At 47.2% G+C, this 71,943-nt stretch overlaps 1 protein-coding gene across 1 annotated transcript; it reads right to left on the minus strand.

The window, feature by feature from the left end:
- Positions 1 to 21,054: 21,054 nt before the first annotated feature.
- GSX1 (GS homeobox 1) lies at positions 21,055 to 22,433 on the minus strand. Its single transcript, XM_036917304.2, has 2 exons — positions 21,900 to 22,433; positions 21,055 to 21,434 (listed from the first exon to the last, which is right to left on the minus strand). Exons 1-2 carry the CDS (start codon positions 22,309 to 22,311, stop codon positions 21,055 to 21,057), a joined length of 792 nt encoding a protein of 263 aa, XP_036773199.1. The 5' UTR covers positions 22,312 to 22,433.
- Positions 22,434 to 71,943: the final 49,510 nt, after the last annotated feature.

Consider the following 71,943-nt stretch of genomic DNA (forward strand, 5'->3'; position numbering starts at 1 on the left):
TCCCTTCTTCAGGTAATATCTGATAGCCTTATGTCATTTTTCATTTGAGTACTCACCTCTACCCCACTTTCAGTCTCCTAGATCCTGGGGTGGGTATGTGATCGAGGCTGGCCAGAGAGCCCTGCCTCTCCTGCCACATTGATCAGCTTGGAGGGACTGTTTGACAAAGCTGAACCAATAAAGTTCATCCTAGGAAATTTTTTTTGGAATCATCAATGTGTAATTACATGAGCAACATTATGGTTACTAGATTCCCCCTATTATCAAGTCCCCCCAACATACCCCATTACAGTCACTGTCCATCAGTGTAGTAAGATGCTATAGAATCACTACCTGTCTTCTCTGTAGATACTGCCTTTCCCATGTCCCCCCCCCCCGCTACATTATGTGTGCTAATCATAATGCCCCTTTTCCCCCCTTCTCCCTCCCTTCCCACCCATCCTCCCCAGTCCCTTTCCCTTTGGTAACTGTTAGTCCATTCTTGGGTTCTGTGATTCTGCTGCTGTTTTGTTCCTTCAGTTTTTTCTTTGTTCTTATACTCCACAGATGAGTGAAATAATTTGGTACTTGTCTTTCTCCGCCTGGCTTGTTTCACTGAGCATAATACCCTCTAGCTCCATCCATGTTGTTGCAAATGGTAGGATTTGCTTACTTCTTATGGCTGAATAATATTCCATTGTGTATATGTACCACATCTTCTTTATCCATTCATCTACTGATGGACACTTAGTTGCTTCCATTTCTTGGCTGTTGTAAATAGTGCTGTGATACACATAGGGGTGCATCTGTCTTTTTCAAACTGGGCTCCTGCATTTTTAGGGTAAATTCCTAGGAGTGGAAGTGGAATCCCTGGGTCAAATGGTATTTCTACTTTTAGTTTTTTGAGGACATCTTAGAATTTTTGATGGAGGTTATTTTTTCCTCCTGTTGGGGATGCTATGCTAGTAAGATGTGAGCCCAGAAATCTTGGTGATCTTTGTTTGCTGCCAGCTGTAGACAGTCTGCCCATTTATAAGTTCCATGAGGGCAAGAGATTTTTTTATTCATCATATCCCAAGGATTTAGATCAAGGCACCTGCTTACTGAATTCTCAGGGCTCAAGAATGAAACCAACAATGAGCTAAGAGAGACAAGTTTCTGGGATAGTCACTGGAGCAACTGGATGCAGCTGTGCCTGAAGACATCCACTCGTAACCAGAAGAGTCTTGACCAATACAACTTAATTCAAGTTTCTTGATGAACCTTCCTTCAAGAGCAATCACACATGAACAGTGACCTTGGGGGCGACAGTGGCCTCACCCCCACCCCCCCACCATACATGCCTCCCTCCTTTTCTGAAGTTCCTTTAGCTCCTTGGATTACAACTCCTTGAGGGCAACAACGAGAGTTTCCTGTGTTGACATTCTCATAGCCTTTTCAGTCAGGGCCTTTTTCACAGTGGAGGCCTCAGCAGACAGGGGGTCACTGGCTGGACTTGGAGGTGGGTGTGGGGCCGCTCCTGCCACTTGTAAACAGAACAACATCTCCAGTGCCTATCAGTATCTGGCATGAGTTATGTGCCCCATAAATATTTGCTGAGTGAATGAACAATAGGACGTATACAGAGCCCTTCTGGGATCTCGCAGGAAAAGCAACCTTGCATGTTTAAATACCTGTATCCTCAAAGCATTTCCTCTGCTTACTCCCTGTCCCCTCTTTAAGCATGAAGGTTGTGCCTCCTTGGGGCGACAAAGTGCCTCAGGGGGGTTCTGGCCAAGGTGTGGCCCCTTTGTCCTCATGCATGTCACACTGGGGCTGGGGCTGTTGGCATGTCTACTCCAGGCTGGGGGCCTCCTGAAAACTCCCTCACAGAGTCTGATTCATCCTTGACTCTTCAGCATTTTGAGAGTGACTGCCTTATAGAAAGCTATGAACAAATGAATGAGTGAGTGAACGCCTGATGGCTCCACAACTCCATCCCCCTGCTGTCCAGTCCCATTCCCAGGCTTCTGTGGCAGGGCCCTGTTCCGGAGAGGTGACCCCTGCGATCTCACAGACGGGGAAAGCCATCCCCGCCACCCTCTGCCCAGCTATCTGCCCGCTTCCTCGAAGCCACCCACTGTCCTCTCAAAGCTTTCCCTGCCCTTCCCTGGGGGCCAGCACGGCTAGTACTGCACACCCAGGCTCGCCTGCTCGGCCACAGCCTGGACACTCCGCTCCTGTGGCAGTGGACCCCTGATCATGGCAGGGGTCATTTCTGGCCCAGCTGGCAAGTCTCCGTGGCGTGGAGCAGGGATCGCAGCGAATAAGCGAGACTTCAGCGACCCTCTTCCACACGGGCGGGAGGTGTTGGCCAAATCGTTCACCCCTCCAGGCTGCTGCTTCCCCGCCAGAAGCTGGCCAGGGCCTGGGAGCCTGGAAGGAGGACTAAGTGAGCCCAAGGGCATTTTCCAACAACGGAGTCCCTGCCGCTTCTTCTCTGCCCTGAAGAAGGAAGGAATGGGCTTGGTGTTCTGGGGGACAGGAGGGAGACAGGAGGTCAGTGCAAGGAGCTGGACAACAGCTAGGCCAAGAGTGGCCCACTCTCACCTGGACGACACCTCAGAGGGGTTCTTAGGGCACATCCGAGCAGACACCAGCCCCTGATGGTTGGCCCTCGGAGACGGATCTCAAAGCCCACCTCCGTCTTCACATCTCCACAGCTCAAACCACCACATTTTCCAGCTGGAAGACTGCGACTGCTTCCCGATCGATTCTCTGACTGCACGTCGATGCGCTGCGCCCCTACATACCGCGTGCACCACCCTGCACTGCGTGCGCACGTGACAGACAGACTGCCCACCGCCACCAAGTGGCAGCTGAGCGGAGGTGAAGGACGCACATAAATATCTAAGTAACCTTGTGAACAGGACAAGAAAGAGTGTAACATAATGACAAAGAACCAGGGGAGAAGGAGCCATTGAGGCAGAGCTATTAGCAGTGGCCTCTGCAAGGAGGCGACATTTCAGCTGAGATCCAAAAGATGCTCAGAAAGTGACCAGGGGAAAATCTGGGAAGGGTGTCACAGGCAGAGGGAACAACACATGCAGGGCCCTAGGTGTGTCTGAGAAAAAGGGAGCAGTGTGGGCAGAGGGAGTGAGGGGGGCCCGGGGGGGATGGAGATGGGCCATTGGCAAGGGCGCGGATAAGGCCAGCCCCGGAGGCCACAGGAGGCTGTTGAGAGTTCAGTGGTCATCAGATTAGGGGAATAATGTGAATTACGTGTGCGCTCTAAGTCACACTGCTGCTGAGGTGGGATGGAAATGGAGAGACTGGGCTGCTCAGAAGCTCCAGAAGAGCCATGCGCCAGCAGGAGGAGGATGAGTAGAAGCTTCTTAACTTTTCAGGAGGTGGAAACTGCACGCTTGGGGATGGATTAGATGAGGCCACTGAGGTGGAAGGCTGAGTGCCAGTGGCTGGCTGGAGCAGCTGGCGAGTGGGTGGATTGCAGTCTCCTGAGGAGGGAAGCCTGGCTCTGGGGGGTCTGGGCACTGGGGAGAGGGGAGGCCCCATGGAGCCACCTGGCTTCTCCATCCTCCTGCCCTCGGATTCCCCTTCCCAGCCATAGGCTCCCTCCTTTCCTGGGACTGTGGGGCCAGTCCTACCACAGGGCCTTGGCACTGGCTTCTCCTGGGCCAGGATGTCGTTTCCCAGAGACCCACAGGGCCGGCTCCCCCATTATCTTCATGCCTTTGTTCACATCCATGTACTCGGTGAGGCCTTCCTTTGTTCACACTGTGCACACTTCCCCCTCAACCCTTCCTTTCTCTTCTCCCTTAGAGGCCATGGCTTCCCCCACCCCAGCTTCCATCACCATCTATAATAAATAAATAGCAACTCATTCGTTATGTTTGTTGTTTATTCCTGTCTCCCCCGCTGGAATGGAAGCTCTGGGAGGGCAGGAGTTTTGTTCATCTTGCTCACTGTTGTAGCCTGAGCATTGAGCACAACGCCTGGCAAATGACTGGCCCAAAGGGTTTGTTGAATGAATGAATGACTCACTTTGGGAATCCTTAGGGTATGGTGGCTTTTAAACCCACGAGACTGAAGACACTGTAAAGGAAGATGAAGAGTCCAGGACCAGGAGAAGAGGTAAGCAGAGGGGACCAGCCAAGGACATGGGGAGGGATACCAGGAGCTTATATCCTCCGAGAGGCTCAGAAATGGAAGGCCAAGATGCCTCAGTGCCCCTCAAGGTGCTGTCAGCCAGAAGGAACTTTCCGTGTTCCATCTGCTCACGTCATTTGTCAGCCTAACACCTGTCACGGCCTCTCATCAACCTCACATTACGCCCCACGCCTGTCCATGGTATTCAGGCTTCCATCTCTGCCGTGTTTCTTCACACCCCTTCCCCCAACCACCACGGCCCAGGTCACGAGGGCACTCTTTGGCCTTTCCTCATGCTAAATTGTCTGTCATTTACTGCCAGCGCCAACCTCTTCTCTTGGCCCTCTGGACGTTTTCACACTGTTTCTTCATCCTGGGACGCCCCCACGGTGTCTACCCAAACCTGTCCTTTGGTTGACTCCTAATGCCCCCTCCAGCTGAACGGAGACTTCCTCCACCAAGCGCCGGCCCCTTTGCAACCGGGCTTAAGGATTTCTAGAGTGTGTGTGTGTGTGTGTGTGTGTGTGTGTGTGTGTGTGCGCACACATGCATGTGAACACTTCCTCTTCATCCCATACCACACTCTGCAAAATAACCTCTTATTAACTATTAACAATGGGTCTAAGTGTTTGACCATATTGACACATTTCTGGATCCCTACAGCCTTCTGAACGAGGTGGTGCCACATTGCTCATTTCACAGATGAGAAGCTCGGGCAAAGTGAAGTCGAACGGGCACATGCTGAAGTGGGGTGCACAGCCCCCGTGGCCTGTATCCCACGTCCAGGCTCTTAACTCCTCAGGCAGTGCTGACTCTCTAGTTGCTTGCGTGGCTCCCTAGCTAAGTGGCTCTTAACTGGAGGTGATTTTGCACCCCGAGGGTACAAACATTTGGTAATGTCTGGAGACATTTTTGGTGGTCACAGCCAAGGGACGAGGTGCTGATGGCTTCTGCTGGGCAGAGGCTTGGGCAGCTGAGCATCCTGCCACACACAGGATGGTCTTGGCGCAGAATTGGCCCGAAACATCAGTCAGGCTGAGGCTGAGAAATGCTACTCCACCTGGGCCACAGCCTCTGGGAGCTTCCCCCCCTACCCGCACCTCTTAGAACCCCCCCACCCCCTGTCTCCAAGGACTCTGGACACCGAAGTGTCCCAGCGCACAGTCCTTCATCCCCTCTCCTCTCTGTTCCATTCAGTCGCATGCAGTACCAGGCTTCCAGATCGGCCTTCCTGCCGACTCCCGAATTGATATCTCACATTCCCTACAGCCAATCAGTTGTCAGCTCAGCCTCCAAAATACCTCTGAATCCATTGCTCCTCCCCACCACCAGCCAGCACTGACCAAGCTTCTAGCATCTCACTTCCAGATCACCGAGACAGCCTCCAGCTCTGTCCCCTGTCACTGTCCCCACCGCTACCCACTCACTACCTCGCAGCCAGAGCCACCTGTCTAAAGCACAATCCTGCTTGCGCATGTGTCATCCCCCAATGCGTCAACCCCTGCTTGAGCCCCCAGTAGCTTTCCACCCCACAGGCACGAGCTCCAGCCCTTTAGTGGGGCCACCCGGCCCTGCAGGATGACACGTGGCCCACCTCCCCCTGGGCACTGGTCTCCTTTCTGCCCTGTCAAGTCCTGTGCCCTGTGCTTGCTCTTCCCCCACGGACCCTCCTTCTCATCACTGAGGTCGTAGCTGACACGTGCTCCCCTCAGACTCCCTGGTAAATCTGCACCCCCACCCCACCATAGCTCCATCTTACCTTCCCTGTAGGGTTCACCTTCCCTGTGGCCCATTCACATGTCCAGTGGCTGTCTGCCCTCCCTGGAGCAAAGGTTGCTGAGGGCAGGCCTCTGCCTTTCCTGTTGTCTGTTGCTTACTGTGCACTGCATGCAGTGCCCCCAGCACAGGTATTTACCTAAGAATGCAGGAGCCCAGTTTGTAAAAGACATGTGCACGGTATTTTTTGGAATGCAGCTGATTTAGAAATTGTGGCAAGAAGGAAGTGTGTCCTTGTGAACAACCAAGGTTCCTTCACTTACCAGCCTCCTCTTAGCCCAGGTTCTCCCCTTCCTCTTTGTTTTTTTCTAATTTTTAATTTTTAATTCTGATATCATTAACATACAATTACTTGAACAACATTATGGTTACTAGATTCCCCCTATTATCAAGTCCCCCCAACATACCCCATTACAGTCACTGTCCATCAGCGTAGTAAGATGCTATAGGATCACTACCTGTCTTCTCTGTAGATACTGCCTTTCCCATGTCCCCCCCCTGCTGCATTATGTGTGCTAATCGTAATGCCCCTTTTTCCCCTCATCCCTCCCTTCCCACCCATCCTCCCCAGTCCCTTTCCCTTTGGTAACTGTTAGTCCATTCTTGGGTTCTGTGAGTCTGCTGCTGTTTTGTTCCTTCAGTTTTTTCTTTGTTGTTATACTCCACAGTTGAGTGAAATCATTTGGTACTTGTCTTTCTCTGCCTGGCTTATTTCACTGAGCATAATACCCTCTAGCTCCATCCATGTTGTTGCAAATGGTAGGATTTGTTTTCTTATGGCTGAATAATATTCCATTGTGTATATGTACCACCTCTTCTTTATCCATTCATCCTACTGATGGACACTTAGGATATCTTGGCTATTGTAAATAGTGCTGCGATAAACATAGGGGTGCATCTGTCTTTTTCAAACTGGGCTCCTGCATTCTTAGGGTAAATTCCTAGGAGTAGAATTCCTGGATCAAATAGTATTTCTATTCTGAGTTTTTTGAGGAACCTCCATTCTGCTTTCCACAATGGTTGAAGTAGTTTACATTCCCACCAGCAGTGTAGGAGGGCTCCTCTTTCTCCATATCTTTGCGAGGATTTGTTGTTGTTTGTCTTTTGGATGTTGGCCTCCCTCTTTGTTTTTATTTGTTTTCATTCTGCTAACAAAACCATGAATGCGGAAGTCAGTTATCTGTTCAACATCTCCATGTGGATGTCTAACGGGGCCTCTTCACCATGACACGTCCAAAGCAGAACCTAGAATGGCCCTCCACCCTTCTCCTCCCTACCTAGATCTCCCGAGGCTTCTCCAGCTCGGTAGGTGACGGGACTGCTGCCCCAGCTGCTCAAGCCAAACATCTCATCATCGAGGATTCTGCTCCCATCCTCGTATCCTACCCATTAGGAGTATTGACTTCACCTTCAAAGAATATAACTGACCATGACATTTTGCCACCTCCACAGCCGCCCCCCTTGTCCAAGCTGCCGTGAGCTGTGCCTTGGACCACTGTTATCACCCCTTAACTGGCCTTCCTGCTTCTAATTGAGTTGTGTTTTCCTCAGAACACTGGTTTTCCTCAGAGCAGCCTTTTAAAATCATCAATCATATGATCTCTCTCCTCTGTTAAGGACTGTCCAAGGAAGAGTTATTATTCTAATAGTTTTACCCTTATAGTAAAATCTGAGCCCCTTACCCTGCCCTAAAGACTGCTTAGATGGTCTCTCCCTACTGGAGCTCCTCTTTGGCCTTTGCCTTGCTTCTGGCCAGACTGGCCTTCCTTCTCTATCTTGCACTGCTGAACTCTCTCCCGGCCGCAGGGCCTTTGTACGTGCTGAGCCTTCCGTGTGGAATGCCCCTCTTCCAGCTCTCGCCACCTCCACCTCCTTCTCCTTACTCAAGTTTCCACTGGACAGTCCTCTGTGAGGGCATCTCTTACCTCACTGCTGATATGGCTTATCTGTAACTCCCACACTCTTTATAACCCACCTGTTTTCTTGTTTCTAAACAAGGTTTAACTACCTTGTTTATTTATGTGCTTTGGATTTTTCTTTTCTCCAACTGGTCTGAAAGTAGTGAGCTTGTCTATTCTGGTCACTGCCACATCCCTAGAACCACTGGTCTCTTGCATTGAAGGGATGTGATTAATTGTGTTCGGATTAAGAAGGTTTTAGGGCTGAGGTACAGCTCCTGGAAGTAGTGTTTGCCTTTTAATGGGGACACTTGAGGAACTTTGTCATTAGAGACTAAAGATGCTAAAACTCCTTGAAGATCCAGGACTTGACAATAGACACAGCAAGTGTACGTGGGTGTCCCACGTGATGGTGACTCATTTATTCAGCAACTATTCACTGTGCTTCTCCTGCATGCAGGCCGCTTGCTGGAGGGCTGGTATGTGGGTCGGTCCTTGCAGCTCAGCAGCCGCACGCCGTTGCTTGGACTCTGCAGTGTGGGCCTTTGCTGAGGTGCATGCGGCACCAGGCTCCGAGAAAGGGAGGCCAATGTGTCCTGACACTACTCCAGCCAGTGTGACCAGAGGCAAGTCGGTTAGCTTCTCTGAACTGGAGCTCATATGGAAGAGAAAGATAATAATAATAAAGAGCTTGAAGGAATAAGTCTGTCCTTCAACCCCTTTCTCCTTCTGCATCCGTCACCTATGCTCCTGGCTCTCCTCTAACCCTCCTGGGCCCCCCAGGAGGAGCTCAAGCACCCTGCCTCCCAGCAGCCAAGCCTGCAACCCCACCCAACTCTCATGGGAGGTTCAGTTCTCAGAGACGCCTCTCTGCTGGCAGGGGCTTATCCAATGAGCCTGTTTCTGGTAACCTGTCCATGCCGCTGCTCAGACTGGAGTGTTAAACTGCAGAAACGTGTGCATCTGTCAGGGTCAGGGCGTTAACCTGGAAAAGTAGGTCTTTCGTGGAAGATCTCAGCTCAGCAGCAGGCACCCAAGAGAGAACTTTCTCAGCAGAGTGAAGGTGCCCTTCGCTGTGACCCTCAGATCACACCAGGAAAGAGTCGGTTCTCAATCCAGGTTTGTACTGCAAGAAGTATTTAGACACAGGTGTGCAGCGACTGTGATCTGCCTCAGCGCGGTGCCCAGTTAGCTGGCCTCCCCTGGCCACTCCTGCCTCGCTCACATCAATTTTCCATACTGCAACGATGGTGAGGCCTTCAAAACACAAATCAGATAGGATCAACCCTCTGCTTGAACTTGTTAATGGCTTCCACGGCCCTTAAAACAAAACCCAGATTCCTAATTTGGCCACACAGACTCAGCACTAGGCCCCTGCCTGTCTCACCAATCTTACCTTTCCAGGAACTGCCCCTGTTCTCTGCATTCCCACCTCTGGGCTTTCGCCCATCTCCTGCAGAGGGCTTTGCACCCTCTTACCACACGCCCTTTGCACAGGCTGCTCTTTCCTCCATTTCTTTCCATACCTTGATCTTTGCCTAGTTAACTCCTTCTTATCTTTAAGATCTCAGGTCCCTCTGAGTCCTAGTCAGGTTTTTCTCTTCTGCTTTCCTCACTGAATTGTGGCGTTTCTTCCTGTTTGTGGGGATTTGCTGAAAGTCTTTCACCCCACCTTGAATGTAGGCTTCATAAATGAGGATAGTTTTGCTCACCATACCTGCGATGTAGATAGTTGGTGCTCAATAAGTATTTGCTGAATGAGCAGATGCACAGCTGAGCAGGGGAGGAGGGTCCAATCAGGCTGGGAATTTCAGGAGAGGCATCAGGGTCTCGGTGGCTGCCCTGTCTGCCCTACTTGCATATGCCTGGTCATACCTGGGCATGCCTGGCAAAGGTGGTGCCTGGCATGGCCACAGCCCCGAGGAGGCAGCTCATGCCAGCTTTTTATGCCAAGGCAGTGCTGTCAGAGTTCCCACATCTGACCCAGGAGTGGGTTCCATGCACGGGATGTTTCTCTGCATGAAGACAAGATCTGAACACATAATAGACGTGTTAGTTTGGTAGGACTGCATAATGAAAATGCCATGGACTGAGGACTTGAACAAGAGACAGTGACGTTCTTTAGTCCTGGAGGCTGGAGAGCAGGCTGTCGGCAGGTTTGGTTTCTGTGGAGACCCCTCACCCTGCCTGGCAGGTGGCTGCCTTCTTGCTGCTTCCTCATATGGCCTTTTTCTTTCTTTGTGTGTATGTGTGTCTGTGTCCAAACTTCCTCTTCTTATGAGGTCTCACACTGAGCCTGCTCTGGGGCTAACAGGCAAGCGACTGCTGGGAAGCAGGTTTCCTTTTCTGGGGAAGGAATGAATCTTCAGGGCTGGCTTCCCTGACAGCGGGCTCTTCAGAGAGGCGGGTTTTGAGGAGGGGTTTGACAAAGGCCTCAGCGTGAGTTTGAAAGACAAAGGGTGGGCAGTGGGGCAGCTGGAGACCGGTGGGGAGCAGGGATAGTGCGGGGAGCTGCAGGGGCAGATCCTGCAAGCAGAGGAAGCAAGCTTCAGAAAAAGTTCCAGGATTCGGTACTTTGATGTCCTCCACCTTCCTCCAGGCAAGAGGGAGAAAAGGAGTCCATGCGCACACACATGGTGCTTACCAGGCCCTGGGGACCCAGAGAGGGGCAAGAACCAGTCTCCTGCCTAGAGGAGCACCACTTACTTGGGGAGACACATGGGCACACAGAGTGCGAGTCACTGAGGTGGAAACCCAGCCAAGTGCCCTGCGTGGAAGAACAATGTGTCCACTTACTGAATGAACAAGGTGGTGCTGCTTAGAGGCAAGAACACGGGGTGGACCCCTGACATGGACAGGGCTGATGCCACCCGGGAAGGTTCCAGGTTTCTCAGAGGAGGCTAAGGAGGAGTTTTCCAGGTTGAGAGTGGGAGAGACAACATCTCTGGCAAAAGAAAGAGCATTGGCAAAGGCAGGGAGCAAGCTGCCAGTGGCGTGGGGTCCAGACCCACGTCCAGTTAGAGTGCGGGCGCCATGCGCCCACCTGCATTCTCTCACCATATTTTGGTCATGGCCCGACATCTTACTTCAGCCCTCTATTTGTGCTCCAGGCCTGGGCATTCCAGACCTAATCGGGCATGCCTGCTTGTATGACGCTGTGACTGGGAATTTGGTGTTAAGCTGTATTATTGAGTTCACAAACTCAACTTTCAGAAATCCAACCAAACAAGGGATTTGCAAAACAGTTTCAAAGACAGCCGCGCTGACTACATTTCCCATGACAATCAGCTTGTTTACCACTCCAAGGTAATACACTAACCGCTGTTGACACGCTCATTTGCATGCCAATACCCAGAATGCTTTTCTAGCCCTGCTGAGCTTGGATTCTGCCAGGGAGCTGAAAGGTTTATTTACACATTCAATACATGACAACTTCATTTTCTGAAGCATGTTTCATGCAAACCATATCCCCAAAATGCCTTAAGTTGGTGAAAGAATTTCAAAATCCTTTTAGTGTTTAAACCCTTCTTTCTGGGCTGGAGTGGAGTTGAGAAAACTTGTGCATGCTCAGATTCACATTTTAATTAAAAGATACTTGAGGGAAATGGGGATCTAGTTATTCAGGTATTATGCCTGGTATTTTGGGCCAAGGTTCTGTAGAGGAATTATATGGCCACAGATTGAGTCGCAGTTGCTAGAGTGTTAGAGAGCTCCCGCGCCCATCAGACCAAACAAGGATCACAGAGGGGCTTTATTTATTTATTTATTTATTTACTTATTTACTTATGGATTTTGGTGTCATTAATGTACAATTACATGAGCAACATTATGTTACTAGACTCCCCCTATTGTCAAGTCCCCACCACATACCCCATTACAGTCACTGTCCATCAGTGTAGTACCCAGAGGGGCTTTTTACTGGGCCACTTTCCTACAACTGGAATTCCTTTGCACTGTAACCTGTGAGATGACAGCAATATAGGGGGCTTTGGTGTAATAGATGGGTAATAGAAATACACATGCAATCTTCCAGTTTTGAGAGTGTAACAGAAAAATGATATGAATTGGTTGTCCTGCAAGCTTTCAGATGCAGGCAGGCTGGGCTTTGATAGCTGTTCCATAATGAAAGGGTAGACTTTCCTGCCTTTCTGTCCCCAGAAGATGAGAATATAAGAGTCCTTTAGGAAAGCCAAGTATGAAGATGTTATGTAGGAAATAGCCAGATTTTGTGTCAAATGGAACTTTTTAAATGGCTTGGTGTTTTATTTTTAGAATCACCTATGCAGCCACTAGGCTTGGGTATTGAGGTGGGTAGGAGACGGAGGGCATGATGTGAACCTCCTGGTTCCCTGAAATGGCTATGGGTAGTCAGGCTGTTGTTACCTTGGAGGGACAACAAATCGACAGCCTTCAAGGTCAGCTCAGAGAGAGGAGGCGGCATTTAAACAGATTAAGAACATGGGCCCTTGAGTCAGAATCCTGGATCTGGGTTCCAGCATGTCTGCTGGCTAGCAGCACGAGTTTGGGAAGTCATTTAATCTCTTTGTGCCTCAGTTTCTTTATCTGTGGAATGGGAATTACAATAATTCCCACCTCATGGGGCTATTGTGAGGATTAAGAGGGCCAATACATGTCTGGCAGTTAATAAATATTCAGTAAGTGCTGGCTATGATTATTTTTAGTACATTACAACAACCCTTCTCAAACCTCTTGGTTTACATTCTTAAAAAGCAAAAAGGGCCCTTTTGTTTACATGGGCTATATCTTTTAAGATTTACTGTATTAGGAATTAAGACAGAAAAATTTTAAATATTTAATTTATTTTAAACAACAATAATAAGCCATTCTTAAAGGTTTATGATAAAACATATTCCTAAAATGTTTATATAACATGTATGTAGAAATAACTATAATTTTCAAAACAAAAACTTTTAGTGAGAAAAATGACATGGTTTTATATTTTTGCAAATCTCTTTAATGTCTGGCTTCATGGAAGACAGATGAATTCTTGTATCTCTTGCATTCAATCTTCTGTGGTATGTTGTTTTGCTTGAAAAATATCAAGGAAGGCAGCCTCATACAGAGATGTAGTTAAAAAAATGAAGGGTTATTTTAATAGCCTTTTCATAATTACAGTTTTCTCAGTACTACACCAAAACATGAAAAAAGGTAGCTTCTTGAATGTTAGTTACAACGTGGAACCTGAAATCATGTCAACAGAATTTGTGTGCTTGTGACATTGAAGCCTGCAGGTCTACCTTGAATGGTTCTTTTACCCGTGCCTGATTTTGGAGCACCACACCTTGGTCATCTGGGAAATATTGGTTTGCTGAGTTAATGAGAGTCATGTGTAAGCTGACTCATTTCACTATATAATATTTAAAAAACCGTGTGTGTTTATGTCATCATCTCATCAGAAACGTCCAAGTATTGAGAAGATGTTAAGTTCACAGTGATGGATACATGTATTCCAACACTGCAATTTTTGCTTGAAACCTCATCAGCAACAAACATTGTCAGTCGTTTTTCTTCAAATAACAGGTTCACTTTGTTTTCAAGAAAACGTCTGCCAGACACCCAAGTCTGAATAACCAGTTTGTCTGTCAGTCCTTCGTTCAAGTAAAATGAATAAAACAGCTAGTGCAGCTCGCCACTCAACCAATCCCTTGAGTATTTTTTCTCAAGATAGCTATTGTTTTTCAGACCTTTGTTAGCAGCAGATGCAAACTTATCATTTCGTCTTCGAGAATGTTAAAAAGGCATTCTTCAAAGTTGAGCTTTGGTGAAATGATCATCTTCACCACTTTGTCAAGAACTTCTTAGGTGCAACTAAACCTTTTTTTTACCGTAGGTGTGTGGGGCCCAAGAGCCCAGTGGCTACTGCCTTTTTGTGGTCTAAAGCGCCAGCAATTTTGCCCACCACTGCTTCTGCACCACCAGAGCAAATGTCACACGTGAAAAAGGCAGATAACATCTCAGTATCATGAAAATAGCTATGACTTCTTGGACACCAGGTCTTGGCAAAGGTCTTGGAGAAGCCCAGGAGTCCATGGCTCACCCCTTGTGAGCCACCGCTCCATAACATGAAGCAGCAACTGGTACCCAGAATGGACATTTGTGGTGTGTCTGCTCAACACCTTTCCTTTCCTTCTAGAGACCCCAACCCCCATTTCCTGCATTCTACTGGGATCTCCAATCATCGAATCCACCAGAGTACCACCACTATCCTGCCACAGCCACAGGACTGGCACGTGATCAGGCAGAGACAATCTGTGGTTAGAATGGTTACCACCGTGGATGAACTCTCCCACCACGGAGGGGCTGCTGCCGCATGCCACTTGCCGTGTGAAAGCAAGAAATACTCTCACTCTTCAGACAAGGCCATTAGTTGGGGTGAGGTAAGTCTGGAGCTGATGGTTGCCATCCCCCCTTTTGCCTAACCCATAAACCCCAAAACCCATACTGTGAGGAGAAATCCTGTCCATAGCATGAAAGAATAAGGCCAACCGGAGAGGAGAAAGCCAAGGGATACCTCATCACTACATCCCTGGGGCTCCTCAGGATGGTTGCACTTGGAACCTAATTGGTTCTGTGAGCCAGTAGGCAACTTTTAGTTTCAAGTAGCTTGAATCCAGTTTCTGACATTCTCAATAAATAGCTGTGATTGAAGAGTTCTCAAGAACCTCTAGAACATTCTTCACTGCTATGGAGAGTCTTAAAGGTGAAGGAGAATTCACAGAGTGAGGGGAAGAGCAAAATGTCACAGACTGAGCAGTTCCATGAACGTGTGGATGAGGTGAACAACCACCGCAGAAGGGCGGGGTCAGGCCCACGGTCACGGAGGACAGGCAGAGGTGAGTGCCTGAACCTCCGTGCAGGCCTGAGCATGGCTCCCCTGCAGGTGCGTGACGTGGGTGCACGTACCACCCTGCTGAACCCAGGAAGCCCAGTGCTGAGGCCAGCTCATGGTCCAGCTGCCACTCATGCTTTAACTGGCGGATGAATTCTGAAAGCATCTGCCCAAATCTAAATACCCCCGAGTTTCCAAAGGGAATGCATGGAATGCCCAACAGCCTAAAAGAGTCCTGGTTCAAGGAATCCATCTTGAGGAGTGCTGGTCGCCTGGCCAGAACTGATACTTGGTTCTAGGGACAGAGCAGTCACACTTGTCCCAGTTCTGTTCACCATACTGTGCCGGTTCCAAATAGCTCACATATGGTGTGGATTACCACACCACTTACAGCTGCTGGTTGCAAACAGAAAGCAGAGACAAATTATGGCTACGTAAGCAGAAAATGAATTCAATAGAAGGCTTCTGATAGTTCACAAGCACAATGGGAAAGCTGGTGAAATGGCTAGAGATACAGCCAAGGTCTCACCACTGGGCAGTCTAGGCAGATGTCACTTCTGGGCCCCCCCATCCTGGACAATCCCTTCCCCCTCTGTCCAAGGTCAGCTGCCATCACTTGGAGGCCCTAAACTTCATGGCCATAGGAAATAGGAAATAATCTCTAACGGCCATGCATCTGTATCACTCTCCTCTAGATTCAGACTTTTGGGGGGAATGTCGCCCAGGTCCTGAGCCCATGCCTGATCTGCTGGGGGAGGGTGGCAGCAGGAAATAGCTAGTCTCCATTGACCTGAGAGTGGAAAGCCGGGCCCTCCTTCTGGAGAATTCCCACAACGTGCCAATGTCTACTTCAGAGGATGCCTGATTTTTTCAAAAGTGAATTATATTTACATCTGACAGAACAAAATCAAGCTTTTGATCAGAAGGAAGGGCATGATGCCGGTCAGAAAAAGAAAAAAAGTCTACTAATGTCAGTTATATCCCCCGACTTTAGAGAAAAGGAAGCTGAGATCCAGGAAGATCGTGATATGTCCAGAGTTACAGAATTAGTGGCGTAATGAGGGCTGGACCTTAAGTTCTTAACTCCCCGCCCGGTGCTCTTTCCGCAACAATCTTCTTACATTCTTACATTAGCAGGGAGGCGTCTACAGAGCTCTCACCCTGATCAGAATTTGTATTAGTTTGCTTGGGCTGCCATGCAAAAATGCCACAGACTGGGTGGCTTAAACAAGAGAAATTTTTCTCTCAGTGACAGAGGCCAGAGGTCCCAGATCAAGGAGTTGGCAGGGTCAGTTTCTTCTGCGGCCTCTCACCTTGGCTTGCAGATGGCCCCTGTCTCCCTGTGTCCTCACCTGGCTGTGCTCATGTTGGAAGTCCTTCTCCTCTTCTTATAAGGGCTCTGGTCATATTCGATTAGGGCCCACCCATATGACTGCATTTAATTACCTCTTCAAAGACCCTATCTCCAAATGTCGTTACATTCTAAGGTACTGAGGATTAGGACTTTAACATGCAAATTTGGGGGGGACACAAATTCAGCCCATAGCAGAGCTACTCTAGAAATTCATAACATCATGGTTCCTTCTTGGAGTCTCTGAGTCTGCTGCTATTTTGTTCCTTCAGTTTTGCTTTGACCAACTGTTTTTTTTTTTTTTTACCTTTTTTTGTTTCAGCCTTAGAAACTCTCCTGCTGATTACCACATACAAGACTGGGGAAACCCCAGATTCATGAATTCCTGCCTCATAGGAATCAGCCTATTCCTCAGGCTGATCTGGCTCTGACGTGGTCTAGCAAGCACATCCGCTCACCCCCCGAGGTCAGGGTCAGAGGCAGAGGGCCCCAGCCAGTGAGAAAGTTAGGCGCCTACCCCTCTCCCTGTTCCTTTCTTAGCCTTGTGCCTCTTCCATGCTCCTTAGGCATCAGGGACCTGCTCCTCTGCCCCTCCAGTCTCCTCTCAGAGTAAATGATGTGCTCAGTGGTTATGACTCTCAGGGGCACTTGTGTTAAGCCAAATATGGGAGACCTTAGTCAAAAAGAATTGATTTCTAGTTTCAGACTTTCAGGCATTGACAAAACACGTAAGGAGCATACTCCAGAAGATCGTAAGAGTGGTGGTGAGGGTGTGTGAGGGGGGGGCATGCAACTCAGCCTCCTGAAAGATGTCCTCCAAAAGGTGGGTACCCATGGATGTGACCTGCCTGAAGAGGGAGACAAATAGTCTGTAGGTCATGAGACAAATGGATAGAATATTCTTGGCAAGACCCCGTGGCTCTGTAAACTGCTCACCCAGGAAGCCTCTGACTAGTTCACCCTTTCAACCCAAATGCCCAAGGCTGTGCAGACAACCTGGCATGCTCCCCTAGCCTCCTCCTAACTTTCTCTTTCCTCTTGGTCCTCTCACAACACATGTAGGCACTTAGTCCAATATCCTGGCTGCAAAAGGTACAGAAGGTTCAAAGAAGGATCACTGAAGAAAAGGTAGAAAGGCCTGCTCAGAGCTCGGCTATGCACAGGGCAGGCTCCCACAGAAAGAATTATTGGGCCCCAAATGTCAAGGTGCAGAGGGAAGGAACCGGGGAAAAGGGACTCCTGTTTTGACTTCGGCTCCTGGACTGTTCTTGGCAGAAGGGAGCCATACTTATTCTCTGAGTGACTGACCCTGTCAAGTCCTGGATGTTTGCTCTTTTGCGTGTTCTACCACGGAGGGTAGATTCAGGGCTAAGCCTGCACTTTTCAGCCTGCAGGAAATAATTCAGCCCCAGGCACGGCTATAGGCAGGACAAGGAGCAACAGCACCAAGCACAGCAACACAGGTTAACATTTCTTGAATCTGGGCAGACATGGTGCTTAGCATTTTGTGTGAATTCTATCCTTTAATATTGTACAACACTGCAAAGGAACTATTAACATAATCCCCATTTACAGACGGAGGAATTAAGGTTTAGGAAGGACCTTGATGGGGGGCTTGCCCAAGATTACCCAGCTTGTAGGTACATGGTGGAAATGGATCGCAAAGCCACGCTCTTGGGTGCCAGGATCCCAGTGCCTAGCCCCTAAGCTGCGCGGAGAGAAGAGCGCAGTGCCTCAAGTAAAATCAGGGTTCTCAATGTGGGTTAGACACACTGAATGGTAATTTCCAGGAATGTCATCCTGATCATTCATTTTGAATGTGATTTCGATGTAATTTGACTTGCAGCCCCCAAATTCTATCTTAAAACAGTGTGGGCTTAAGGACTAGATGGTCTCGCCAGATGAGAAGCTCCAGTTTAAGGTAACTCCAGGCCTCAGGCGCGCCCTATGCTCGCTCGCCTCAACCCCGGCAGCAGAGGAGCGATTTCCGGCCGGAGCGAGGCGGAGAGAGACTGCATGGTGAGCAGTGTTTGAACCCAAGCGTCTTGGAACTCAAAGCTGGTAGTCGCCCCTCCGGGCGGCGGCGCGATACTGACAGCTCCTGAGCGCTGCGCTGCGTCACCGCCGTGGTAACCGCTGGGACCGCCACCAGAGGCTGCGTTTTCTCCCACTGGGGGCCAGGACAACCCGCCAGAAAGCGAAGAGGCTGTTTTTCTGGGAGCCGGACCGAGACATGAAGCCTTGGGTAGGGATAGCCGAGAGGAGGAAGGGCACGCCCCTAGGAGCACTGGACCCGCGTGGACCTGGCACGCAGCAGAGGATCTGCGCCTTCTGCGAGCAGCCGGGAATAGGAGGGATCTCTGCATAGGGGGGCAAAACGGAAGCATTTGGCGTGGGTGTACGCGTGCGGTGGGGGGCAGTCCAGACTGGCAGGCACATCTCTCAAGCTCTGTTGCCATTTCCCCCTATAGTCACCCCCACCCCAAGCCCAGCTCCCTGGCAGACCCATCTCCAAAATAGCACTTTTGGCTGAGGGTCTGTCACCGAAAGCCGGCCACCTCCTCCGGTAATCCAGGGAAGGAGTTGGTTCAAAGCGAGCCGTTCGAATTCATCTTGGACCCGTTCCCTGGGGGCCTTGTTCCCTGGGTGTCCTGGAGCTGCAGGATGAAACTTAATTCACCGACGGGCACTTAGGGTATCGTGGCAGCCGCGCAAAACTCAGAACATGTCACCATCATTGATAATAAAACAGTTGGGATTTATTCACGTATGTCAAAGCACCTTGGCTTCGTTTCTGTCAGGAAAAATGCCGCCTCCTGGGAGAGCAGAGAACTGGTGCCAGGTGAGACTGGCATGCAGACTGATGCGGATGGCGACGCAGAGGGAGGGTGCCGAGAAGCGGGAGGGACAGAACCGCCTCTGTCCAGGCACAACCCAGGCGTCCTTCTCCAGGAAGAACCTGGGGTGCCATCTCCGTGGGGAACCACATCGGGCCTGCCTTTATTCTAGGGGAACTGGAGAGAGGGCCCTGCACTCAGCTTAATTTGCAGTAAAAGAATGAAGGTTTTTGGAAATGAACCCCACTTATGTCGAGCAACCCCAGCTGGGGCGCATTTGTGGCCGCAAGAGACGCAAGTGTTTGCTTTCCTAGATACGCAGGGTCCGGCGCTCCCCGAGGTGTGAGTGCGTGTGTGAATGTTGGTGGGGGGATGTGTGTGGAGGGCGGCGGGTGGTAGGTAGCGGGGAAATTTCTGGCAGGAAAAGCAGCGGCCCAGGCCTCCAGGACGTGGAACAGCAATCGTCGGGGGGGTCTGGAGAACCCGGATCCGCTGTTTCCCTCGGGCAGTTTCCCGAGCAGCAGGAATACCCTACTTCGGGGGCTGGGCGCTCCCCGCCTGCGCGGGAGCCTCCTCCTAGTCCACCTAGCGCGTAAAACAAACAAACCCTCTTATCTCCCCAAGTAGGGTTGGGTGTAGATTCTCAGTTGTAGAGGCTGTGGAAGTTTAACAAGATTCGGTGAGGACATAAGGCCCGGGCCGCGAGCTCCGGCTGCTCAGGGCCGCTCGCGGGGACTTGCGCGCGGCATCGCTCTGGGTTCCTGGACTCGAAGCCCGCACGGTCTGGGAGCCGGAAGCTGGTTAATGGTATTTGCCACAGAGCAAAGCGAGGGGGCCTTCTGAGAGGCGGGATTGTTGTAGGCACATCCCTTTGGGAATTTGTGCCTAACAAATACGGTGGATAAAAAATAATTGGTAATAGGTTATCAATCCGAAGGCAGCCAAGGACTGAGACCTCCCGCTTGAGATAGTTAGTGGTCGCTGCCCCTGGTGATGGCGGTCAGGACATCCCAACTGACTGGGCTGGAGGTGGCGCCGGACCCTGGCTGGAGGGCGGCGCTGAAGGGGTCTGGATCCGAGGCACAACGCGGAAGCTCCCTCCTTCCGACTCGGCTCTTTGAGCCCCCTGCGCGGTGCGCAGGCGGGAGCCGGACAGGAGGCCCGGGAGCGCACGGGGCCTAAGGGCGCGCAAGGCAGAGTCCGCGCTGGGCTGGGGGGTGCAGAACCCGGCTGGCGGGGCAGCGAGGTGAGCAGCGGAGCTGGGACCCCCCACCCCAGCCCCGCCCCGCCCCATCAGGAAGCCCCAATCCTGGCCGGCGCCAGTCCAGTACGGAGCAGAGGTCGGGGGGGTCCAGGGCCACGTGGACTTCTAAGAAAAAAAAAAGTTTATTTAAAATTTTGTACATAAATAAATAAATAAATATCTTCTGGTATTACAGAGACCATACAAGCTAAGGGCCTGGGGTCTGCAGCCAGAGAGGGTGTCGCCAGAGGTGGAGAGCTGGGGTATCTGGGGGGAAATGCGGCGTGTCTCCTTGAACAAAGTGAATCCTCTTCCCGACACGGGTACCATTGGCGACAATTTCTCTCTTGAGAGAGGAGCCGCCAGCACAGCCAGGCCTGACGGAGGGACAAACAGACCCACTGAACTTCGAGGAGGCAGAAGGGAAAGGGGAAAGAAAAGGGGGAAAAAATGGAAAGAGGAGTTCATAAATGTGTGTGTGTGTGTGTGTGTGTGTGTGTGTGTGTGTGTGTGTGTGTGGTGGGGGGGTGGTTTGGATGAACGCCCACAGGAAGGAAGTGGGGAGGGAGAGAAAGACGTGAAAGAGGAGGGGGCGAGAAGGAGTTCCGAGGGGCGAGAGGCCGAGCCTGACCTCGGGTGGGGGCAAGGAGAGGAGGCGAGGGAGCCTGAGCCCGTCCAGAGAGGGCGGGCGCGGGGCCGCCGGGGGCCAGCAAGGCGCTGGGCCCGGCCGCCGTGCTGCAGGGCGGAGAAGGACTCCAGCGCTTGCGGTTCCCACAGCGTGCAGTTCGTTTGGGGCACCGGGGGCCCTGGGTGGGGACGCCAGCGTCAGGTCTCTGCCCAGCTCTAGGCGCTGCCCAGGGCCGGGGGCCTCTGCAAAGCCCTGCCGAATCCGTGCGTGGACGTTTGGCGGCGGACGCCTGGGGACTGGCCCTGCATCCCAGGACCTGGGCTGGGCGAGGTGGGGAGACGGGAGCCTAGGGGGTGACCGTGAGATCCCGGTCGTCCTTCCCCGAAGAGGACGGAGACATGGGCACCTCGTCGTCATCCTCGGAGCACTTGGCGGAGGAGAGCGACGCGCACTTGCAGCTTGGCGGGGCCCCCGCGCCGGCGCCCGCGCTCCCTCCGCTGCCGCGGTGGTTGCTGCCTTTGCCCTCCTTCTTATGCTTCACGCGGCGGTTCTGGAACCAGATCTTCACCTGCTTCTCCGACAGATTCAGGTAGGTCGCGATCTCGATGCGGCGCAGGCGGGACAGGTACATGTTAGAGGCGAACTCGCGCTCCAGCTCCAGCAGCTGCGTGCTGGTGAACGCCGTGCGCATCCTCTTGCTGCTGGGCAGCTGGTTTGAACTGCTGTCTGCAGGGGGCGGGGGTGCAGAGAGGGAAGCCATCAGCCTTCTGCGCTGGGTGCCAGATCCCTCGGCAGGCGGCCGCTAGAATACCAGGACTTCACTCCCTCGCCCACCTCTTAGCCCCGAACGCGACGCACCGCAGCGTGACCGCGCGCCTCCTTGCCAGGCCACGGGACCCTGATACTCCCGGAGTCACGCGGCCCTGGCACTCCTTTGTGGCGCGCCCTGAGCCCCAGCCCTCGCTCTCTCCCACGGGACCCCTCCAGCACCTGGACCTTGTGCCCTCCCTCACCCACCCTCCCGGCGGCCTGTCCCGGCCCCCCATCCGCACACCACTCTGTCTCCCCCAGGCCCCCGACACTACCCTCACCTTCCCCAGCGCTCTCAGGGTCCCTCATCCTCCATCCCTGGCCCTTCGATTCTCGTCGGGTCACCTGTGCCCTGTGCCCCGGCGCGGCTACGCGGCTTACCCACGGAGATGCAGTGGAACTGCCTGGGGTCGGGCAGCGGGTAGGAGGTCTGGTAGAGCGCGGCGGCGGCAGCGGCGGCAGCGGGGCCATGAGCGACCCCAGGCGATACCGCCGAGTGCTGGCGGCCCAGGGGCGCGTGGCAGTACTGCGAGCCGAAGGGCGGGAAGGACGCCTTGAGCAGAGGCAGCGCGGGCGGCCCGGGGGGCCCGTGCAGCTGCGAGGCGGTGACGCAGAGCGGGCACACGCACAGCAGCCCGGCCTTGCGCGCGTGGCAGGCGCCGGGCGAGAGGCCGTGCAAGGCGTGCGGCGGAGGCACGGCGTAGGGGAAGATGGGCGGCGGGCTGCCCTCCGGCGCCTTCTTCTCGCCCGCCTCGCGCAGCACCAGCGAGTCCACCAGGAAGGAGCGCGGCATGGCCCCGGTGCGCGGTCGCCCCGCCGCCAGCCCGCTCCCTGCGCCCCGCAGACCTCGGAGCTCTCCGCGCGCTTCCCCGGGCCGCGGCCGCGCACAGCTGCCTTTTCCCGGGAGCCTGAAGGAGCCGCGGAGGCCGAGGCTGGAGCCGCCGCCGCCGCCGCTTCCGCGGGCGCCGCCCAGAGAGCTCGGGGTGCTGGCCAGCGCTAGTGGTGCTGAAAGGCGCCGGCGGTGCCGCTTAAATAGGACTATTGCCATGTGATGGGCTACGCCAGGAGCGGCCGGGGCCTCTCAATAGGGTTTTTGTGCCTTTTCTCTTGGCATTCACTCTGCACGCTTCCTCATTATTTCACTTGTTAACTAAATGAACTGCATAATGTACTCTATTCTTGTCAACCCCACCCACGCCGTAACAGGCGCCCTTGCCCCCTCCTCTCCCTTTTGCGAGTTTATTTTCTCATTCTCCTGCGATTTAATATTCTTTTCTTTCTCTTTATTCCTAGCTCCCCCTTTAGCTCTGCATTGGCGATAGGCCCGTTTATCTTGTTGATTTTGTACGCACGCTGCCTCTCTTCCACAGATCCCCACGCGCGCGCACCCCATCTTCTCCGCGCACTCGGTTGCTGTTCCTTTCCTTCTCTCATCCCTCCTGCCTCCCCCAAAAGATCGTGCTGCCTCCACTCAGTTCTCTCAGTTCAGTGCTGGGCACCCCGCGGGCGTCCCTACAACCGACCTCAGATTAATTTCCACCTGTGGAATCCCTTCCCCTCTCCTGTGTCGGAAGCTAGAGGACTGGGCTCGCTTGGGAGAGAGAAGGGCCCGGGATTCCTTATCCAGCACCAGGCGCCCTGCTGTTCTGATCCCTGAGTTCCTCAAGCAGTCTTTGATGCTGCCAATAACGCCCAGTCTTTATTCGGTAGGTGCTAGTCAGCCAGCCTTTTTCTTGAAACATTCAGACAGGGCGTAGGTGTAAATAGGAAAACAGCCACTGAGAGTCACGGACAGACGGGGAATGGGGAATGAAAGCGTGGACAGAGCTCTCGCACCCTAGCAGCCGGGGAGAGCGTGGGCGCTCTCTGATCTCTCCCCTTGCGCACACCCCAGTAGACTCGCGGCTGCGCTCAGAAACCATTGCTTTCCTGAAATTGGCCCCGCAGAAGTGGCGCGAAGGGCAGTTGTATTCCCAACTTCTGCCGCCTTTGCCCACCCGATGGAGCTCCCCTGTCCCCAAGACCTTCTCCTGCAGTGTCACCCTCTTCTTTCTGGTCACACAATAGTTAAACAACTTCAAACGTCTGGCGCTGTGTACACAGCTTCAGCTTTTTATACCGTCCTCGGTCTCAAAGCTGCTTCGCCCAGGAACTTTTTCCATACAATGGGAAATTAGCATAAACATTTCGAATTTACAGCCCAGGACTTTTCACGGAAGACATTTACTTTCGATTTTATTGGAACCAAATCGCTGCAGTCACCTGCTCTGAATGGAACTGTGACAAATGGAGGGGGAAGCTTTCTGGAAGGGGGAATCAGGGCACGGGGACACGAATGCCCCAAATCGAAGCATGCATCACTGATGCCATCTTTGCTATAACAACAGCAGCAAAATTACTGATTAAAAAGCAAAGAAACTTTGAGAGAAAATAACCGATTCCATAAAAGGGAGAGGGGCAGTGGGGAAAAACAGCCTGGCTGAAGGGCTGTCATGTAACAGGAGTGGGGGCTCAATGCTTCCTTGATTGTTTGGCACGGGGGAAGGGGGTGACAGGGGACCACGGCTGCCCCAAACGCCACAGTTTCCTCCCCAGTGTCCCGCACGCTAGGGTGGTGGTTGTAAACCAGAGGCATAGTGAAGCCTGATGCCCGTTCTAATTGTCCTGGGAAATTTGGACTGGCCTGGACCCCCGAGACTGAGCTGGCACCCGGGACAGGGCCCGGAGCGGGGCTCCCCGCTGGGCTGAGGCGGGCGAGAAGGGTGCGGGGTGCGGTTGGGGCCCTGCGGGGTGAAAGAGGCGCCCGCTGCGCCGCGGAGCCGGGAGCCCCCGGAGGGCCAGTGCCCTCTCCGGGGATCAGCAGCCCGCGCCCGGGGAGGAAGGGGTTAAGAGCCCCTGAATGCGAACACGGCCAAAGCTACTGGGAAAGAATATCCAGGGAAGGGGGAAATAACCAGTTTCCCCCCCCCCCTCCAGTCTCTGGACCTTATTGAATGTCATTGAAGAAAGTTTTGAATGCCAGATAAAGAGAGGCGAATTAAAGTGTGTGACAGCGGAGGATAAGCGAACACAAAGAGAACTCTGTCACACTTTGGGGCAAAATCCGTGGGCTTTTTACCAAGTCTCTTCGCTATGATTGAATTAAGTAATAGGAAAACATTTTCTTTCAGTTTAGAACCATTAGACAAAAACTTCAAAGCGAATAACACTTTTTAATGTGCGGCCCACAATAGGTCGGGGGGTTTGTGCTGAAATGCTTAAATGGTTGGTTGTGCAGCTCGGCGCGGGAGAGACCCGGGCCCGAGCAGAACAACACCCCTGAGTGTTTCCGGGCGGCCTGGAAAGATCGCACACTTAATCCGCGGCCGGAAAAGGGGGCTCCCGGCTCGGGGGTCTGAGGCCGCCCGGGGCGCTCCGGGAGTTGGATAATTTCAGGGAAGTTCTGTGCAACTGAGAGGGGCGCTGGGCGGCCGGGAGGGCGCTGAGCTGTGCAGCTGCGGGAGGTTGGGGCCGCCCGGAGAGGGGCGCGAGATCTCCCGGGGGCCCAGCGCCCTGCAGCCCCGCGGCCTGTGCCCACCGCCTGGTTTCAGGCCGGTGCGCTCCGAGCCCAGGGAGGCTGCTCCCCAGCGACTCTGGCGGCCGCGCCGCTCTGCTTTTCAAAGTGCCCCCTAGGGCTGGCTTCAGCAGGGTTTGAACATTACTCCCCCCCACCAGCAAACGCCCTCTAGGGCGGGGCGGGGTGGGAGGCGGCGGCGGGATTAGCCTGACAGCCCGCGAGAGGGGCCCCGGGGAGCCGCTCCGCCTGGTGGGCCCTGCTCTGCCCCGGAGCTGGTTTTCAAGTGTCCATCAGGGACAGTTCAACATGGAATTAATTTCTGTTGTCCTGGCCTTTTCTTTTCATACTGTCTCCTTTCCTGTTGGTGCAGAGAGCACGCCATTTTTCTCCTGGAAATATAGCTCTACGATATTTGCAGTAAATGGGGAGTGGGTGTGGTGGAGTCCTTCTTCTCTGACCTCCACGTATTTCTTCAAATGTCATTCAAATGTCACTTTCCTTCTCAGGGAGGCCAAGGACCCTATTTAAACGTATTACTACTTTCTCATCACATTTGCCAGTCCTGTCCCTTGCTTTATAAATAAATACCTTCTAAATTTCTGTCTTTTACTCATTTGTTTTCCTGCCGTCACCCCTCCCCACCCCCACATACATATTTGAATATACATCCATTGAGGACCAGCATAATAGTCTCTCCTGTGCCTTACTGTTTCCCAACTCAGGAAAGTTCCTGGCACATTGTAGTCCTCACTATATTATTTGTTGGATAAATAAATGAATCGGACTTGACTCAGAAGGTGGCATAGGTAAGGGGGCTTTCTGGATTTCCTGCTTAATACACCTAGACACTTAGGAGTATGGCACTGGGTACCTGGACTGCAGCAACAGTCTGACTGTCTCACAGTCACCACACCCACACCTGTGCCTGAATTATCACTGGAGCTCAATGTGTTTGTTGAGTGAATGGCAGATCTTTAGGTAACTAGCCCTCTCAGGAGTTTCTCAAATTCCTTCAAAGGGGCAAAATGGTCCCATTCCAGGTGGTTCCAGTGTCCTGCTCTGCAGGAGTTAGATGAAGCCACTGTAGCTCAAGGCTAGAGGTTGTCACTTAGGTCTTCTCAGCGTGTGTACTAAAAAGGCATTGGTTAGAGAAGAGATGTCATATATGTCCTGAAGTTATCAGTGACCATTTCTCTTTCTGGGTTAAGGCAGTAGAATGGGAATTCTCATTGCATAAAAAGGACTGCTCCCGTGACCAGGCCAGGAGTGACTCAAACATCTCCCCCTGGAGAGAGCAGGCTGTTCAGAGGAACAGAGGGGCAGGAGAGCACCCGGAAATGGTCTGCCCAGGCCAAGGGGAGTGCATCCGGAAGCCAGGAGTGGAAGGTGCCTAAAACCGGGTTCTGAGCAGGAAGTGGAGGCCAAGCCATGAAGGACCATTCCCTTTTATGTGACTGGAAGATAAATATTAGTCTTTTATTATTACTTGAATCTTCGACTTCATGAAGCTGTATTTAATAATAACTACTCTAATCCCCAAATGCTGATCCATGCAGATAAGAAGAATCAAACCAAATGAAGGAATCAATGAGAGTCATGTTACAGCTGCTGGATATTCTCTCGTGCTTTCCCAACTAGAATACAATCCCTTAAGGGCAGGGGCAAAGACTTTATACTGGTGTCACCAACCTTTCTCATAGCACTTAGCATATTACATGCATTTAATACATGTTTAATGTTAGCGCTAATGGCAGTAAAGGAGCGGTCCTCTCGGCACATATTCAACCCATCATAACTGCATCTTCATGACCCTCACAAGGTCTCTCAGCATTTTAGCTTTCCATAGGAAAATTGGAATATCTCACCTCCCTTGAAAGGATTACAGAGGATGTACACATAACCTGAATATTACCGGGATTGCCAGTCAATGCGTGCAGGTGAAGACAATAGCAATCACCTAGAGCTTCTGTTTGAACCTTGCAAGATCTCTGGCCTCACTTGTCCAATGCCTCCTTTTCCCATCTGATTTTCTGGAAGTCCTTCATGGGCTGCCCTACTCGTGCACACAGGCCAGGTGGTTAGCTGGCTTCCACCATGACACCCACCAGTCTGTGTGCTCAGCCTGGGATGGATCCACTGGCTCCTTCCACACGTTGCTGCAGGAACCACTGCTGCTTCCTTACGCATTTGTAAAGCCCAAGATAGAGCGTGCCCTTAAACGTGAACTGTGTGTTCTCTTTCCTGGGTGACAGGATGAAAGGATGCTGAGGCCTTCTTTCGGCACGGCTAAGTCACACGTCCCAAAGCTTTCCCTTTTCTCTTCCACCTTGACATCAATGGGAACAAAGATGATTTCTGCAGGGATCAGGGCATTCTGCCACCGAGGGGCCATGAAGATGAGTGTGAAACACCTTACTAAGGGTTTCAGTAGGAAATGTTTATAGATTTAAAGAAGAACAACACATGGGGCGTTTGAAACAGGCAGAACCAGTCTCAGCCAAGGCAGTCAGTGTTCCATTGATGAATGAACACCTGACCTTTAGGATGAGTCCCTGTTTCCCCCTTATGGATGGTAGTGACTCTTGAACCTTGAGACTGGACTTGACTGTGGCCTAAGGCAAGATTCCCATCAGGAAACTGGTTTTGAGACCCTCTATTGTAAACATTGCTGCCTTGTTTGTCTTTCTCTGCTGGCAACAGCCTGCAGCTTCATGATCAGCCAGGTTTATAGAGCAACAAAGCAGTAAACCTACAGATGGCGGAGACCTCTTTGGACGCTCTGTTCTTTCCAAACACACTCCTGTTTCCCTATTTTTACCAGAGAGACCCCAGGACACATCTCCTCTCCCAACCTCCCATTCTCTGAAAGCCTTCGGCTCAAAATCACCCAAGAAAGCAAAGATAAGCTCCTGGAAGACAAAGAGCAGAGGATTTGTTGAGGCTGAAATTCTGTGATATGTCATACAGAGCAGAACAGATTGGTTTAAAAAGTCTTGGGGATTCTGTGACCATACCCCGACCCCACCCCCAGCTAACACAGCCGAGCTCCAGGTTTGCCTAGCAAAGTACTTGGGTGAGCAACTTCTCAGAGCCACAGTGAACAGATGGCTGATCATGGCTGCTTTCTCATTGCATTTTGGAAGAGGGTGGGGTGAGAAGAAGGGAGGGGTTCCCAGAGAAGGCTGCTGCCGGGACACCTCAATTCTGGCAGGAACCACTCTGGGACACTCTTAGTGATGATGCCCTTAACCCTGGCAGTTTGCTGAGTATTTCTACCCTAGTTGGTGCAGAGAAGCCAGTGGAGCATCAAGTAGATTCTGGGGCCACATTAACTTGCAGTCATGAATGATTCCAAAGGATAATGTCCTCACCATTGGGTTGGTGCCCCTCATTCTGAGGAACTGTGGCCTTTCATTCCCACAAAGACTGTTGTACCTGTCACCATTGGGTTCTTGTGACTGCACAGGTCTCTGTGTCAATCTGGAGTACCAGCTACTGTTTCCAGTAAAGCAATCTCTTGTAAAAAGGAAAGAAAATGGAACAGAACCCACTGAGACTTTTTCACTAATGGATCTACTCCGAGCATGCCTTGCCTTGTGTCTCAGAGAGAAGTCTTACTTCCAGCTAACTATGTAGATTTAGTGGATAAACTAAATCGCTAAGAAAAATCACTTCCTTTCACTTCTTTAGCTATTAAGTGAAGGCTAATACCATCGGGCAGTTCATATCAGCTAAAGTCTTAGAGTTAATCTTCGCTCGCTCTGTCCTGGGACAGCAAGAAGGTGTCACTTCTATCTTGCCTAGTTTGAACAGCACACACCAGCACTTCCCTTTCCTTACTCATCAAAGGTCAAAGCATAAATTGGAACCAACTTGAGAGTCCCTCTCCAACTTATTGTCTTGCCTTAGGACCTCTTGATAAGTCTCCTGACCCCATATGAACGTCTCTTATGGCTGCATACTGGCAGTGACTGCAATTCATAAGACAAGTGGCCCCTGTATAGGGTTCAGACACTGCCTTTCTTACCCCCATCTCAACCTACAACATCATTCATGGAGCAGGCTCTAAGATTATCCATCTCAACTTTCCACTGTCTTTTTCTCGATATCTTAATTCTGTGATGGGTACCAAAATTTGTAGTACACTTAGCACGAGCAGGGTTGGGAAGTAGTTTTGTCAAGCTGGCTTTGGAAGGAGGGGCTGGCCTGTTGATTTGTTTTACACAAGCTCTTGAGGAAGACCATGGTGGAAACAGATGCTCTTCCTGTGAATATTTTTTTAGGTGGCAATTGGCCAATGAGAGGATAATTCCTAAACTATTTAAAAATCAAGTCATGTAGTGCAGCTTACTAACCAAAAACTATCCCATATTGTACTATGTGGTAATAGATATGGATTTTATATTTCTAACCAGTACTTCATTTTATTGTTGAAATATGTTGTAGTTCTACTTTATGACGGAGAATCTGAAGAGTGGAGTATTCTCTGTATTTCTCAATTCTTTGCTGAGATATACTTAGAGAATGGTATTTAGTTTAATTAAATCGAGTGGCCAGTATTTAATACTCACTATGTGCCAGGCACATGTACTAACTTATTTAATCCTCACAATCAATAAAATAAACTACAAGTTAGGAATTTAAAATATGTGTTTTATTCATCAGATATTATAGTTTGAGACAGCTTTTTGTTAGTCATTTACTTGACTGAGAGTTTCTATACTTGAGAAACAAATGACATACGTATTGTTATTTCTATTTTACAGATGTGGAAACTGAGGCATAGAGAAGTGACTGGCCAGAGTAGTCAGAGGCTTGGCTAGAAGCTTCGATGACAATTGTGGTTTTTACTAAGGTGGAGGAAAGAACAGAGGGGCAATGGGGGAAATCTAATTGCTGCCACTCTTGTTTAATCCATTGAACAAATATTCTTGAATTCCTGCCTTGAACAAGATAACATAGCTGATGAGAGAGGAGCCTCTGAAGACACTCTGGCTGTGTGTCTTTGGCTGTGATTTTGGGCAAGTTGCTTAATTCCCTGAGCTGCAGCTGCCACATCTATGAACTATGGAGCCTGGTAGTGCCTTCTGTGTAGAATCGTTGGGAGAGTGAAATAAGTTAAAAGACCTCCAGATCAGGGGGTCCTGCATCGGTCACATAGCAAGTTTCAGTACCTGTCAGCTATATCACACCTACATGGCATAGGAAGGGCAAATTCCTGTGCCAGGTCCTGAGTAGAACTGCAGTAGAGCACGGAGCCACACAGAGGGGCAGACAAGTCCGAAGATGTCTTTCCACAAGTTACTTCACGGGATGGGGGATGAACATCGAGGGTCACCATTAGGGGGCCGAGCATTGTGGGGGGTCCCAGATGCTCTGGGGTTGGGAGTGACTCAGTCAGCCAGAAAGCCCTTTCCAGGAGGACCTGCCAGACTGAGACTTACAATAAAGACGTGAACTTTTCCTTACTTTCCATGCTCTGTGAGATGCCACCATTGCCATAGCAAGTATGAGACCAGCTTCGTGACTGGGAACATTCCACTGTGAGCAGGCTTCTCCCTGGTCTGGCTGAGGACGTGACCTGCCCATGTGAGAGCAGCCGAGAAACTGTCTGTGTCACAGAGAAATTAGAGGAAGATGTGAATTAAAAAAAATAAAACAGAACAAGGGCTCTGATTGGCGATGCTGGGGTTCCAGTAATGAGTATATATGCTTTTCCTTTCAGTCCTTGTTAATAGATACTCAAAAAACTTTCTTTTTGGAGAATACGTGATTTTTTGTGGGGAAAGAAGGAGAAAAATAATGAATATTTTTCCTCCCTTCCTACTTCCCTTTAGAAAAATAGTGAAGATTTTTTCCCCCCTTCCACTTCTCTTTTTCCTGTTTTACTTCCCCTTTGTTTCCTTATTTCCTTTCATTTTGCTAATTGCCATCACCATAGAAGTTTCTAGTGGAGGCACTGAGCTTAGGAGGAGAACAACATCCACTTATAGGGCAGTGCAGGAGGCACAACCCCTCCAGCTACTTGAAACAAGAAGGGAAGGATTTAATACAGGAAATTTGGTGTTTACAGAACTCTGGATGGGATGGGACGTAGACACTAGGCAAGGCCTCCAGGAAGCTCAGTGACAACTAAATCACCTGCCACAATCAAGAAAGAGGAGTCTGCAGGCTGCCACAGGAATGGTTGAGCTGAAAAGCCACAGTCACACCTGTGACCTGTGGTTAGGGGTTTGCCGTTCCTATAATTGCCTTTTGACACTATGAAGCTAGTGACTGGATACTGGAATGCGTCTGTAGAAAACTTCAAATCTCGTCAACCATCCTTGCCAGAGGGAAGATAACTTTCCGTGGGTCTTTTGCATCTGCACATCTTTCAGATATACTGACTGCTTTATTCTAGACTGTCTTGCCAAGGATGCTTGCATAGCAAATAGCTTTGGCGATAGGGGTAGCATCGCCCTCCACAGCCAGGGTCAGGCATGCTTACTGTCTAGCCATTGCAAAAGATTTGGGTTCTCTAAGTTCTGGGTTCTGCTCCTTTAATGTGACCCGCTGTGTGTGCAGGTTTCACCTGACCCTCTTCACACTGCCCAGTAGGACGTGGGGCTCCAGGAACCAGCACAAGAAAATGCTGATATTCTGGCTACTGCTCTTGCCAGGAGTATGAAAGTCCTTTGTCTTGGGCCCAGCGCTCTCTTGTCTGCTCGCAGCATCTATGAGGGGCACTAACTGATCAGCTGGCATGTAGAGTAAAACTTCAGACCTTTCACAGCTCTTGACATGTCTCCCCTCACTTCTGTTTTCCAGATACTGGAGAAGTACATCCAGTAGTTGGAATCTTGTGTATAACCTGAACCTTAGCTTCCTGTCACGTCTGAGATACAGGGCTTAACTTCCCATCCTCTACAGTGTGAGAAAGCACCATGGATGCACCACACTTCCCTCTAGGGCCTTGTCATCTAGCTGGGATTTATAACAGTGCCTACCACATATTGGGTTCCCACATCGCCCAGGAACTGCGACAGGGGAATTACAAAATTGTTGTAAAGGCTGACAACAGCCCCACAGGATGGGTATTATTTCACTCCTTTTCCTTATGGGGAAACTTCGGCATGGGTTCAGAGACTGCCCAGGGCCGTACAGCTCTGTTCCTGAGTCACATTCAGGCTTGCATCTGCCTGGCTCTGCCCACCACTCCATGTGGCTGTCACAGTGCAGCCCAAGGCAGTCCTGGTGAGACTTGGCTTTCCAGACGCAGTTGGAGAAAAGCTCTCGTTCCCCTGGGACAGGGAGGCAACCCTTCCTGAGGAAGGGAGGCTTGTGTGATCCTTCAGGAAGAGTAGGACCTAGATTAATGGGGTGCAAATGGGTAGATGAGGTGGAGAGGAGAGAGAAGGTGGGAAGGACAGTGTGAACAGGTGCACGAAGATCGTCTGGTGGGAACAGGGATTTGGTGGGGTGGAGGGATGGTGAGGATGGGGCTGGCAAAGAGCTTGGCCAAGGGCCCACGGTGAAGGGTGCTGAGTTTCAGAATGAGACTTGATCCTACAGACAGTGGTAGGCATACCAAATTGCCATTACCTGTCCCCCATCACCTTCTTTTTCCCACTGACTTGCCTTTTAACCCAGAGAAGTCCCAGGAAAAGGAGCAACTCATCATTTTTCTAAGCCAGGGGATGCCGGGAGGGGAAAATGGCTGCTGGTTTGGCCCCTCATGGCAGCCTGTCTGCGAAGGCCAGGGAGACAGCCTCTTCCCCAAATTCTCCCGTGCAGGGCCAGCCGAAGGAAGGCGTTAGCATAAAATGGAGAGAGAGCATGGAATGTAGCTCACATTAGCAGACAATATTGCTTTGATTGCAGACAACACACATGAATTGAATTGATAAAGGAATCTTCCCATCAAAGCCAGAAATGAGTGGAAATTAACTTTAACAAAGTAAGCAACTGTGCTCAAGAGACAGAAGAAACCTACCGCATACTTTGTACATGTCAGAGACGTGGAGGAGCAAAACGTTCAGGCCCATCAGCGAGCTCAAGAGTGATTAATAAACACTTAGGTGGACATTCATCTGACAGGCGACTGACAAAGCCCCACAATGATGGGGAGAAGGGGCATTTCTTCTTGATAGAGGTATCTGAAATGCTCATTTACTCCTTTTTGATGGATTTAAATGTCCAGGTATTCTCTCTCCAAAGAAATTGATTCTGAAATGGTGCTGGGTTAAAAATAAGGGCTAGAAATTTAACTGCTTCGATGTGGCAGAAAATGTGTTCGTCCTAGTCATCAATGCATAGATTGAAATGTACTGTAGTTTAACAGAGGTTGGTGGGGAAAGCTGGGGGGCAAGTATTTATTCTTTTTAAAGTATGAAGTGAGATAGACAGTTATAAAATCAATCTGCTTGAGATTCTGTAAGTAGCATTAGAGACTAAACACTAACCTTTCTTTCCCCGGTCTGAAACAGTTTAAATATCCTCTATTGGAAACCAGTTCTCATAGACTGGAATTTGGACTAAGATTTGCACTGGGTCTGATCTTCCAATGGAGGAGGCATGACTGTGGCCGCAGAAGACGTGGTTGCCAGAAGGCAGGAATGCTCGTTAATTCCAGCCCCTCTCCGCTCTCCACTTGCCAGCTAACAGGTGGGGTTTGGTCTGTCAGATTGTACCCAACCCTGGTGCCACCGCTCCTTCTCTAGCTGTGAAGCCCAGCCCCACCCAGGGTCCTGGCATTGCATCTGGAATACGCCTGCTCAGCGGACCCCAGGGAGACCGTGTTTCTGAAGGGAGGGAGACTTGTTTGTGTGGCTGTTGTGCAATTTCCACCTACGCCAATGGTGTGATGGTACAAAAGGTACTGCCAGGTACAAGGGACCCTGCGAGACTGTTGTCTCCACTAATCTCCAGACTCAATGGGGGAAGAGAAGCCGGGCTTTTGCAGCCCTCAGTTGTCGTGGATTCTATCATTACCATTCCCAGAGACTGAGATCCCATCAATGGTCTCATGAATCTTGAAGCAAAATATAGGAGCCACCCTTAAGGGCCCTAAGAGTGTTTTGAGGAATGTATACCAGGGCAGCAAAGCACAATTCCTGGCCCCTGCCAGCCGCACTCTGTCCTTACAGGGGCCGGACAGACTAATGAGCAAAACTACCTTCTTTTAGGCTTTCATTCTTGAAGAGTGGTGGGAATTTGATAAATTAAGAAACACTCTCCAGTGCTGTAGAGGGTGGCACTGGGTCTGTTAGGGATCCTGCCAGCTGCAAATGACAGAAAATCTGACTGACAATGGCTTAAACACAAGCACTTGATTTTCTCCCTAAAAACAATGTGTGGTGCAGCCACGCAACAGTATTCTTAGGAGCCTGGGCTTTTCTTCTCTCTCCTGTCTGGCATCCCTAGTCTGTTGTCCTTGTTTTTATGATTGTCCCCTCATGGTGGGAAGAAGGCTGCTGTGCTCCAAACCTCCCATGTTCCTGGCAGGGATAGTAGAAGAGAGATGGATGAAGGGTGGGCCACTAGCATTTCATCAGGAACCAGTGTCCTGGCAGCTCCACCCTGTAGATTTCTGCCACACATCACCCTTACTGGAAGGGAGCCAGGGAAAAGGGGGCTGGGTGGGGGTCAGGTCAGCTAACCAATGGTGTCTGCCATAAGTGCCCACAGTGGTGACCACACAGAGGAGAGTGACCAGCACCTCCGGGAAGGAAACGGCAATCAGACATCTCAGTCAGCTTGGGCTGCGGTAACAAATACGATAGGCTGTTGACTGATGGCTTAAACAACACAAAGTTATTATCTCACGGTTTTGGAGGCTGGAAGTCCAAATCAGGGTGTCAGCCGGAGTGGGTTCTTGGTGAGGGCTCTCTTCCTGGCTTACAGAGGGCCACCTTCTCATCATGTCCCCAGATGGTGTGTCTCTTAGGTGAGCAGAGCGAGGAAGCAAGCTCTCTTGTGTCTCCTCTTATAAGAGCACTAATCCCATGAGTGAAGTTTGCACCCTCATGACCTAATTGCCTCCCAAAGCCCCCACCAACTAGTACCCTCACATGAGAGGTTAGGGTTTCAACATATGAATTTGGGTGGACACAAACATTCAGCCCATAGAGGGATGATGGGAGTTGTAGGGTAGGCGTTTAGGTGAGGTTGGTCCAGATTTGCCACCTGGGGTCCCGAAACCCTGCAGCCTGCCAGGCTCACCTTTGCTTTTCATATTGGTGGAAAGAGCTTGTCTACCCACCGCACCCCAGGAACCACGGGAAGCCCAATGCCCTCCCAGGAGGTCTGGGGCTCCCACTGAAGCCTCTTCCTCTCTGCACAGGGTGTCCCCTCCCACTTGTCCCTGTCCTCTGATCTCACAGCATTGTGAACACAGGGCTCTTGCAGACCATGAGGCTCTCTCTGCAACTCTTCAAAACCCAGGAGCCCTTGAAGATCTTTCATTCATTGTAGTTAGCTTGTATTTACTTTAATCAACTTCTTGGTTAAGGAATAAAATGGCATTTAGGACAAAATCTTTCTCACAATTGTGAGTCTGCATTTTTAAAGAACATTTTCTGAGGGATGATTTACCTTTTTCCCCTTGTAATCTAGGTTTGAGATTTGGCTTTTCAGAGCAGAGTCTTCTTTTTGCACCTTGAGATAATTTTTTCTTTTTCTTTTTTTTACAGAGTTTTTTAGACTGATATTTTCTTTTGTGAACAAAAGCCATAAGCGAGTACTCATTAGTCTCACCTATTTTAATGGACTTTACGGTCATTCATTTCCTAAGACCCATCAGTCACATTTCTTTAAAAAATAAAAAAATATGAAGTTTCTTTTTGCCATTCATTGCAAATATGAAAATGGACTGTTTCTATTTTATTTAGTAATAGCTATAGGCAAAGATCACAAATTAACCTCCCGATCATAGAGATTTGGAGTTCTTTCCCTAGTCTAGACTTCTGTTTGAGAACTAACGTTAGAATGAGGCATATTTGCTGCAAAAGCCCGAGGACAAAGGGACCTGCTGACCTGTCATCCATGTGACTCCAGGCAATGCCAGGCCTGGAGCGCAGGTCTGGGACCCTCACAAGGCAGGACGTACTGATGGGTGGGGCTCCCATTTGAGTGTCTGAACTGCCATGAATGAAACACTCCTGCTGTGCCTGCCAGGGGCTGAGTTTTCTCAAGTCACAGCTTGCTGTCAAACCCTTTGCTGTTTCAATGACAGGTGGAACTGTGAGCTGCTGCAAACACAGTTCGTGGGTGAGCACAGGCCACCCCATCTGAGCACGCTGAGCTGACGGGGGCCAGGCAGGTGGAGGACGTTCAGAATCAAGCCATCAGGGATTTGATAAGGCTCTTGAATGAAGAGGTGACATAAAGCTGCTTCCTGCTTTGGGGGGTTCCTCCAAGCAGCTGGGCACTCATCTAGGGCAGTTGGAAATAGGACCATGTATGCCATCACTTCCAGTCCTCCGAGCAGTCCTGGCTTCAGCCCCTCCAAAGAGGCAACTTGAAGTTGAAAGCATGAGGCCGGCCTTGGTGGGTGACTAAAAAGTTGCTCACCTCAAGGCTAAATCACCTACATCCAAATCACCTGAGGCTACAGTCACCTGGGCTGGCATGGGGGGACGTCCCCTGCAGCCCCAGAAGGAAGCAGGTCGGCAGCCAGGCCAGGAGGCTGATTGATGTGCCATTACATTCTTTATTCATTCACCCATTTAACAGCCAGTCAGTCGTTGGCCTTATGCTAGAAGCGGTCACACAGAGTTGATTAAGATACGATCTGTGCTGACATGGAGTCTTGCATATGTGTAAGAAAGGCATGAAGTCCACACATGAAACAGTGGGAGCCGAAGAAAGACATGGGGAGCTTGTCAGGGGAGGTGACTCTTGACTTGAGGTTTAGGAAGGTGCTGTTCAGGGCAAGGGAGCTTTGCAGGACTGGGGAAGGGGTCAAGGCAGTGGGAAAGGTGAGGCCAGAGAGATAGATGGAGTCTAGATCATCCCTGCCCAATTGAAATATTGTGTGGGCTACATACATAACTAAATTTCATAGGAGCCTTATTTAAGAAGTTTGGAAAAAGTGAAATCAATTTTAATAATATAATTTTAAAATCCAAACTATTATCATTTCAACATATCATCAGTATAAACATTATTAAAGTGGTATTTTGCATTATTTTTCTAAGTCATCAAAATCTGGTGGGTTATTCTGTACTTACCAGGCCTGGGAAGTGCTCCGTAGCCACATGGGGTTAGGGGAACATGTACAGCATGTGTCTACAGAAAGGGCCTGTCAGGGAGGCTGGGGACATACCCTGCGAGCAAAGAAAGGGGTCATTGAAGGGTTTCAAAGAAGGGAGTGGCAGGGTCAGCTTTGTGTTCTAGAAAGATCTCTGGCTAGAGTGGAACAGAATTGCAATAGACCAGGCTGAAGGGGACGCCCTAAAATAGAACAGTGCTGTGTGTGTATGGAGTGTGTGAGAAGGAGAGGGAGGGATGTGAGATCAACTTTCTTGGGAGATGCACTTCAAGGCAGGATTAGAAAGCAAAGCAATACGGATGATTTACGCACACTGTGTGTTTTTGGCTTTCCATGCGGGTGACCCTCCAGTCCTGCGGCAGCAGGCGCCCCAGCCCAATGCAGGCTGAGCGCTCTCTGGCCAGCATTTTCATGCCTCGTTAAGGCTCTGGGGAAGAAGAGCAGCCCTCCCGGGGTGTCAGGTCTGGAGTCCCATGAGCCCCTATGCACCCACTCTGAGGCCAGCCCTGAAGGCAGGCGGGCTTGGTGCCGCTCCCTCTCCCGGGGTGGGGACCGAATGGGCCGGGGCTCAAGCCCAGGGCGCTGCTGCGAGGTCTCTGGGGTGGGAGCCAGTGTGGGCGGGCAGGAGGCTCGCAGTGCACCCCGCCTCCCCCAGGGCACTGGGAAGATGCCAGAATTTCAGGACAGGCAGGGCTGTGTCTTTCCCCTTATACATGGCTCTGAGCAATTCCTCTGAGTCTTGGTTCCTTATCTCCAAAACAGAGATCACAGCCTCCTGATAGGGCTGCTTGGAGGGGCACAGGGACGATCTAGGCAAACAGTATTGCCAATGGCCAGCACCCCATAAGTACCTGTCTTCTTCCCACCACCGTGGGGCTGTCCAGGTCTCAGCCTGTCACAGGCTGCCATGCTGGGCCCACCTGGGATCTGCAGTGTCCAGCAAGTCCGGTGCCCCTTCTCCTTTCAGTCCCAGCAGGTGCCTGAGAGGTAACCCTGGGAACCCCGTGTAGGTGCTCTGCACCTGTCAGCAGGGGCGCCCTCAGTGGGAATCCTGTCCTTTCCTTCTGCTTCCTTCCCTTCCCTTTCCCCGTATTTTCTGCCCTTTCTTCTTGCTTCCAGATTGGGACCTCTGTCCCTGCTTCTCAGTACGTGCCAGCGTCAGTCTCCTCGGCAAGTGAGCATAATTACAGCCACCTCCCCTACAGCTATTACAACACTCACAAAGTCAGGCCTGTGAAAGCTCTTTGTTGATTGCAAATTGCCGGAGGAGATCTCTCAGGGCCTGTCCTGTCCTGCAAGGAAATCCAGGGGAAGGTGCTGTCTCGTCTTGGCAGAGTTGGGGGTGCTGAAGGGCAGGGGGTTAGAAGCAGTTGGAACAGCCTGGGGGAGAGAGAAAGGAACGGGAAGCGGTAAGTGCAGCGGGGTCGCCCTGTGTGACTGTGGGGTGAGCATGGCAGGGATGACGCCAGCTGCTTTGCTGCATGCCTGCGTCTGCCTTTGCTCTCTCCTTGGGGTGGGCAGAACCAGGGGTCATTCCTGTGCCTGTTGGAAGCTTTGGGCTAGTCAGGTCATGGTGCCCCAGACACTCAAGGTAAATAACAGCCCGAGGAAACCCACCCTGAATACCAGGTTCAGTCTAGAGGAGGCCCTGGAGATGATCTGTTTACAGGAGTGCCTGTGACTATAGGCAAGAAGCAAATTTCAATTCCAAGTTGGGGCTGTGGCATGGAGTTCTTGGAGAACTGGGTCCTTGCCACATCCTCAGTGGGCGCACACATCCGTAGTCTGTTCTGAGGGCAGCCACACTGCCAGGGCTGACCTTGGGCACGCTTCTGTGAGCCCGTCTGGGCTGAGCAGTAGCTCTGCATGTGAAGAAGGCTGGGGCTTCCAGTCCTTGGGGTCTGGGTCAGGTGTCGTTTCCAGAACTTCTGAACTTAAGACCTTGAGTAAGTCATTTACCTTCTCTAAGTCCAAGTGTTCTCAACCCTAATGCAAAGCTAGAAATACTTGCCTGCTTTTCCACATGGGGCAGGTACAAAACGCAAGGACAAGGGTGTGAAAATGCTTAGTAAACAGAATCTCTGGACCAATGTGTGGAATGTTCCATGAAGGACTATTCAAATGTGCTGCAGGACCCTGGTAAGGAAGCCTGAGAGTATCTGAGTGCCACTAAAGGCGGGGCCCTGGCAGAGGCTCCCCGTAGATGCACCAGTGCCAGAGCACTGCGTCTGTGCCCGGCTGACACGCCTGGCCCTGGCTGATGCCCACACTTCAATCTCAAGCCTCCTGAGACATCCAGGCAAATCCTAGGCACTATGGCCAAGCAGTCTAGAGATCCAACTGCCAGTGGTCTCCCAAGGACTCCAGGCTGGTGAGTGGAAGAGGCACAACGTCAGGATGGGGAGGCTGACCAGCACCCACAAGGTGTGATACCCCAAGGCAAGCCTACCAGTGACTGGGGGCCGGGCCTCCGCCTTGCAGGAGCAGAGCTTGATTTTCCTTCAGAGTTAATTAAACTCAGGGGTTCTGACTCCCCTTACCGAAGCTCACAACGGGCTGATGCATAGAGCTGGAATACCTGCTTAGTAATTTACAGAGAAAACTTAGTTGTCCATTTGACTGGATCAACACGTGGCTTCATATTAGCTAAGCTATGCAAAAAGTGCAATTGTCAAAATGACCAGTGTTAAAATCAGAAGGTTATTTGGTGAGTTTGGAAGTGGAGCAAAGGTAATGGCTCAGATAGATTCAATAATAATTAGGACAAATTCACTCTTTTCCTTAGAAGATAACCCTGCCATGAGGACAGGGAGGATCAAGTTCTTGGTCAAACTGCCCTGTTTCCAGACAGAGATTGGTGGGCACTGCTAACATTGATCTTGAGACTTCTGTTTTTCTGACCTTCCCTTGTAGACCCAGCCATCTTTTCATTCATGTTGATTACAAAAATTACCTCTGCAGGGTAGTGTGGGGAGCATGGCAGATCCTACGGCCAGGATCCTCACCTGACCCGGAACTGCTTGAGGATGCTTGTCAAGTATTAGGCTATCGCTTCCACACCCATAGGCGATGAGCTATTTTTGACCGAGTCCCTATGTAAAGAACTCTGCCCAGTGCTCTGGGCGGAGGCGGAGGCAGAGACGGAGGAGGATCATGGACCTGCAGACTGCTGAATGCAGATGTAATTCTAGGGCTGACCTGCCACCATGGGTGTAAAGCCGGGCAACAAACCCTTTTTACCCTAAGAAAGTTCCATTGTCATTCCTCTGTCTCACTGAATCCATAGTGAACTTGCCCACGGCTGAAACCCTCAGGCAAGACACTGGTCTTATTCCTTATTTCTAAACACTTTGGAAAGAAAGGTAGGTGGAGGCTTGGAGCCAGAGGCCCACCAGCAGCCGGGGATACTGGGCACAGGGTTCAGCCCCTGACAAGAGCTAATGAACTGTGGGGGTTGATGGTCAGGCAAATGGATCAGTCAGGCGTCCAGTACCAGCAGAGCCACCTGGCTTACCTAGGGAAGCAAGGCAGACCCCCAGCCCTAAAGGCTGAGCCCGTGAGGTGGGCGTTGAGGATAGGGGCACAGAACAGGGTCTTGCTCTTCCTGCCTGCCCCCAGGGCTTCCCCCCTAGGGAGAGAGCTGCAAAGCCAATGCCAGATGCCACGTGCTGTTGGGACTGGTTTGGGTTGATTTACGGACTGAGAGAGGTGGACCCTGGTAGGGCCTGATACCCCCTCAGCCAGCTGGCACCAAGATTAGCAGAAGGAATTTGGAGAGCAGGTGATATTGGCATATGTACGGAGAACCACTGCTGACCTTGTGAGCCAAGTAAGCCCTCTCTGGTATGCTCTGGAAAGCTATTTGCCAGGTCAGTGTGAGATCAGGACCTCCTGGGGAGCTCCTCCCTGCCCTGGACTCACCCCAGCTGCTTGCTTTTGGGCCAGGCCCAGGGAATGAAGGACTGCGTCTTCCTTTTATCCTCAGCACTGCTTCAAAGATTCCCCAAGAGGGTAAGTGGTTAACAAGCGCTGGCTTTAGGGTGAGATGGATGTTGTTTGAATCCCAGCTCTGCCACCTGCTGGCTGTGGGACGTTGTGCAAACCAGTTAACCTCGCCTTAGTTTCTTCATGGGGTAAGATGGGAGTAATCACTTTTGCCTCTTCTGTTTGTCGTGAGGATTAAATGCCAGTGCCTGGCACGGACAGACTCTCAACACTATTTGTTGACTGATAGAATGCAGTGCCGCTGGTAAGATTCTTAGGCGTGAGTGACATACAGTAAGTGGTCGGTAAGTGTTCAGCAATAATAAGGGGTATTAACGTCAGCATTCGTAGGACTGCAAAGCGGAGGCCTGGCCTGTGGGTCACCTGAGCCCATAAACACAGCCATCAAGAGAAGAGGGCAACATCTTCCAGGCCTTGGCCATGGGGCCACAGTGTAAAACTTTGGTCCACACAACAAAAGGCAATTTTATATTCTGATGGTTGTTTAAAGTGCTCCTGGCCAAGAACCACCACCCACCCAGGGTCAGCTTGCAATTTCCCAGCTCCCCTGGACGGGCATGAAGGTCCATGGGAGAGCATATGCCTTTGCCTCACTTTTTCTCACGCAACCTGGCAGCTTTCTGCCTCTGAATTTGCTCCGTCACCGAGGAGGGAAGAGAGGTAGTCCACGTTGCTTTTTCTCGTGGGTAAATGGCTAGAAGCATCCTTCCTTCTCTTAGTGTCACACAGTCAGCCTTGGGAGACTCCGCCAGGCATTTCAAGTTCCAATGAGGCTTCGTGTTCTCTAGGAACTGACATACATGGAGTCTACACCAGAGAGCTCCCCAGAAATGAAAGGCTGCCTCTTGTCTTGGGGTTACTCTATACAGGGCACCCCACCTCAGCCCGGGGAGGCCTCAGCCCCACCTGGCCACAGTCCCCGCATCCTCAAATGGCCTTTGCCCTGAGAACCAGCAGGGCTGGAGACAGATGCAACTTTGCGGTTTGCAGGGCCTGAGAGATGGAGAGAAAGAGCATCTGGCCGTGCTAGCCCTCTGCTCTGCCAGCTTCTTCTGCCTGCTCAGACCTCCCCCGGCAGGAGCTAGAGGCTGAGATGACAGCTGTGGTCTAGAAGTTGGTACCCGAGACTACTGTGTCCACACCATGCTGCAAGTCTGTTTGTAAATGTAGAGCTTGCTGACCTTTTCCTCTCTGTATTTCGGAATTCTCAGGGAGGAGAACGTGGGAGGTGATTCACTGTTGGAAAGCAACCTGCCTGAAGAGTGTTTTAGACGATCGATTTGAGAGAAGCTGTATTTGACATCAGCTGTCTAAATGAGATGGCAGGTCACTGAAGGAGGTCTCAGGCAGGGCTGTATCCACCCCGACTCTCAGCCTCTGACCCCGTAGAGTCAGGAGTGTGGTTGGAAAAAGCTTTGGAAAAATCATTGCGAGTCACCTCCTCATCAAGCCAGGATGCCACACAGGTCCTGAGATCATGATTGCTTTGAAATATCCCATGAACAGAGATGGTGTCATCGCTGGTTATCTTTGGGGGTAAGACCCTTAAAATGATTCAATCATAAATCATTTTTTCAACTGCTTTGTCGGAAGAAGCATTCACTGTTGCCCAGGAAACCCCCTTTCCCAGGTTTGGCCTTGCAAATGAGCCTGGGGAGGGCCCTCACTGTCCCCCTGACCTTGGGCGCACATCCGTATTAAACTCCCTTCACGACCTACCCCATCATCGCTTACACGCACAGCAGCCACGGCACCCAGGGAGAGTCCACCAGGTACGGGGCTCCTGCCGTCCTCACTGTAGTCCTGCAGTTACAGGTTATTCTTCCCATTTCACCGATAAAGAAATTGAGAGCCGGAGGCTTTTCCTCATTGGCTTAAGATCCAATTGTCCCTTTGTCCTCCGTTTCCTTTCTGGGCAATGCTGCCTGAGGAACAGACATGGACTTCTTCTTTCTGCCCTCCTTCTCCACTTCCATTCTTCTTACTCTTTCTCTCAAACATAGGCACCGTGCACCTAGTGAACGTCAGATACGGTCCTGGCCCTGGGGACGCAAAGGTGACTGAGGCCGCCTCTGGCCTAAAGGGGCTCATCACCTCTTGGACCTCATTCCAGCGGAAAGTGACGGACTAGAACACACGTGGGACTGGTCCTTCCCATAGGAGTGGGCAGATGGAGTCCTTCAAAAATATTTTTAAATTGCTGGAAGTAGTAAATAGAATAGAAAAATAGTATGCTATGGCTGGGAAATTAGAATAGGTATAGATAAGAAAAAAGACATGCTTGATCCATACATTTTTCTTTCAAAATATTTTCAAATGGAAGTAGGATCATGCTTTGCATGCTTTCTTTAGTTGACTCGGTAATTTTGATAATAGATTCATAAATACATTCTTATTAGAAAAGTTCAGATAATACAGATAAAGATACAGGTACATATGGTGCCACCCCTGATCCCAGGTTTCATTCTCAGAGGAAACCACTGTTAAAAATTTTATTTGTATCCTTCTAGCCCTGTGCATTCACACACACACACACACACACACACACACACACACACTCTTCTCTCTTTCACAATCTTCTTTTTTTAAACCCTATTCCATATAAATGAATATTCTTTTACAAAAAATTTGATTATATGATGTACCTTAAACGGTTCAACGAGTTCCCTAACTTGTGGCATGTAGACCTGTTGACAGACCAAGCTGCAGTGGACCACGTTGGGTAGAACTCTTCGAGCTCATAATGACATTATTTTCCTTAAGGATGACATTCATGGAAATGGGATTCCTAGATAAAAGGAAACTTGCATTTTAAGATATTCAATACGAATTCCTTTCCAGAACTGTTGTAGCAGGTCACACCCTGTACGTATGCCTATTGGCTCACTTCCTCTATCTGTATTGGTATTTATATAGATTTTTGGATTTCTGTGATTACTAAAGTGGTTGAATATTTTTGTGGGTTTACTGGTACTTATTTTTATTCTTTGCTTATTATAGATATTAATCCTATAGATATTAAAAAACCTTAACCATTTGTTGCAGGTGATCATTACTACTTTGATTTGTGCAAAAACATTTAATAAAATAAATAAAATACTTTAACTTTTTTTGAAAGATAATAATACAGAATGTAGACAATGAAAGTCCCTGATGTGAAAGGATGGAGTTGTAGCATTATTTTTGCCTCTTTGTACTCCTTTTGTCCTTACGAAAGTCATAGTAATCTCAGTATAACATATTAAAGTTATGCTTTGAGAAGTGGTCAATTTTAGTGGATTCAGAATGGAGACAAGAACAACTTTGCATTGCCAGTATTGGGATGGATGGAGAGGCAGAGAGGAGAAGGGGGAGTTGGGTGGAGGACTTCAGGGATAAAGGGTCCAAATGGAGGGACTGCCAAATGTCCAGCTGAGATAAACTCCATATGGACTAAAGGAAAACACAAAGATGGGTTTTGCATCATCCTCTGGGTACCATGTCTGCTTTGATTATTTGACAGCAGCCTTGCTTTCTTTCTAATGGCCTGTGACACTTTGTGCTCTTCCAAGCAGGGCAGGCACAGTCTCAATCCCCCCGCCTAGAGAGATGGTTGTGGCAGACTGAATAATGACCCTCAAAGACCTCCACCTCCTAACACACAGAACCTGTGAGTACATTGCCTGACATGGTAAAAGGGACTTTGCAGATGTGATTATAGATCTTGATAGGGGATCCTGGATTATTCAGGTGGGCCCAAGATAATTGCAAGGGTCCTTATAAAGAGAAGAGAGTCAGAGCCAGTAGTAGTGAGGATGGAAGCAAGAGACTGGAGTGATGGGCCGAAGAGGCTAAAAAATGCAAGTGGCCTCCAAAAGCTGGAAAGACAAGGAAATAGACTCTTCCCTCTGCCCCCCCAGAGGGAACAAGCCCTGCCAATACCTTGACTTTTAGCCCAGTGAGATTGACTTCAGACTTCTAACCTCCAGAACTAAAACAGAGTAAATCATGTTGTTTTAAGCCACTAATTTTGTGGTGATTTGTTACAGCAGTAAGAGGAAACTAATAACAATGATTGACATTTATTCAACCAGATTTTTTTTTTGCATTCTACATATCTAACTAAATATGAGTGTGTATGTATGTGTATCTTGGATGTGGTCTATTTGTGTGTCTGTATCTATATCTGTGTCTTGGATATCTTTATAGAAAGGTTTATGATAACATGAGTCAACCAAAAAATCTGCAGAGGATCCCCTTGAGTATTTGGGAGGATATTGATCAACAGATGCATGTAAGGAGACTCCATGAAGTTGGGGAAAGGACTGCCAAAGGTATGAGAGAGAAGAGTGCTCACGGCTGGGAACCGTCCTTTCTCCCACCAGCCAGGCTGGCAACTTCCATAGAATTGTTATGAAGGGTCTTTCCTAGTAGTAGGGAATAATTGCCTTTAGATTAAACATGACTGTAGTCCTGCCTAACAACTCTTAAAAGACTCCAAAGGACCACACCATTTCCACGTCTCTTAACTGCATCCCATAACGATGCTCAAGAATACTTAAGAGTAATACAAATATATCCAGCACATCACAAGGAGAAATTTACAATGTCTGGCATCCAGTCAAAGATTACCAAGCACATAAATAAGTAGAAAAATAAATTATCAATTATCAAAACTCACCCAGAATTGATATACATTAGAATACGCATTAAAGAATATTGAATGAGTCACTGTAGTTGTATCCCAGAATTCAAAAAGTTAAGTAAGGACATGGATATAAAAATCACCCAGATCAAAATTCTAGAACTGAAAACTTCAATGCCTGACATGAAAAATACACTGGGTGGAATTAATGTCAGGTTAGTTCGTTTAGAAGAAGAGGTTAGTACATTTGAAGACATATCAGTAGAAACTATCCAAAAGAGATATAAATAAAAAAAATCAGTGAGTTGAAGGAAAAAATTAATACATGAATAATAAGAGTTCCTGAAAGGGAGGCACACAAGAAATATTTGAAGAAACATTAGCTAAAAATCCCCCAAATTTGTTAAATACAATAAACCCACACATCCATAAAGGTTGATGAAATTCAAGCCCAAGGAATATGGAACAAACTACATCATAGCACCTCAGAATCAAATTGCTCAAAACTAATGATGAAGAGAAGATCTTAAAAGTAATCAGAGAAAGAAGTCATATTACATACAGATAAAATAAGGATGACAGAAATTTTCTCATAGAAAATAATGCAAATGAGATGATGGAGCAGCATATTTAAAAGACTGAAAGAAAAGTCTTTTAATCTAAAATCTTATACAAAGTGAAAATATCTTTCAAAAACAAAGGAGAAATAAATACAAAAGCTGACAGAAGGCTTTATCAGTAGGCCATACTATAAGAATGGTAAAAGAAGTCCTTCAAGCAGAAGGAAAATGATACCCAGTAGAAATATGAGTCTGCCTAAAGCAATGAAAAATATCAGAAAAGGTAATTATGCAAATAAGTATGAAGAGTCTTCTTATTTAAATCTCTTTTTAAACTATTCTACCATTTTAAACAGAAATAATAACATGTGGGGTTTAAGACATATACAGAAAAATTAAGTGTGTGACACAATTGCATAAAGGTCAAGAGGGGAGAAATGGAAGTATACTATATTATAAGATTCTTTTTTTATAAGGTTCTTATATGTGAAGCAGTATAATATGATTTGAAAGTATATCATATTTTTAGATGTATAACTGTTAGAGCAACCACTAAAACAACACAGCAGTTATAGCTAATAGACCAATAAGAGATAAAAAAACATTAAAAATTTATATTATATACGAAGCAGAAAAGAAAAAAGAACAAATGGCAGACATGGAAAGCAAATAGCAAAATGGGATTAATGCATATTAATATAATATATATCAATACACATTAAATATAAATGGCCTAACACCCCAAATTAAAGGCAGAGATTGCCAGATTAGATTGAAAACAGCAAAATCCATGTTAGCCACAAAAACCAGTTTTAAGTGTAAAAATCCAACTAGATTACAATTAAAAGGATGAGAAAAGATATACCATGCTAACACCACTTATAAGAATACTGGAGTGGCTATATTAATATCAGACAAAGTATATTTCAGCATAAAGAATATTACTAGAATAAAGAGAGTAACTATATAATGATATAAGAATTGATTCATCAGTAGAACATAGCAACCCTAAAAATGTATGCACCTAATAGTAGACTTACAAAATGCATGGAGCAAAAAAATGATAGAATTACAAACAGAAATAGAAAAATCCATAATTGTAATTGGAGATTTTATTACCCTTCTGTCAACAATTGATAGAACAAGTAGAGGGAAGATCAGTGAGAATATAGAAGACTTGACCACCACTACCAACCAGCTTGACCTAATTGACACTTAGAGGACTCTCCACTAAACAAAAGCAGAATAAATATTCTCTTAAAGTATGTATAGAACAGTAACTACGACAGATCATGTTAAACAAGTCTCAATAAACTTACAGGATTCAAGTTAAACAGAGTATATTCTCAAACTGCAATGGAATTAAATTAGAAATCAGCAATAGATAACTGGAGAATTCTCAAATATTTGGAAACTATATAATAAACTTCTAAACAACATGTGTCAAATAAATCTGAACGCATTTTGAACTGAATAAAAATGAAAGCACAACATAGAAGAGCTTGTGAGATAGTTGCTAAAACAGTACTTGGGAGAAAGTTTACAATACTAAATACTTATATTGGAAATCAAGAAAAGCATCAAATCAATGACCACAGTTTTCACCTTTAGAAATGAGGAGGATGAGAAAATTAAATCTAAAATAAGCAGAAGAATGGAAATAATAAAGATTAGAATGTAAATCAATGAAACAAAATATAAAAACAATCATGAGAATTGATGAAATACGAAGTTGGTTTTTGTTTTGATGGTGGGGGAAGGGTATTAATAAACTTGATAAACTTCTGCCAGATTGATCAGGAGAAAAAAGAAAATGCACAAATTAACAATATCAAAAATGAAATAGGTGACATCACTACAGAGTTTACTAATATTAAAAAATGTAAAAAGAATACTATGAACAATGTTATGACTATAAATTTGTTAGATATTGTTCAGTTCTTGGAAAGATACAAACTGCCTGAGTATGTCTATATCTGAGAAAGCAATCAGGTTTGTAGTTAATAACCTTCCCTCAAAGAAAAATCCAGGCCTAAATGGTAAATTCTACCAAGCAGTTAAGGAAAAAAATATTACTAATTCTACACAAACTCTTCCAAGAAATCGAAGAGGAAGAATTCTTTTTAAGTTGCTGAGATAAATTTTAAAATATCTAAATAAATGGAGAGACATAACTCATTATTCTCAGAAGATTTAATATTGTTAAAATGTGGATTCTCTCCCAAATCTATAGATTCAATTCAATACAATCCCAATCAAAATTCAAACAGGCTTTTTTTTTTTTTTGCAGAATTTGTTAAGATTATTCTCAAATTTATACGGCAATGAGAAAGACCTTCAAATACCTGAAACAACTTTGAAAAAGAAGATTAAAGCCCACAGGCTAATGGTTCCTGATTTCAAGACTTTTAAAGGTATGGGAATCAGCATGGTATAATAGCATGAAGATAAAGAGATCAGTGAAACAGGATAGAGGGTCAGAATCAGATCCAGGCATATATACACGGACAACTTATCTTTGTTAAAAGTGCAAAGGTAATTCAGTGGAGAAAGGGTGGTCTTTTCAATAAGTGGTGCTGAAACAATCAGATAGCCATATGCAAAATAGGAACTTAATCCACACTTGCACCATATGCTAAAATTGACTCAAGGTAGATCACAGACCTAAAAATAAAATCTAAAATTTTAACATTTCTTGGATAAATGGGGAAAACATTTGTCCCTTGGGATAGGCAAAGATTTCTTAGATATGATACTGAAGACATGATGCATAAGAAATAATTGATAAATTGGGCTTTACCAAAATTCAAAACTTCTGCTCTTAGAAAGACACTGTTAAGAGAATGAGAAGACAAGCTACTGACTGAGAGAAAATACTTGCAAAGTAAATATGAAGATAAAGAAGTTGTATCCAGACTCTATAAAGAACCCTCCAAGTTCAATAATAAGAAAATAACCCATTTCTTTTAATGAACCATTTGAAGATACACGTCACCAGAGAAGACATGCAGAGGGCAAATAAGCCCATGAAAAGAAGCTCAATTTTAATTAGTCATCAGAAACACAAATTAAAACAGTTAGATACCACTACATGATTATTAGAAGGGTTAAGATAAAAAGTGCAGGCCATATTAAGTACTGGGGAAGATATGGAGCATCTGGAACTCTCATATGCTACTGGTGGAAATGTGAAATGGTAAAACTACTTTGGAAATTGTTTGGAAGTTTCCTAAAAATATTAAACATATGCACCCCAAATGTTCTAGCCATTCCACTCCAAAGTATTTACCCAAGAGAAATGAAAGCATATGGTCATACAAAGACTTGCATATGAATGTTCTTAGCTTTGTTTGTCATATCCCCAAACTGGAAACAATTCAAATGTCCATTAACAGGTAAATGGATAAAGAGTGTGTGGTATATCCATACAGTGGAATAACTCTGAGCAATAAAAAGGAACGTGCTGCTGCCTCACAACAATATGAGTGAATTTCAGAATAATTGTGCTGAGTGAAAGAATCCAGAAAACAAAAAACAGTGCATACTATATGATTACATTCTCTAGAATTGTATATCAACTCTAAGAAATGTAAACTAATGTAATTAATTTAACTAGCGACTAATGTAATATAACTAATAACAAAAGAATCAGTAGTTGCTTAGGGATAAGGGTGGAGAGGGGCAGGAGGGAAGGAAATCAAAAGGCATGAGGAGACTTCAGTGGGGGTCTGGTGATTGTTCAATTTCTCCATAATGGTAGATTTCACAGAGGTATGTGTATGTCAAAACTTAACAGACTGTACATTTAAATTATGTGCAGTTTACTGTATGTCAATTATTTTTCAGAAGTCTGTTTCTAAGAGGAGCCCTAGGAGATGGTCATTGTGCCCAGAATCTAACTGACCTCCAAGGATTACATAACTTCACCAAAGCTGCCTAGCTAAAAAACTGGCAGAGCTGGAGTTTGAACCCAAACCTGTTTGACTCTAAAAGTGATGCCCTTCCACTCTATTGTGATAAACAAAGGTTAATACCTAAAGAAAGAGGGAGGAGGGATCCAAATCAAACACCTCCACTGTTAACAGTTGTGTTAATATGCCTGACCTCCAACTTGTCTTTGACTTGGAGATGGTACCACTTCCAGACACATTTTTTAAAAGTGGTAATTGATAACTAAGCATTTGATCTATGTTCCAGTGACCCTTCATATGAAAGTCTCCCTCCAGGAACACCCTGTAGGAACAAATCCCAGAAGGTTAAGGGTATGGATCAAGGCTGTAGCATTATTTCACAAAAAATGTTACATCTTATTTACCGCTTCTATTTCTTTTTAAAACATTTGAGTGAGACTCTAATAGTGATGGAGGGGAAATTCTTCACTGTGTTTATGAAAATAAATTTAAAGATCAATGAGTTCAGAATTGTTTTAGTTTCTCAAAGTTTAGCTACGCCCCATTGTAATGTTTTGGAATATTATGCCACATAAACAAAATCATGTATTCCTTTAACCTACATTCAGGAGAAAAAAATACTCAACTTGTCTTAGAAGGATAGTGTCTATTGCCAGGTTTCAAAAGGATGTTTTCACCATCTTACCTCATTCCTCATGCTGCATTGAAGTCCATTTATGGGGTCATGGAATCATAGCCTGCCAGTTTCGGAAGGGGCCTTGGGGACCGTGGGACTGCTTTGTGGCTGATCCTTGAGATGTATTGTCCCACTGAACCCTCATAGCAAGAGGAGGGGGTTATTAGCACTCTCAGTTTACAGAGAAAAGATCAGAGGTATTTCTATGTTAGTTATTGTCATGTCTTTGTATTACTGCTGTCCTACTCTGAGAACCCCATGCCTGTAAGAAGCCAAAAACTATCCTTCAAGACCCGTTGGTATTCTAAATTATTTTACTTCTTTTAGTCTTGTTCCCACATGCACTAGTTCTTCAAAGTTTTATTCCACATCTTTCAGGTTTTCTGTATTTTTCCATAGTTTATTTGAAACCCCCAAGCAAAGATAGCCATTACTCTCCTAAAGGCCTGATAGGTTTTAGAAGGTGATATGTTTGTTCAGATATCTGAGTGATTTGTTGTATTTAGTTTTAGGTTACCATTCAGGTAGGCTGATTGAACATTCATTTGAATCCTACTCCCTGCCCCAAATCCCTTTAAAAATAAACAAATAATTTTTAAATATATAAACCTGTAAGGATGGGGAGTATTAGAGAGAAGGTGAGGCAGTAAGATTTTGGGGACTGGAAATCAGAAGAATGAGTGGTAAGTAACTTTGCAAGTGGGAGGAATTAATTCAAAGCTGTTCATTGGGGAAGCGAAGAAATAGCCCAGTGTGCATTGCTGAGTTGCCGAATCTCAGGCACTGGGTGCACCATGCATCCCTGGAAATGGGGGTGAAATGGGAGCTAAATTAAGCAGGCTTTGCTGAAAACTGTTTACAAAGCATTTGATCCCCTCTGTCACTTTGTGAGCTGGAGGACTTACCCTTCCAACTCTGGCAGAGGCCAGAAGTTTATTATCTGGAGCATGTCTAGACTGCAGGCAGCAGATCCACCCAAAGTCATGAGTATACACTGAAAACAAAGAGATGAAATGCCAGATGAAATACTTGTAGCCAGGACCGGACCTCCAGCGGGATATCTGAAGAATCTTTTCTAGGAACTCCAACCAGCACCAAGATATAAAGATAATGACATTAGTGGCCCTGCAAACAAAACAGCCCAACATCGGAAACTTATGCTGGACAACTCAACCTGATGCTGAGAGGTTCTGATTAGCTTTTCAGTCTCTCATCATATATTCAAATATAAACAAACATGCAAACAACTAGAATGCTGAGGAAAAGGCTCTAAAATCAAAGAGAGAGGCAAACAAAAAACAAACCAACAAACGAAAGACACACACACACACACAAACAAAAAAAAAAAATTCAGCAAAACATGTAGGAACAGCGCTGGAAGCTAAAAACTATAAAAATGTAATTAATATCCTCAGAGAGACTATAGAAAACACTGTAAGCATGAAACAAGGCCAGAAGCACAGAAACAAGGCCAGAAACAGCCCAGAGAACAACGAAGTTCTTAGAAATAAAACATAGGGTGACATCATGAAAAACTAGATAAAAAATGATGTGAAGCTAAATTTGAGGACACCTCTAAGAAAATAGAGCAAAAGTCAAGGAGATGAAAAGTAGAAGATAAAATATTGGGAAATTAGAGGCTCTGCCCAGGAGATAGAAGAGATAGTCCATGAAGAAAGAGCAGAGAAAAGGGAGGAATTGAACTCGTGAACTAAAATATGAGATTATAAATTAAAAGGACACAAGTGCTCACAACACAATGTGAAAGAAAAAACATAAACTCACGCCAGGAACAGCAATGAGAAATTTTAGAACAATGAAGTGTTTCTAAAAGTTCCAAAGTTCTAAAAACACCAGTGTTCAAAACCACTATCTTGAGAGGGCAGAAGGGAAGACAGCTAAATCTTTATAGTTTCCAAGTGGCAGGTCAATTGATAATGCCTAAAACTGAAAAATTAAGAAGTAACAATATGAACATGTTACTCAATAATATGAATAAACATATAAAATAAATCAGCTAAAAGAATTTTAAATGATTATAATTTGAGGAAGGAGAAATGGGGTGGAGGGACATGGGTATGTCTTTAGCCTTGTAGAAGTACATTGATACATTAAACTATGTCTATATGGAACTTTGATAAAATTTTAAAAATGTAAAAGCTGCTGGGAAAAGAGACACCCAGAAAATTAAGCCTTTAAAGTCAGCCATACCTGAGTTTGAATCTTGGCTCTGCAACTTATGAGCTGTGCGACCTTTGTCACGAAACGGGATATCATCAAGTTGCAGGTTAGTCTTCTACAGAATGCAGATGATGGCTGCTTCAAAGAGTTAATAATAAGAGCACATACTACTGCCAGGAAATAAAAATGACAAGGTAGAGAGCAGGATCTGTTTCCATGTCTCCAGGTATGGCTATATGTCCATTTACCCTTCCCACCAGCCCAAAAATCTTGAGATTGGACCTTTATATCACACTCTGGCTTATGACTAATGAAGGCCAAATGGATGAGGCACAGTCGTGATGACTAGCCGGTTGTATCCACTTCCGATCCCCTCTAGGATGTAATTTCCAGAAGGGCAGGAACTAGTCTGTCTTTCCCTAGACCGCCCGACAAGGTGACCAATAAAATTTGTTGAATGAATCAGTGAACTTGGGCAGTCTGACAGGGGGTTATATTCTTCAGCTAACTGGGTTTTTATCACCATAGCACAGGCTGCTCTCAGCTCCTGCAGAAAAGTTTTGAAAATAGAGAGGATGAGCCCAGGGGCTGGATCTGTGCCACATATGGGAAAAACAATTAATTTATTTTATTTATTTTACGGATAGTACACATTTAAAAAAAATTTATTCATTAGCTGATGGACATTTGGGTTGTTTCTACCTTCTTGGCTCTTGTGAATGTTTGTGTACAAGATTTTGTGTGAAAATAATGTTTTCATTTCTTTTGGGTATATGCCTGGGAATGGAAATGCTGTATTAAATGATAAGGCCATGTGTTTAACCTTTTGGGGAAATGCTAGATTGTTTTCTAAAGTGTTTACATCATTTTACATTCCCACAAGTAGTATATGAGGTATAAGTGTATGAATTTTGATTTCTCCACATCTTCACCAACACTTGCTATTATTTAACTTTTTTATAAAAAAGTTTTATATCTGTCCTAGGGAGTGTGAAGTGGTATCTCAATGTGGTTTTTTATTGCTTTTTCCTAATGACTAATAATGCTGACCATTTTTTATCTGTTTTTTGGACATTTGTGTATCTTCTTTGGAGAAATAGCTATTCAGATCCTTTACTCATTCTTTAGTTGGGTAATTTATATTTTAATTATTGAGTCATATGGATTCTTTGTATAAGCTAAATAGAAATCCCTTATCAGATATAGAATTTGCAAATTTTTTCCAACTAATTTGTTCTACTTATTTTTATTTATTTATTTAAATAAAAACAATTTTTTTAGGCATTTTTTTTTATTAAGGTATCATTGATATACACTCTCATGCTGCCATCTTGAATCTGTTCTGGAAAAACAATTTAATGGCAAAGATGCCTTCAGGGAACATTCAGGAACGTTATTATCCTTACCAAGGGCAGGGTGCTAGTGCTAGCCTCAGCCTTTGTTTTTGTTTTTTTGTTAAATAACACAATTCTTTTAGCTTTCCCTCAAAACTTTTAGTTTCTATCTCTGAGACAGTTTTTTAACTTCCATGAACCCCATTCTAATACCTTATGTTGGTCTAATGAGTTACAATCCAGAATTGAACTCAATGAAACGAACAAATAGCTTGTGTTCTATTTAGAGAAAACTTGATATGCTGAAAACCACCCTTATAAAAGATACGAGTATAAGCAAGGTTGTAAGCACCTGAACTTGCAAAAGGAATCATCCCTGGATTCTGGTAAAAAGCCAACCCATTGGTATATTTAACGTATTGTTCAGTTTGCAAACCCTTGACTTAGAGTCACCTGGGGATATCTAAAGTGAGGTTCATGCAAAGTGGAAAGTACTCGCATAAATATTTTATGGGACTGTTAGTGTGAGTGAACCAGTGTGGCCATATCCCTCTTATTTCGGCATCTCTTTTTATTTAACACTGAAAATTGCCATTTTGACTTTGAGCCGTGTCCTTCAAGTTAAAGAAAGGAAGAGAGAAAGGAATACAGATGAATGGTTTGGGCTCAAGTTGGCGTTTTCCAGGCCAGAGTTTATTGTTTGCATGAAAATCCCTTCATGTTGGCCAAGAGTTCTGAAAGGCAATTGCCAGGCTGCTGGCGCCATCAAAGAAAAGTCAAAGCATGAAGAATTCCTTCAGGGACCCATTTTGGTTGGGCTCCAGGCGACAAGCCGATGAGAATCTGGCTGGGTGACTGTCCACACCTGTGCCAGCATCTTGAAAGCGCAGGAAGCAGTTTGACCTGCTGGCAAAGAGCCATCTACCTCGTCCCATCATCAAATAACTGGGTGGCACATGGCAGTGAGATCCCTGGCCTGGGTGATTGTGGAACAGGGCAAAACTCATTGGCCTGGGGTAGCAGGAGGGGTGCAAACCATGGGTCTTCTTCAAACTCTACCCCAGAGGTATGATGTGTGGACCAGTCCCGTAGCCCTTGAGGCTTACTCCAGCGACGTGCTAGGTCATTGTCCTGCCACACCTGCTAGTCTACCTCCTCTGACGCAGGCCCCTGGGAGAATTCCTCAGCTGCTCTGTTCGCCTGTTCCTCTCTGACACTAGAGATAAGAATGCCATCCCTCTTCAGAGGCTGCTCCTAAAGTTGGCGGTGATGCAGGTGGCCACGTGGCAGTGTGCTGGGGGAGGCCGCCTCTGAGCTGGGCTGTGTCATCATTTCCACAGGCCCTAGGAACTTTTGCCTTCGCGGGTCAATTCTTCCATTAAAAAAATGTTTAAATTACATTTTATGGCTATGTTGTATAAAGGTGAATATATTAATATATGTTAAAACATTCTTCAGCCTAAAAGTTAATTTAAAAGTTAATTTTTTCTCCTGACTTTAAAAGTAATTAAAACCAAAAAAAAAAAAAATCCAAAAAAAGAAAGTAATTAAAACCTTTCTGTGGGCTCCTAAAAGTGCTCTGGGCCCCAGACACTGTGCCTGCTGTAAAGAAATAGGAGAAGCTGGCCTGCCTACCAAGTGACTTTAAGAGCATGATACTCCTTTTCCTGCATATACTATAATATAGCAGTTAAGAGTTGGGACTTGGGAGTTAGATCTGGATTTGATCCTGGCCCTGTACTCTACTAGCTGAGGGACCTTGGCTGAGTTGTTTAGCTTCTCCGAGTCTCACGTTCATCATTTAAGTCTCACTTAAAACTGAGCAAATGATATTTCTTCAATGGGTTTAGTGTAAAGATTAAACACTTAACTTAGTGCTTATCAATTAGGAAATGCTCAGTAAATGGAATGATAGTAGTGATAAAACACTCCAAATGACCGTTGTTCTTCAGAGTGTAGCTTATCTGGGGTTCTTTCGATTCCCCTATACCCAGAGCCTAGAGTTCTGGAAGAGGAATTGAATCCATAATTCAGAGCGTCTTGCGGCTGTAGGAGGGCCTATAAGGAGGTAGAGGGCAGGGATCAGGAAAATGATTGTAAAAGTCCAAGCACATCTTGTCCCTCATCTTGTTGAAGGCCACCAAGGAAGTGACCTACATGCAGCCAAACTGGTTATTTGGGGCACTTTCTGTCTGGCTGGGGCCACCAAAGAATGAGGCAAGATGGATAGAACCCTCTCTCCAGGTCGAGATTGGCAGGGATCCAGTGCAGAGAGAGCTTGTTATGGCAGCAGGTTGCTCTGCCCAAGGCAGGGCGCAGCAGAGCATCAGGCGTGTGACCATAAGAATAAAAATGCAGGCCCAGTGGCTTTCATGAAACCAATGAAGTGATTGTAAATGATAAGACCTGACCTTTTATATGACAGGTTCCAAGTTGCTTATGTGGTAAACAAACAAACAAAAAATGCTTCCCTAGCTTAAAATGCATGCAAATAGAGAGTAGGATGCATAAGATCCTTTAAATGCAAAGAATGAAGAGATATTTATGGGGCTATTAATCATTCACACCTTAGAGTGAATTAGTTTAGGGAGCCCTATATCTCTCAACACTTAACTGAGATTTGCATTCTGCTGAACAGGAGTCTGGATGGGATGAGGAGAAAGACGGAGAGTATATTTTGTACCCTGGGATACTTTGTGGAAGGAAGACTGGAGATTTTCTGGCTGGGGATCTTCCAGTGATGAGGAAGTACCACCAGGTGGTACTGCGGCCCTGGAGGGGAGGCTGGCATGGGGTGAACAGTAGGGCACAGGGAGAAGGGACATAGAGACGGCACAACTTTCTAATCTGGGACGGGACTTGAGCAAAATGGTGAAATCTGGGTCATTAAGTATTTTCTGAAAGAATAAATTGTCATCCCCTTGGATGCAATGTCTGTGTCAGCTACTGCTCTAAAAACTCATTTCACATGGCCTGGCAAATGTCAGGAGGCAACCTTTTCTCATCTTACCATCACATTATACTTTAATAAGCTAAAAAATAGCTTACTTTTTAATTGCTTGGTAGAATTCTAACAAGGCCTGCATGAAATATCTATATTCCTACTAATTCCCACAAAGGAAAACATCTTTGGGGGTTTACTTACTTGATTGCAGTGCATTCATTTTGGATGGTTATTCTGATACAGAATATTGCATCCACAGTTTTCCTACTCAGCTTGAAAGGGATCCCCCTGCATTGGCCCAATGAAGTGAGACTGTGAGAAGCTCCCTGGGGAATTAGGAGTCTAGCCCAGAAACCATGTTCTTTCCCCAAATCATCAAGGAAATCATTCTAGTATTTACTCTCAATTTAGGGCGGGCAGAGTCACTGGCTAACCCAGGTAAGACGGGGTTCAGTGATTTTTGAAAGAGCAGGGCCGTGTGCTGCCAGGTAATCTCACTTGGCCTCTGTCTCATAGGAAAAAGGCTGAATGTCCCGATATTGTAGCACCTACACTGGGTGATGGTCTTGATGAAGCGGCCAGAGGTCTTCCTCAGCCCCAGTACTTATGCATCAGTGCCTTCTTTTCACTGTAATTATACTATGTTTCTATAGCCGTATCCAGGATGACCAGGCAAATTAACTACAGCCACAAGTACATAGTGTCTCCTTTCTCAGTGTTTTCCTTTAACGTTTAAATAAACCATTTCTTTTTTTTTAATTGAAGTATCATTGATATACAATCTTCTACTGGTTTCAGATGTACAGCACAGTGGTTTACCAGTTACCCATATTATTAAATCCTCACCCCCACTAGTGCAGTTACTATCTGTCAACACAGGAAGATGTTACAGAATCGTTGATTATATTCTCCATGTGGCACTTCCATTCCCATGACCAACTTATATTGTGACTGAGAGTTTTCATGCCCCTTTATCCGCCTTGCCCTCCCCCACCTACCCACCCTAACTCCTCCCCCATGGCAACCACTAGTCACTTTTAAGTGTCTATGAGTCTACTGCTGTTTTGTTCCATCCGTTTTGCTTTGCTTTGCTTTTATATCCCACAAATAAGTGAAGTCATATGGTATTTGTCTTTCTCCACCTGGCTTATTTCACCCAGCATAGCTCCCTCTAGATCCACCCGTGTTGCAAATGGCAGGATTTCCTTTTTTATGGCTGAATAATATTCCATTGTGTATATGTACCACCTCTTCTTTATCCTTTCATCTATTGATGGACACTTAGGTTGCTTCCATATCCTGAACTAGCCATTTCTTTAAGCTCTAAATCCCTTAAACAATGATTTTAATAGCATTATAAGTAAAAAGAAAGCAAAATAAGCCCTTTTCTTGCTGTTTCCATGAAGTATTGTTAGGGATGTAAGACAGTTGTGCTTGGAATGTTTTATTTTGCCTCAGATCATTTCCTTCCACATGAAAGCATAGATATAAATTGGACCCATTTTAAGTGACTTTGCTGTGCATGACAGCAGAGTCAGCCTCATGTATAGTGAGAAGGCATGGACTCTGACGCAGGCAGATCTGGGCTATCCCAGCTCTACCACTACGATTTAGTGCCTCTGAGTCTGGTTTCCTTCAGTCTTAGTTTCTTTTTCTTTTTCAAGTTATAATAGAGAAACAGGAATAAAAATACCCAAGCCACAGGATTGCTGTGGAGATGACTTGAGATAAATCATATAGTACGAATTTGAAGCCACTCAAAAATATGGGCTTCTTACCTTTGCTCAGATGTTGTTTGGGTAAAATCTTCTTTGTGCTCATAAAATTCTGAGAGGATAAAAAGCTTTAAAAGAAGTTTTGAAAAAACTTTTTACTGGGCACAAAGGAAACATAAATTCAAGAAGCTCCAGGTTTGCTCAGGACTCATGTGTACAGTCTCCTTTGAGTTGAAAATGATGAGAAAAAAATAGTCATACTCTTTCCTTTATCCTGGACTTAAAAAGAACCTGATAACAGTGGTCCTCAAACTTTAGGTGTATAGGAATCACCTAGGAGTCTTGTTTAAGTGCAGGAATCTTGTTAATCTTGTTAAATTTAGTAGAACTGGGGTGGGGCCCAAGGTTCCATTTTTCTAACAAGCTTCTAGATGATCTGATGCCATTGATTTGTGGACTATGCTTTGAAAAGCAAAGTCAGCCATGGACCAGTTGGTGCTGGACATAGTACTGATACTCTCCACTTGTTTAATACCAAGACAGGTGAACAATACTTAACAGAGTGCTTGGCATTTGGTCAGTCTATCACTGTTGTCTGGGTAGGATAAACTGAACAATTTATCCTTGATATACTATTGTTTCATATGATCAAAATTGGAACAAAGCTGATTCTCACCTTCAAGGACATGATAAGTGCTGGATCTCATGGGTCCACTGTGGGGAGAGAGGTCGTCTCAGAGTCAGCCTGGGGCACCTGGTGATCACTTCCCACAGGCTTGCTGGTGAGAGGTGAGCCAGGTGAGTCAGGTAACAGCTGCATCCTGGCCACCTGAGTCCCTGGGATAGCCTGACTTGCAGGGAAGATCAGAAAATCCAAGGTCCTAACTGCAGCCCTCAAGTCTCAGACCAGGCAGGTCCCATGTCCCCTCTGGGGTGCAGTAACCCTCCATGGAACTGGAGAAAGGCACAGAGAGGTCTTTATTTCCTCTTCTAGTGAACATACCTCCTGCTTTCCAGCTGAGCAGACATTATGTCAAGCAGAACAAACAGCCTGTGGCTGCCGGCATCAAAGAGATATACCCACAGGGCTGCTAAATGTCCCATGCATGTCTCCTATGAGATGGCTTTAGTCCATGGTTTTCTTTCTTGGTTGGATATAATTGTCCTGAGCAAATTCGAAACACTTCTGCAGTCCCTACGGATGGTCCTCACTCTCAGCCCTTGCTCTGCCAGCCCCCTCTTGTTGGCCAACAAAATGTTTTCATCAACAGCCAGAGAACTCTGAGCCAACCTACAGGGTGACCAACCTGCTGGGTTATTAAACCAGCCCTAAAAGAAAACAAAGTGTAGGAAAAGATTTTAATAAAAATTGTGAAGCATCATAATAGCACAGATACTGTGAGCAAAAGATTCAGACAGCTTTGTAGACTGGTAAAGCGCTGCAACAGGTGTGACGTTACTTACTTGTTTAAAAAAAACGGTTTCTGGGCTGCTGGTGGTGTCGGGCAAGCACTGATGGACACGAACCATTTACCACATAGGAATCCGTGCACACCCAGTTGGCTACATGCTAACCAGAATCTATAAAAACACTTTAGGCTTTACTTTCCTATAAAAAAGTCACTCTTTGCCCACATTATTCATTGTTCTAGATTTCAACCTGTTCTCCTAGGCAATGATACGAATAGGATCAGAGAGATAGGGTGTTCCACTATAACTTTTCTGTATGGAGGGAGGGGACAACCCAAAAATCATAAATAATAATGACTTCCTCCCCCTCTTGAATTTCATCTTTTCTGCCCTCATTCTTAATTTCCAAAGATAAACACCGCTTGTCTCGGGTGAAGCGGGGAACATTGTCTGCGGGCATCCTCTCAGATGAAAACCCAAGGGGGTCACAGGGTCCCGGGACCTCCCGGCCTCAGTAGTGCGCCAATCATTCCGCGGCATGCAAACGCCCAAGCCCAAAGCCAGCGAGCACCCCATCGGCTACTGTCATGACGTGTCTTCATATGCGCTTAGTGGCTGCAGACAGAGGCACACTACCCCTCAAATGCTCTGTCAAAGGGGGTTCCAGGAGAAGGGATCCGAGAACCGTGAGCCTGGCCAGAGGCGTGTGTGAAGCCAGTGGCCAGATAACCAAGATGTGCCGGGACCCTGTGAGCCGAGGCGGTTTTCACCCACCTACAGATCTGGGACCAAAAGGCTTTTCCCAGACCCTCCCTTCCCAGCCTCCATAGAACTTGACTTTCGGAATTCCTCCCACGCTCACCCCTACCTCTTCCTGCACCGGGCGCCCCTGTGCACGGAAGGGGGGCGGGGGCGCTATGGAAGGATACAAACTTGTGAAATAAACATTTTTGGGAAACCTCCAGATTGTTTCGGAATCAGCGGGACGCATGAGCCAGCCACAATAGGTTCACTTTCATGTGGATGCTGGCGCAGGCGAGACTTCCAAGTAAAAACTCTGAATGTGAATTTAGCTAGTTTTGGATAAAGACGCCTTTCAGCGTCAATAAACACCATGAATGCGGCGGCGGTGGAGTTACAACTTAATGAGATGAGGGGAAGTGCACCGGGTCAGGCCTCATCTCCCAGCCTCTGTCATGCTAATCAGCTGGGCAGCCGGCAGCTGAAAAACTGCTGGAATTTTTATTTGCATTTCATTTACTTGGAAGGAAATTGACCCAGATGGTCCGCAAAGGCCCTAGAAGGCTGGCAAGCAGTGTAGGGCTGCACACTTCTCAGAGGGCCTGCACTTGTCTGCCCATCCTTCTTTGAGCCTAGGGCATAAAAGATTAAAACAGCGTAAGGGAATTGATTTCATGATTTTTAGATAATTTCCCCAAGATTTCAGAGAGGACCTCAAAAAACTAATTTAATCAGCCAGGAGCTCAATAGTAATTAAGGGGAAGAAAAGCTGAGATAATGAAAGAGGTGGTGAGGATTTTTGCTGTTGCTGGTGGGAACCTTTTTTAATTAAGAAAAGTCTAAAAACTAAATGATGTTAATGGAGACAAGCATGGGCTCCGAGAGCCAGCGACCGGCGCCGCGGTCAGCCCATGATGGATTGCCCACGCAGTTCATCTCCTCCAAAGAACGTCCAGACAATTGGCCACCGAGGTGCCCTGCTTGGCACTGCCGTGGGTATTTGCCTGCAGCTTGAAGGTTGCGGCTTCTGGGGAGTCCAGGGTTTGTCTTCACCTAGGCCCTTCAAACGGAGGACTCACGTTCGTCAGGTGGCACTCACACCCCGTCACGACCCTTGGATAATGTAGGATTGAGGAGCACAGGTTGTGGGGTGAGGCTGTCCACCTCCAAATCTAGGCTTTGTCAATCACTAGCTGTGTGACCTTGACAGAGTTAGACTTCAATTCTGTACCTTAGTGTCCTTGGATGTAAGATGGAGATAATAATGCCACCCTCCCCAGAGGGTCCTTGTGCATCTAGAAGGAAGGCAGGCACAGAAAGTGCTTAGCACAGGCCGGCAACCTAAGTACAGCTACACGGCAGGCGTTATCATTGTTGTTACATGGACATTCCCTTCTGGCCCGTAAGTAAACATACTTCCAGGTTCGATGAAAAATAAGGTTGATATAAAAATAACTGGTGCCCTCCCATCTTATTTTGGTGCCTACAGATGCATGGCACCTAGTAGAGATCCAGTAGGTGTCGACTGAATACATGCATGAAACAGCAAGTGTTGAAGAATGAGCATGTGCTTTAGATTGGACGAGAGGAAAGAGGGAAGGAACCAAGGGTTAGTTTCAGGGAGCCAGACCCCCCAAATCCACCTCCAGGCTCAGGCTTCCCCTTGATCCAGGCTGTAACTGACCTCATCTCCAATCACAGGAGTTGTCTCCAAACTGCTGCTGCCAATCACTAGCTCAAGGGGACCCACTCAGGCTTACTCACGCTCCTATTTGATTTTCTGACCTGAATACACAAATAAACAAACAACCTCTGTCTTCGAGGGTGTGGAATGCACGAACAGCACCTGAGTTTCTGATGACTGGTGCTAGCACTTATTTCATGGACTGTGTTCTTCTTCCTCCTTGCCTGCCCTGGGCGCTGATCACTGGGCACTGACACTTGCGCACCAATAGCCTTATGCTCTTTGGCCTTGGGATTCACCACCTTCTCTCTGATTCTCACTTTTTCCTGACCTCCCTGATCCCATGCATCCTCCGTTCTGCCCTCCCACCCAGGCCTAGAGCAAGGCCGCAGTCCTGGCCTCCCACAGAGGGTAAGCCTGGTTCGCTCCCAGCTTCACCCCGAGTTTTTACTTCTGGCTTCTTCTCTGCACCCACCTAAAAGGGTAAGAAAGAGTGCCAGGTTTCAGCTCTGATGTACATCTAAATCTATATCTCACATATAAATGTAAAGGTCTCTTTGCAGTGACAATGTGAAATCTTTTTCCTGCACAAGTGCCAATAAATGGCTCTCTTCATTAGAAAGAAAACCTGTGCATTGGGTTTCAGGAACAAACCTTACCCCACTGTCTTTCAAATATAAACCAACTTAAACTGTCTTATACAAGCATGAGTTTGTTGTAAAGATCCAGGAGTGAGCCAGGGATCCCAGAGACAAGGATCATTCTGGCCTTGGGATGTGCTGGGAGATGGAACGTCATCTTTTTTTAAATTTATTTATTTAATTTTCATTTTCATTTTTTAAATTTTTTATTAAGGTATGATTGATATACACTCTTATGAAGGTTTCACATGAAAAAACAATGTGGTTACTACATTTACCCATATTACCAAGTCCCCCCACACACACCCCAATGCAGTCACTGCCCATCAGTGCAGCAACCTGCCACTGGAACGTCACCTTGAGACCCCTCCGCCACTCACCTCTGCTCTTCTCTCTGTCTGTCTTCATTCTTCTCTTGCTCTCTGCACACTGGCTTCCTCTGCTGTTGGGGAGCACACGGTGGGAAACACGGCCTCCAACGGCTGCTGAGTTGACGTGTTCCAGGTCCCAAATCTCTTGATTCTGATTCCAAATCCAGGGGAAGGAACTCTGGAGTGACTTGGGGCAAACACTCACCTCATCATCTAAGGGAGGGATGGGGGTCAAAGTGGCTGCCAGAGTTAGTGAACCAATTTTTGTAAAGCATCCTTTACCTAGCACATAATGAGCATTTTAACTAATTGAAAATAAAGGTTCAACTGATTGTAAGGAAGAGAGAAAAGGCAACCTTGTTGCTCCTCACGTTCCCTTCTCTCCCCTCATGAATGAGGCAGAGAGAGGGTCCAGGCAGACCCTAGAGACCGGGGAACCAGCTTCCCTTTAGATAGTGGGCACGGGTGCCAGGAATTGCTCTCCACTGAATGTCAAAGAAGAAAAGAAAACAGGAAAAGACCCCACATTACTCTTCACAGCCTCCTGCGGATATGTGTTCCACAAATAACCCAGCATTCTAGACCAACGGGGCAGGGAGAGGCTGCACCCAGTGAGCTCGGGGAATGGACGGGTTTCCCCACTGGAAGGCCGGGGTTGGGGGCAGGAGGGTGAGGATGGTGGAGGGCTGGGGACCTCACGTGCACAGTCTCAAAGGGAGATGACCAGCTAGTTCTGCAGGACCGTCCGAGTTCCCCATGGAGGGGTTGTATGTGGAGCACAGTGATGGTGAGCTGGAGCCCAGTCAGGTGTTGTCCCAACAAACGCAAGGTTTCAAAGTGCCATGCTGGGTACTGGCTTTGCCCCAGGGGCCTTAAGTTCTCAGGAACTCTAGCTCAAAAGCAGAGAGAGAGAGAGATGACAGAATGAGTATCCTAGGGCGGTAATTCCCAACTAGGAGTGATTCTGCCAGCCTCCCCACCCCTATGCCCCCCCCAGGGGCTTCTGGCAATGTCTGGGGTATTTTGGTTTGCCACAACTGGAAAGAGGGTGCCACTAATCTAGGGGGTGGAGGCCAGGGAAGCTGCCGAACACCCCACACTGCACAGCACAGGCCGTCACAAGGAAGAATTATCCGACCCCAAATGCCAGTAGTGCTAAGAGTGAGGAACTCTCCTGTATGGAAAGTCTTTCTTGCTCTTGAAAAGAATTACTGGCCCTGGTTGTAGAGGAGTCTGGGTGTTGGTGTTGGCAAAGGATGCCGACCAAGATGGTGGAGTTGGCATTGCGGAGGGGTTGGCCAAGGTGGTGGCTTGACTCCTGAAGGAGGAGGAAGATGGCCCAGAACCGTGTTGTTAGCCCCACAGACTTTGTAGGCAATTACTCAGGAGTTGTGTTCCACTTACATTAATCAGTAGTTGGTGACCTTGGGGAAATGATTTAACCTGAGTGTCAGTTTTCTCTCCCACAAAATGGGAATGTTGGTATTACTACCTTCCAGGGCTGTCGTGAAGAGCAAATGACATAACACGTGGGGCAGGGTGTTCAACGCAGGGACTCTGCCTGGGCTAGAATCTGCCACAGGGTTTCCCTTCAGGAAGCAAGGGCAGGTGGTAGGGCAGCTGACTGGGAGTGGAGGCTGTGAGCACAGGGCGTGGAGCTGAGCAGTGTTTGGGGAAGAGATGCATGAGATACATTATTTGTCCTTGGTGGTTTACAAAACAGGAAAAGAAAGGGTGGTTTGAGGGACCAAGGGGTCATAGTTGGACTGGACCTCAAGGCTGGTCAGTGAAAGTGTCCTTGTGAGGAAAGGACTCATCCGATATCAGTCCAGAAGTGAGAAGGCACCACTGGTCGCACTTGACCATCTCCTATGTGTCTCTCTTCTGCCAAGGAAATTTGAGTCCCCTTTTGGAGCCTCCCTTCAGGTCCCCTAGATTGACCCCCCGCTTACCTAGTGAGCCACCTGGTTGGGCTTCAGGAAGGCCAAGACACTTACTAGCCGGGTGGCAGGTGACATGGCTGGAGTACCACCTCGAAGGAGGAAAGAGTCTTGGAATTACTTTTAAAACCCTTGACAGAATCCATCTTTCATTACCAGAGGCATCAGACACAATGTCCAGCATGAGTGAACACGTGTGGCACAAGTTTTTCCAGTGGTAGATTGTGGAAATATCCCAAAGCAGATGTTTGAAGTTTTGAAAGAGACTCAGCAGAACCCTGTTAGCAGCTTCACATACCAAGTTTCTGAAGAAGGTGGGATTTGTCTTCAAATGAGAAGAGTGGACCCAGCAGGCTGACGACCTGCACAGCTTCTGCAGCTCTAGTGGAGGCCTTTGCTACACAGGGCAAAGGGCCAGCTGCTCGGCAGACGTCTCCAGCTCTTGGTGGAAGTCACAGGGGAGCAAAACTTGGGGCTCTTCTTCCCGAGGTGGGGGGCCCGCTCCCAGAGAGGAGGGTTCGAACTGCTGCTGAAACACCCCTGCACATGAGTGAATGTTACAAAGTTCCAAGTCATGTGTGATTTCAAAGTCACCAATGACCAATGACTCCAAACAAGGTTATTGGCAACATGGAGGGGCACGGAGAGCTTTGTGTTATAGTTATGAAAATGCATCCAAACGCTTCAGAAAAGTACCGTGGCATGCATGCTGGAGATAGGCAGCTGCTGAGGTCGGCGGAGGGCGATGCTTACCTCAGGAGCCTGGCTAAGTAGGCTCACATGGGACAAGTGGAGGGGGTGTTTACTGTTGGGGGCTCAGGCCACTTGAGAGATGGGGAGACCTCATGAATTGTTGCTTTTAATAAAGCCAAGTCTGGAGGAGGAGGACAAGAAGTAGGAGAACAGGGAGGAGGTATGTTCCTACAAGCGTGCAGAAAAATTCAAGTCTGCTGACTTAGCAACTCGAACCCCGTATCCAGGTTTGGCGGCAGGTGCCACCACACAGAGGCGACATCTGTGGGCCTGAAGAGATCGGGAGTGGCCGGGTCCCGTCCCCCAAGCTGTCTCTGTCGGCCAGAGCTGCTTGGGTCCAGCAGAGCACACTTGTCACAGATCTTGCTTTGTTCTGGAAGATGGACTGGTTCTTCCCAAGGAAGCACGTCTAGTCTCCAAAACCCCACACTTTGCAAAAGGTAAGATGGGAAATGACCCCAGGGCTTTAGTATAAGCCATCCTTGTCCTTTTAGGAATTGACTCCACTTAGCTGGGAGATCTGACCCTCTTCCTGAGCAGTAGTCAGGGTGCTGGGCCAATGGGGGAATCGGTGTAGAAGGATGAACATACTCTGTGGTCCTAAGAGATGAAAACAAGGTTGCTAAGATGGAACTAAGTTTTTCTATGGTCACCACTTGTTCTATCTGTAAATTCAAGACCTGGAAAGGCCAGTCTCCTGGAGCGTGGGGTCTCACAGTTGCGCAGCATGTAGGGTATGTGCTTTTACAGTAGCATTCCTGGAGAAGGCTGTCTGAGCCATAGATGAGGTGTGTCCTGATCTAGCAGAAATGACAGAGGTGGTGGCCTTCACAAGGACTTCTTCCACGTTCTGTCTTGTTATTGCTGATAGAAGGCTGGCTAGAACTAGGCAGTTCACTGGGATGCCCATCTGACTGATCCGGAGAGCTGAAAAGCAAACAAACTCCAGCCTACTTCTCTCTTCCAGTGCTTTATTCCAGGGCGCTCCACTGCCTGAACCCTAACAGCTTTTATTTATAGAATCCGCAGTGCCTGAGAAGCAGAAGAGAGTTGGAAGGAGAAGCTGATGGCTGTGCAACAGTGTTTTCTTCCCGCAGCCGGATGAAGTACTTGCTGATGGCATCATCGTCAAGTCTCTTTGTCCTCATGCTTCTCCAATTACAGTGTAAAGAGAAGAAGTCCAAAAAGACCCAAATGTGGGTAGATTTCCACACTCAGCTGTACTAAGCCGAAGTAGGATGCAGTGTTAGAGGAGCCCTTTGTCCTGGGGTGGTTAACTTACAAGGGTTTTGCATTTCAGGGTGTTAAGTCTACTTGCATGTTACTTGGTAGCGATGGTTGATAGGGATAAATAAAAAGTTCAAGTTTTGTGTGCCCGTTTTATCAGCTAGGAAGGATATCTCAATTATCCGAGGAGGTGGGAACATTTCCAAGTGTAATGGAGATGGATTTAGAGACCAGAGTGCACTAGAGGTTCTTTGCCAAGGTACTAGATGAGCAGCAGATGTAAAGTACTAGGTGGAGCTGGTGTCGCGCGGCCCCGGACGGCGGCTACTGGACCTCCACCGCTCCTCTCTACAGAGAACAGACATCATGAGCATCTCAGGAGGGTATGATCACATCTTGAGATGAGAATAATAGATATATTTTTAATCACTCAGCATTTCTTTTAGCCTTCTGATTTGTGTTCTATCTATCATTCTCCTTAAACCAATAGATTTTTTTTCCTGTTTACCAATCATTATGAATTTTTTCTATCCTATTTAACTTATAAAACTAATCTACTTAGTTAGGGCCCTGTTATGGACTGAATGTTTGTGTCCATCTCCCCACTGAATTCATATGTTGAAGCCCTACACCCCCAATACAATGGTATTAGGAGGTGGGACCTTTGGGAGGTGATTAGGATTAGAAGAGGTCATGAGGGAGGAGCCCTCAAGAATGGGGGTAACTAGATAGTTTGCTTCTTCTCTGTGCTCTCCACCATGTGAGAATACAGTCAGAGGTTGGCAGTCTGCAACCAGGAAGAGGGACCTCACCCAGGTCACCCAGGGACCAAACCAGGACCCAAGCATGCTGGCATCCTGATCTTGAACTTCCAGCTTCCAGAACTGTGGGAAATACATTTCTGTTGCTTAAAAGCCACCAGGTCTATGGTATTTTTGTTAGAGCAGCTCAGATGGACTAAGACAGGCCCCTCATGGGAATGAATCACCAATTGGGGCCATTGGTCTTCTTGATTTATATTGATCAGCTGAAGGCTTTTGCACCGGCCTAGGCATACGAATACCCATTGGCACACCTCCTAGGTATACCTCTTAACTTTTTGGTCCAGGCCTTAATCATCTCATGTATTAAAAATAAGGTTGTATGACCTATGTGTTTATTATTTTGAAGATTTTACAAAAAGGACAGGGAGAAAAAAAGAAGCAGAATGGTGTAGCCGAAAGCACTGGTTTCCGAACCTGAACCTGAGCCTCCATATATGTTTCCTTCATTCATTTATTTTTGCCTGCCTATATGCCTTCTGCCCATCTTGCCTTCCTTCCATTCTCTTACTCCTTCCTTCCTTTCTTATTTATTGAGCTTCCATAATACTTAGTAACTGTGTTTCTTTCCTCTTCAGATCATTGCTGGTTTCTGCCCTTTGCCCCTCAACTTATTTTATTCTCCCTCGTAGCCGGAAGCCTCTGACGTTTATGCAAAGGCTCCAATACTCCAATACCCGACTCACGACAAAGGCTACTGAGCCCGTACCAGGCTGCGGAGTGTCTGGGGTGGTATTATCAGGACTTTGTGCTTCTTACTGACTGTCGGCAGAGTAGGAGAAAAACAGGAGACAACAGGGATTCTGCACTAAGGAGGATACTTTTCATTAAAAAGGAAGTTACTCCCACCCAAATGCACTCATGCTTTAGAAGAAACCCAAGGAACACACAACACGACCACTTGAAGATGAGGGAGGTGGACACAAACATTTGGGCCTTTCCAGTACCTCTTAATGTCATCATGGATGCGGTGATAAGAACTCTTCTAGTTTCGGAAACAGAATCTTAAAAAGATCATCTTCCTAAGGGTGTGCAGCCTCACTGGCTCCTTTTTATTCACCTAAGATTCAAACTACTGAAATAACAAAGGTAATTTCCACTGTGGGTGGTGGACATTGTTAGAGGGAGAGGAGAACGGACTTCTCATCTGCTGACAACCGTCACGCACTGTGGGACTAACGTCATCTCTTCTTAATACAGTTTTGTAAGCTGATCAATAAAGGGATGCCTCTGAGGCAAAGAGTGTAGGTCTCAGCAAAGGTGCTCATGATGTTCTTAAAGGCAAGACGACTGGATAACAGTTGTGCTGCTAAGCAAATTCATAGTGGTGTGACCCAATATATTCAAAGAGCATTATTTAATGGGTCCATTCATTCATCATTATTTGTGGATGAATATTATAGCAGTTAGGCTTCTTACAAGCTACAGAAACTTACTATGGTTAACTTAGCAAGAGAATTTATTAGATAGCTACTGAGTCACTCACAGGATTAAAGAAAGAATTGGAAAATTAGACCTCAGTTAGGAAAGGAACCAGGACCGTGCCAGGGATCTTGCCAGGAACTAGAAGACAGTCTCTTCAAGGGTCTGTCAAGGAAATGGCTCTGCTTTAACCACTTGTATTCTGTATCACTGCTCAAGATTCAAATTGCCCAGAAAGAAAGCCTCAGTTGCCAAGCTTAGATTGGAAAAGGGACAGGGGAAGTTTGTGATTAATATAGAGGACCGCGTGAAATGGGGAAGGATAGTTCTCCAAAGAAAATGTGATACTATTAGCAAAAGGATAGAAGGAATGCTAGATAGGTAAACACAACAAAGTCCGCTTGGAAAGAAGTTGCTGGTGACAAATCATGGACTCTGTCCTTGACTGTGATCCGTTCAACACTTTTAATCAGGATCTTGGACAGAGACAGTAGTGGTGGATCTAGAAAACTAGGACATGACCCAAAGCCGAAGAGAATGATAGTGATATGAGTGACTGCGCTGAGTTGTGAAAGATACTATAGGCCATGACCTATGGAAAAATTCCAGATTAAGGTTAAACAATTATTACCTACTCTCTGAAACTCCCATCAACAATATCCCTAATGGTGCAACAGTAGGGCCAGCCCCATCAAAATCAGGTATAACAAGCAAGGGTATATTGTTATTTAACACTGTTCTGAAATGTCTGGTTGACACAACTGGAAAACTGGAAACTGCCAATACTCTATATTGTAAAACTCTGGGGAATATTATTCATATAAGTCTGTGTGAATGGTGCTCTTGGAATTGTGTATGTGCCTGTGTGTTCATGGCAGCCCTGAAACAAAAATATAGCTATTGAAAATAAGTAAAATTATCAATATCTGTAGATAATATAATTTCCACTTAGAAAATCCAAGAACTGAAAAGCTATCAAATTTAGTAAAATAATTCACCTAGGTGGCATGATATAAGATAAATATAAAAACATAGTTCTTTTATACCATAGACAATCAATTAGAACATATAATGGGGGGAAGTCCCTTTATGTTAGAAACTAACTGCTCCCCAACCCACACAAACTCACACACACATACCCTAGGTATAATCTTAACAAAAAATGTGAAGGATTTATATGGAAATCAATAAACTACAAACCTTTACTGAAAGATATAAAGGACAATGTGAGCAAATAATGAGAAGCTATAGACTGAATATTTGTGTTCCCTCAAAATTCATATGCTGAACCCCATTCCCCCAGTGGGATGGTATCTGCAGGGATGATTAATCAGGTCATGGGTTTGGGAGATGGTTAGGTCATGAGTGTGGAGCCTTCATGAATGGGATTAGTGCCCCCCTAAAACAGATTTCAGGGAGCTCCCTGCTCCTTTGCATCATGTGAGGACACAGTGAGCAGACTGTTGTCTGTGAATCGGGAAGCAGGGTTTCACCAAACACCGAATCTCTGATCTCTCACTCCTCAGCCTCCAGAACTGTGAGAAATGGATTCCTATTATTTATAGGCCACCCAGTCTATGGTAATTTTGTTACAGCAGCTCGAACAGACTAAGCCATGAGACATACCATGTCACTGAATGGGAAAAATGCATTTTG

This window comes from Manis pentadactyla, chromosome 2 (genome assembly GCF_030020395.1).
Source record: "Manis pentadactyla isolate mManPen7 chromosome 2, mManPen7.hap1, whole genome shotgun sequence".
Lineage (NCBI taxonomy): Eukaryota > Metazoa > Chordata > Mammalia > Pholidota > Manidae > Manis > Manis pentadactyla.

Bases quoted from the DNA above. Each gene is read 5' to 3' on its own strand.
- GSX1 (XM_036917304.2), bottom strand. From the start codon at position 22,311: ATGCCGCGCTCCTTCCTGGTGGACTCGCTGGTGCTGCGCGAGGCGGGC. The intron at 21,435-21,899 runs GTAAGCCGCGTA...CGCCCCCTGCAG, and splicing joins GTTCCACTGCATCTCCGTGG to ACAGCAGTTCAAACCAGCTG.